This window comes from Colletes gigas, unplaced genomic scaffold (assembly GCF_013123115.1).
Source record: "Colletes gigas isolate AHSC1104 unplaced genomic scaffold, ASM1312311v1 Colletes_gigas_Sc00097, whole genome shotgun sequence".
Classification (NCBI taxonomy): domain Eukaryota; kingdom Metazoa; phylum Arthropoda; class Insecta; order Hymenoptera; family Colletidae; genus Colletes; species Colletes gigas.
Genome location: NW_025106724.1, coordinates 1 through 50,815, shown reverse-complemented (window position 1 = coordinate 50,815; position 50,815 = coordinate 1). Strand labels below are relative to the sequence as shown.

Sequence of the window (50,815 nt, the reverse complement as noted above, 5' to 3'; positions counted from 1 at the left end):
ATTAGCCAATTTTAATGGAAGCCCCGATGGAGAGTTTTAATACAAATTGAAACAATCCTAAACGCAGTACATGGTAAATTCATGCTAGAAGTTACATTTAAAAAGAAATATATAAAATATACAAAAAATGATACAACAGTCATATTACACATTTTCGAGCAATATTTCGTTTTTGTAAAAATAATTAAAAAGTTTATTTTGCCACTTGAAATAAAATAATTACTCTTCTCATAACTTGCCTTATACTGCGTTTTGTTTGTATTACACTAAAAAAAAACTTATTTTTGTGTAATCATTCGTAGATTAATCAAGATTGTAAATAGGGTAAGGTTTCCGTACTTGTAATAAAATAAAACAAAAAACTCGAATTATTTTTCGTTCATGGTGCATTAATTCAAATTATTTACATTTTATTTACAAAGTACATATTTAATTATAAAATTATCTATGTTTTTTATAGTTTTAATTCAAATATCAATATTTCTACAATATCTAGCCCAAATGGGTTCCTTGTTTTATATTAGCTTTTTCTTAAAAAATGTTCTGCCCATTGTAAAAACGTTTTCGTTTTATGTTTTTTACTTAAAAAGTAGTCATCATTAAGCGCGGATTTTATGCATTTATGGTGTATATGAATATGAAAAATAAATGCACCAATATAAATTTAAATACTATTGTTTTATAAAACATATTCTGCATATGTTTTCCATATTGGCATACCGCATTAATGCATAAAATTTCCAATCTAGTTGTTATTTTACACGTTCCTTTTATGCTATGGTTTACTTTATCTTTTTACTTTTTGCACTTCATCGGTTCTCATGTCGATTTCGTTCAGCAAAGATTTTGCAAAATTGTTAGCACTAGCTTCCTTGTCCAAAAAATCAGATACTAACTTGGACGATGGCTTGCCACCTCCATGTGATAAACATTCTTTTCGATATCGATCCCCGGCGGTTCGATTGAAAGGATCTGCTTGGAAATAAGTCTGCCATATCCAAGAAGCAATTGCTCGAGAAATTAAATAAGAGTAATATTTTGCACCATATCCAACTAAGTGAGAAAATCTTAAATGCCATGCCTGCAAACAACATTTATAGATTCATAATCATTTCTTATTAAACATTTCCTAATAAAAAATCAATTTTTAATTGTTTCCTTACGTTAGTAATTATTTCATTTATAAGTTGTGAATATGCGCAAAACAAGTATTTTTATTATTGAGATAATAAAAAAAAAACATACTGTATTTTCAACGTAAGGTAGTCCATAGTATTTTCCTTGTATCTCTTTCAAAACATCAGTTGATGATTTCTCCAACTTTCCACTGTGATAAACTTGATCTAACATGCTATAACATACTTGATTTTGTAACTCGGAAGCACAGAATATGTTTTTGGAGGCATGTAATTTTTCTAATAGAACCGTTGGTATTTGCTCCAATGTTTGGAAGTGTTTCGCGAACGTGGACACAACCTGATATATAGTACATATTGAATCATTAAAAGATTGTGTAATTTATAATTTAATTATTAATACTATAATTACAGTCATAACTCACTCTTGGATCAGTTGCAAAATATTCCATTAATACACTCGGTACCTCTGCAAAATCTGTACTGCATCTGGTACCAGTTACGTGTTGATATTTTGTTCTGCCTAACATAGAATGTAACGCATGACCCATTTCATGGAACAAGTTCTCTACAGAAGCAGGACTTAACAAACACGGGTTGGACCATCTTGGCGGTGGCAAAGATAACATTAATACTGCTATTGGATTCTACGTATTTATAAAAAGATTAAATTTCCATTACGTTAATGTTCTATGTATTACAAGTATTTTATACTTGATAAGATCCGTCAGACAATTGTCTTCCACCTCTAATAGTAAAATGACAGTCTTGATTAGGTTTGCCTTTTCTCTCAAAGAAATCACAGTATATATGTCCCAAAACTACTTCGTTTTCATCTATAACAGCAATTTTATGTATATTATTTGCCCAAACTTCGCCTGATATAACTGGCATAGACTCTAGTCGAATGCCATATAGAGCTTGCGTTAAAATATTTATTCCGTCCATACAGGCACCGAGCGAAAAATATGGAGTAAATTCGGTGCTAGATATATTCAACCAGGTTCTTTTTGCTTTTCCCATAAAATACGCGGTATCCCATGGCATTAGGTTCTACGCAAAGAGAAAGTAAGTTTACAAAAGGAGCTCTAGAAATTTTACAATAAGTAAAAGTTCGATAAGTTTGATAACAACCTGTTCTGTAATCGATTCTGCATCTTTCATTTTTTGCATCTCTTTGAAATCCTGCGCTGCTTTGAGCTTCAAATTATCATTTAAAATATTAAGAAAATCATATATCACTTCCGGCGTTTCTACCGTACTTCCTCTCACGGCTCTAAAACATGTATTTTCTTTGTACACAAGGATACGGATAATATTTATTCTTAGTTTATAGTCAATTAACAATTAAAATTTACCGATGAGCATACGATGGAAATCCACACAATTTGGCCAAGTAGTGTCTCGAGTTTAAAAGTTCGTGCAAGAGATACTCTTGATTGTTGTCTGGATATAAAAATATACGATAAGCCGCTTCTCGAACTAGATTATTAGAAGAATCTACGTAAAGTCCTTGCACTATTATCTGATTATCCTTCATTGTGAAACTGTGAAACGTATTTAACAAAGTTCAATGAGCTACATTATATAAATCAGTGTCTTTCAACGATTGCTCAACCGCAATACTTACTGTTCCTTTACACCCGGTGGAAGAATGTTAGCGTCCACTGTTCGCGCATTACCCGCACCCGCCATGAACTTCTGACCTATCTGTGTTACAAAAATGTTGTATATTTAAATACGATCGAGCTTATACAGGATGTCCATACATAAATGAGACATTTATGAGATATTTGCTTGTATATTTATGGATAAACATCTTGTATACGTATACACGTGTAAAAAAAACTACATACTTGTAATATGTAATCATTTAACTGTACGACATTCTCCCGTTTAGATTCCGGTAAATGTATACCGCACTGTTCAAAATCAAACAAGAACAATTTCGCAACATGGTCATCCACGACAGACGTTTCTTGGATATCTCCATTATTTACTGCGTACCGTAGCGCATTATACAGTTCACAATGAGTATTTAATCTGAAGAGATTTACAAACGATTTTTTCTACTTTTCAAATCGATAAAGGAACAGAATTTAATACATCTAATAACGACAAATTATAAATGGATATGACCATTGTGATTTTTTACTCACACTGTAAGGAAAAATATTTACTTTTCTACTATACCACTGATGAATATACAAGCATTTTCTGCAGCTTTAATAAACTGTTTATCTGGATGCGCGATTCTAATAAATTCTGCCAAGTCTGCAACTTTGCATAGAGCATCGGACAAATCATCAAAAATTTCTACAATCTTGCGTTTTCTATTTTTACTAGTGGCCTCTGCTATGAGTACATCCGTTTGGATCATTGCTTGATCCTTCAAAATGCTGAATCCCTCTGGAGTTCTTAACTCTGGTATACCAAATAATCCCTGTAGAATATTTAAAAACTTAAAAATGCAAACCATCGAGTAATTCGAATAATCAAATTGACTTACAGTTTTATTTTTCGACAGGTTGAATTCATGCTTTTCCGTGGTAATGGAATTGAACGCTGTTGCGAGCGGCGACCATGTATTAACGCTCCTATGATTTTTAAAGTGCTTCAACGTCTGTTTCTTTAATATTTGCATCATTTTTCACGTAACATTAAATTGATCTTTTTAATAGAAACAATATCATTCATTCAATAGTTTGAAAAAAATCTAGATTATTCGAAGAAACTTTACATAGCCTGTACTCCAATGTTGTAACAACGAATCATGTTTCGTTAAATATCTTCAGATTAAAAAACAGACCCAACGTTATAATATTTATATTTCATTTCTTGAATATTCAACTAAAACAATTTTATGTTCACTTTGATGATATATAAAATAACGTTTAAAATATTTCTAATTGAAACAGTGCCTTGGTGCATCATGTGTTTCATACATGTAAAGCGGTACGGCTATTTTTACAACGATACGAATGAAATATTATTTTCGAAATTCGACACAGACAATATTCTATTGTAATTATAATGAATTAAACTTGGAAGCAATATAAATTATATACTATTTAAAAGGCATATTTTACACACAGCTCGGTGTATATTGTGTACGAAAGGTTATACATAAGAAATACCGGATCAGTGTCTCGTTCGGAATTATTCGGAACTCGGAACGATACTCTGTTCTCTGTTGAACTTTGCAGTCTCGGGCCTCGGGAAATCGGGATCGGGAATCGGGAATAGTGATTCTATTTTTGACTTCTGCAGTTACATGTTAGATTACGGACACTGTCAGCTCTTCGTTGAAATGGAGCGAGAACAAAATTGAAACCGCAAAATGACCCAGACCGCTATGATAGCTGCGTTTTTCTAGCGACAGAATTTTCATGCACAACAGTTGTCTTATTCGGCCGACAAAGTTCAGTCTCCCAAAGGATCATGATACGTTTGTAAAAGTCATATTGCGGGGTTTGGTGAAATCGCAAATTTCAAGGTTATTCGTTAAACGCAAATGGTAAGAATGATGTTTATTAATCACTCGCGTTCATATCGTCTCTCAGTGTTCGAATATGACGATTTCTATACACGACAATACATTTTTAAGTGGAAGGGGTACTGATATCTATACAAGGATATGTCTCGTCTCGTACTATATCTACATATTACTTGTCAACAGTTCATTTTTTTCCCAATAAGTTTCGCTGTTTAACAGAAAAGTAAGAAAACTTCTCTAATTATATTATAGTTTCTTTGTATTTAGAAGTAGTTGTCTAATTAATTTTATCGGAGATACTAATTCTATTTGGAGAAACAACAGTTTCAAATAAAACAATTTGAAAACATGATCAGGATTCTTATCTATAAAATTAATTTTGTTTTTTTTGCCTTGTAGTCTGATTCTGTGATAAGTGGAAATCTGTTCGCTGCTGCTAAACAATTAGCAGATAGCGAAGTCCAGCTCATAAAAGCTATAGAAAATTCAAAAGGAAAAGACAACAACAGTATTATTGGAAACATGTCTATGTCGGTGAAAAAAAGTGCCAAAAAATCTGCGAAAAATTCTAGCGTAAGTATACATTTAAAAAAAAAATCGTTATTAATTTTAATAATTAGTTTGGCTAAGAAATTTATGTGGGTTTTGGTAATAATAATATATTTGCAACATAATGAATTTATTCGTCGTTCTTTTAATCAGATTCGGCCATCCGCTGCTTTAATAGCTGCTAAACGAGAGGCAACGCAACAACATATATCGCAAAGGATAAAGTGTAGCTCTATCTTTGTACATGATATATATCAAAAAGCCATAGATGCCAACAATTTAAAGAGGAAGAAAACTGGTCTTGTATACGATCTGTCCATGTCGGAACACGAATGTCTTTGGGATCCAAATTATCCAGAATGTCCTGCCAGATTGACGAATGTTCTACGAAGATGCGAAGAATTAGGTTTAATAAGTAGGTGCAAATTCATTGCACCTAGGCATGCTACGGAGAATGAAATACTCACGATGCACAGCCAAAAACAAATCGATATTTTAAAGGCCACAGATGGCTGTACAGATGCAGATAAATTACGGTCTCTCTCGTCTAAATACGATGCAATTTATGTACACCCTGTATGTAAATATTTATAAAATGCAAAGTAAATTTTAAAATAATATAAGAATTTTAATACTAAATTATTAAACATTTCTTTAGTCTACCTACAAATTGTCCCTGTTAGCCGTGGGCTCGACGATCAACTTGGTGAAAAGTATTTGTAAAGGTGAGGTACAAAACGGAATGGCTATTATAAGGTATAATAATTTTATAATTTATCTATAGATAGTATAACAGTTACTATGTTGTAAACATTGAGCAGTAATACGTTTTATTTTTATTCTATTTTAGACCACCTGGACATCACGCAATGAAAGTAGAATATTGTGGATATTGTTTTTTCAATAATGTTGCGATCGCTGCTGAAAATGTTTTGAGTAATAATTTGGCTAATAAAATTTTGATCGTCGACTGGGATGTACATCACGGACAAGCAACCCAACAAATGTTTTATAATGATCCACGGTACATCGTTGTTTTCGTAATTTTCTCGTAATATTTCTCGTAACGAATGTTCCTTTTATATAAACATTTTCCGTAGGGTAATCTACTTTTCTATTCATCGTTACGAGAATGGTGAATTTTGGCCAAATCTTCGAGAATCTAATTTTCATTTTGTCGGAGATGATTTAGGACAAGGATATAACTTCAATGTGCCTCTTAACAAAATTGGTATGACAAATGCTGATTATTTAGCCATATTTCAGCAAGTTTTATTACCAATGGCTTACGAGGTAAGTATAGCGTATTGCAATAATTCAATTTATAAGTTAAATATAAAATAGAAAAATTTTAATTATTACAGTTTCAACCAGATCTGGTAATAGTGTCAGCTGGTTATGATGCAGCCTTGGGCTGTCCAGAGGTAAAATGATAAATATATTATTATTTATATATTATTTTTAGACTATATACATCTAATTAAATTTTAATTGTTCATGATATTAAGGGCGAGATGTTGGTGAGCCCTGCATGTTATGCTCATCTATTATCATCTTTACTGAGTTTGGCATCTGGAAAAGTTGCTGTTGTACTAGAGGTATGACAAATATCTTAACACGTCAATGTGTTAAACATGACGGATTTATAATTCTTTAAATATTTTATTTTCAATGTATCTTTACTTATAGGGTGGCTATTGTTTGAAATCATTAGCTGAAGGTGCAGCATTGACGCTACGCACATTGTTAGGCGATCCGTGTCCCATGTTACAAAATCTTGAATTACCTTCGTTAAGGTACCATCGAGAATCTAATATAAGGAATTTAATACAAGGAATAATATTAATTGATATACAATTATTACCATTTCAGTATACGCGACTCAATTTTAAATACGATTTACAGTCATAAATTATATTGGAAATGTTACCAATATCAGGATACGTACAGTATTAATACTACCACGCATAATAAGGAGCAAAGTATTAATGAACATTTACCTACAGTTGTATTTAAGTAAGAAATCAAATGATTCCTAGTGAAAATTTAGTTACTAATTTTAATTACGTAAACGTATAACTGTTTTATTGTAGAGGAAACGATATTAGGCCAGAAGTGTACGAAACTGGTAATTGCTATCCAGTTCAAAGTAAAGAAGTTATCGAGTTGATAGAAAAGCAGTTAAATATGTTAATCCAATGTAAGTTGCTATTTAAATATGATTCATCGTATGAAATAAACGGCTACATACATAACAATTATTATTTTGTTTTAGTTACCAATTTGTCCATGTCATCGAACAAAGTGTGCGTAGTTTATGATGATAGAATGTTAAGTCATTGTGATTTAGTTGACGATAGTCATCCGGAGAAACCAAATCGTATTAGTGGTATTTACAAAAAGTACGAAGAATATAATTTACTTGATCGATGTTGTGTACAACAGGTATTCTAATATGCTATAAAAAATGTTAACTTTTACACCTTTGTCTGAAATATAATCATTCTTTTTTTCTTTTTTTTTTATAAAGGGACGAAGTGCAACGATGGAAGAATTATTACTGGCTCATTCGAAAGATTACATAGATAAGATAAAGACCACCGATGGTTTAAAATACAAGGAGTTGCAGAAGCTGGCCACAACTTTTAACTCTGTTTATTTACATCCTGAAACTTGGACAAGTGCCTGTGTATCTACCGGATCTTTATTACAAATAGTCGATAGCGTATTAAATGGAGAAAGCCAATCTGGTGTAGCTATTGTCAGACCTCCAGGGCATCATGCAGAAGAAGATGCACCGTGCGGTTTCTGTATTTTTAATAATATTGCTGTAGCAGCTAGATATGCCATAGAATTTCATCAGTTGAAAAGGTAATTATGGTTTCATCGATCTGTTGTTAATTATGCGCGCTTGCATAAAGATAATATGTTGTATATGTTCAGGGTTTTAATAGTGGACTGGGACGTGCACCACGGCAATGGAACGCAATCGATCTTCGAAGAAGATCAAAAAATTCTATATATGTCTGTTCATCGTTTTGATAATGGGAATTTCTTCCCAAATTCTAAACGTGCTAATTATACCTTTGTCGGTTCCGGCCCGGGAGAAGGTTTTAATGTCAATATACCATGGAACAAAGTCAGTCTTTGTAAATACGATATGGAAAGAGCTAATGCGAATAAAATGTAATTATTAATATATTTTACTTCTATGTGCGGCACGTAGAAAGGAATGGGCGACGCAGAGTACATAGCAGCATTTCAACAAGCAATAATGCCAATTGCATATATGTTTAATCCAGAACTAATTTTAGTCTCGGCGGGTTTCGACGCATGCATTGGCGATCCACTTGGTGGTGTGTGAATCGATTTTATAAATATTCTTTCTAAAAGATTTGCTCGAATATTTAATTTTTAATTATTTAGGTTGCCGCGTAACACCAGAGATGTATGGACATTTAACACACTGGTTATCTTCTTTGGCTAATGGTCGTATTATCCTCAGTCTCGAAGGGGGTTACAATATTAATTCGATTTCACATGCAATGACCATTTGTACAAAAACGTTACTTGGTGATCCTTTGCCGATGTTGGAAAGCAATCAGACTCCGTGCGCGAGCGCCGTTAACTCTATAAACAATGTTTTAAAAACGCAGAAGCAATATTGGCCGAATTTAACATTTAATGTGTCTCTGCCGAAAGAGAATGTACTCCCCAAGGCTAAAGTGTTACACGTAAAAACAAATGAAGAAACGAGAAACGTTGAAGAACATTCCAAGCAGTCCGAGTCTAAGATAGCGTTGGAAGAAATTGAAAGTGAGAAGTTGGAGTTGAAAATTTCGATTAATAAAACATGTCTAAATTCTGTGACGGACGAAGAAATTTCAAAGTTACAAAACGAGGTGGAGAATATAAAAATAAAGAACTCATCGTACGACGACACTTCAAAGGCGATCGAAGAAGCTCGTAATAAATTATTAAACATGCAAGGTATGATATATCTAGGAAATGTATGTATGTATCGGACATGTAAATGATTTATTGGTACATTTTTCAGTTTCCGAATATGGAAAGAAAAACGTAAATCAGCCGGGAAAGGAAGCGTCTTCTGAGAAAAATGTTAATAACTCAAACCCTGGTGGCAGCAGTGGTCGGAATGAAAGATCGGCTGCTGAAGGAAGTGTTGCTACAAACTTGTACGATTACCTGTCTCAAAATTTGCAGGTAATCAATGCCTGAACTCTTGTTAGGGGTGACCAACCAAGGTGGCTTGCAAGGGGTTAATTAGACAATCAAACTAGACATTTAATATTACTGTTATAGGCGTTGGTAGTTGGAGAAATGTTTGCAATAGTACCTTTACGAGAATGTCCACACCTGGATAGTGTCAGCGATGTACCGGGATCGGGAATCAATGTACATTTGCCATGTCTGGAATGCGAAAGCAATGTTGAAAATTGGATCTGTTTACAATGTTACACTGTACACTGTGCGCGCAGCATTAATCAACACGGCGTGTTGCACGTAGAAAGAACGGAACATCCTTTGGCTCTGAGTTTTACCGATTTATCGGTTTGGTGCTACAGTTGTGAGGCGTACATAGATAATCCGGTGAGTTATAGTTGTAATACCTATAAATAATTATAGATTGGAATATTCAGCGTGTTCTGGTAAATATATCCGTTTTGACATAAGTCCACACGAATTATTTTTGGAATACTGAACCGGAATTTAATAAAATTTTAGCGACTATACGCTGCTCGTAATGCCGCACATCAAAGTAAATTTAACGAAGAATTACCATGGACATATAACGAGAATTGAAGTGCAAATATTTAATAATACATTTGTTATTAATACCATATGTATTTCCGAATATTTATAAATGACTTATATAATAGAAATATGATCAGTTTTAATATTTGTTATTTACTTATTTTACATTTAGTTAAATTTCAGACTTGTCGATTTTTACATTTTATATCATTTCATTTATTCAGAATTTACGAGATGAACAAGATCGATTATACGAAAATGTTTTTACTTTCACGAGTAAATAACAAATAATAAATATATATACATATATATTTGTTTTAATCAATTTCAAATAATCAAACTACTTGTAAATTAATTTTGAATGTATACAATATTTACATTTACAAAGATAGTGACTTTAAATAACTTCACATTCTATTTTTCTATGTAGGATAATGGTTATTAGGTCAATATTAAGTTACAAATAGAACTAAACAAATTATGTTAGAAATGAAAGCTTAGATTAAAGTACAGTGCCCATAAGTAAATTTAATTTTTTATAGTCGCTTTAATGCAAATATCAATAATTTTAAACAAATGTTTGTACATATACATATGTGTAGAGGGTGTTCGGCCACCTCTGGGAAAAAATCGGAGATTCTAGAGGCCGAAAAAGAGAAATTTTCTTTTAAAAATGCGTATACATACATACATTTATGAGCATTAATTTGATCTCAAGTTTTATATTTACATAAGGATAATACGGTTGCATTATTAACGGTCATAAATATTAACGCATTTTATTTAAGACGGTATCTTACTTTGAATTTAATTCATTAATAAATGTAATAATTATAGCAAGAAATTAATAATAATTACGTATAAATGAATTTTATTCTATACAAATAAATAATCAAATAAATTTATATATGTATCTTTCACGATGTATGCGTACCTTCCCATTTATTCTGTATCAAATATTCTATTCGTATCAACAACAACTCAAATTGCTGAAAAGCGTCGAATACATCGTTTATAACTTCTAGAAATGTTTGCACCGACAAATTATTCATACTTGTCAGACGTAGGGCACTAATCATTTTCGTGAACGGTAATTTCTCGATAGTAACGTGCGGATAAAATCTATTTACAGTATGATAATTAAATAAATTTGTATTATTTTGAATGGACATAAACTCTTTCACGTCTGTGGCGGGAAAAGCATAATATAATCTGTATGGTACCTTTCTGGTAACATATTTTTGTTCGCATTCTCCAAGTTTTAAGGCAATGATGTTATATACATCTTTCATAGGTTTTGAACCTTGTTCGTAGAGATGGAAATCTTTAACTAACTTATATTTGTAATTTCCGCTACTTACGTATGTTCGTTTAGTGTTTCTTAAATGTAAAAGTGCTGTTGGTATAGAATAAGTATGCGATGTAAATAAATGTACATGTGTAAGGTCTGGTTTTGCTTTTAGTTCGGTTGCTACATGAGATGTTAAAGGTAAAATACCACCTTGATGAGCAAATCCATAAAAAAATACTAACGCAGCATTACACACGAACCAAAAAACTTGCTGTTTACTGAATTTGGTCTTTGTTGTGAAAGATTTCGGATACGCGTTATTTTCGGCAATACGTGAAACGGTATCGACTCCCGATATTTGATTCATGTTCGGTGCATACAAGAAGACTAGAGGTAGCAACGTCGGGATTATAAATCGAGGTTCTTGATGAGGAAAAATTGATAGCAGTGTGATAGGTACGATAAAAGATGTCGTCATTAGACCGACAACGCTTTGTATACGGGGCAAATCCAACCACCGAGCTTTCAAACCGCTGCAAATAATAACTTTCCATTAACAATTTTATATTCTTAACTTATTAAAATAGTAGAATATTAATAAATTAATCACCTGTGTAACATTTTTCCAAATGTTAAGAGGCCGATAACTCCGAGAACGTTATACAATAGAGGTACATTTACTATGAAATGTACATAATGGGGATGTAAACCATGATTCTGTAGGTTTTTAGTGTTCGTATTGTATTTGAAAAAATTTAGCGGCGTTACGACGAAGTTGTTCATGGTGATGTCAAGGTTACCTATCTCTGCCATTGTTAAATAACCAAAATAAAAGCTGTCGACCAAAATAAAAACTATAGCCGTAGGTATTCCGCATACAATGAAAGTAAATATTCGAACGTGAAAATCACTAAAACCTATGCTCTTTGAACCTAAACCTCTTTGCAACCAAAAGAAGATAGGTGAAAGGGCAAATGCAATGAATGTCGGTCTGTTAAATACACCAATCACAGTAATGGTTGCAATTTTAACACAATGATTTAAAGAATGCGGGGGCAGCGAAGCTTTAAGCTTGTAATATTTTACTCTTTCCACGCCACTTTTTGCTTTATTATATTTATCCGAAAGATAGTCACTTTGGACAACTACCTGAAACAATAAATATATTTTGCATTATTTAATAATCTGATAAATATTTACAGAGGGACGTTCATACCTTTTCTGAATATGCCATACAATGTGATGTGTAGTACAATAGCAGGGCCATTAGTATCAACTCGATAGCATTAGATAACGTACGAGTTGCATAAACAAGCATTACATAGGAACTGGCATAAGTGATCAGTCTTATTTTATAATTTTGACCGTACATGTAACATATTTTGTACAGGCAATAATCCGATACAAAGGATAAGCCGCATACAAGTAGACGTGGAAACATCACCAGAAAGTATGGAGATTTTAATGATATACCAAAGTAAAAACGTGTATACTGTGAAAGTCTTGTTAAGATCGAATATGGTAGACCGACAATAATCTGTGGTATTAGAGCAGTTCTTACAGGAAACGTAGAATTGAATTCCCATGGTTTGTTAATGTCAATATCAAAGTAATCCCCTGTGAAATTAAAAATGTTTGTAACATACGGTTTCTTTTGTGTAACGATAAGCCTCGACTTACCAGATATTACTTCGATCGACTGGAAATATTCGTCAGGATGAATATATCCAGTTTGTGGAAGTAATGTTAAAATAATTCTCAAACTAGCCAGGAACCAATAAAGGCCTATTTTTCTTCTTATTGGTATAGCAGGTCTGTATTCGTCGATCGACCTTCTATATTCATTTTTGGAGTGCATTCTAACATGCGAGTAGAGCGATTAAACAGGGCCGGTGACTTATCAGATCAGTTTAGTAAGGTTAAGACAACGAATAGAAGAATTTTTTTCTATCAAATTGATCATATTTCCGAATTCTTGTAAGACGATGCGACATTAGTTTTAACCACACAATATAATTCACCATATTCTAGCTACCTAATCATAATATTCAATTCCAAATAGAATATAATACAGACAAAAATTAAAACATTCGCATCTCGTTGGACGCGATAGTTCCTGATTCTGGTTACCAGTAACCGTCATAGATAAATAATAAAGCCAACAAAATATACCTTCTCGTTCTCGAATCATAATGAAAAAAACATTATGAAAAATTTTCTTTATGGAAATACACGTTTTAAGTAACACCACCTGATCATTAACTTGACTGTTGAGAAAAAAGAAATTTTTTTATTATTTCTATGTACGAACGCACATATGATGTATACACCTTACATTCATTTTACAATTACCGTAAAAACATATTACTTGTCTGTTTAATTTATTTATAAAACGTGCTATTAAAATTTCGAGGCATACTTTTATTTAATAGAGTTTGAAATGTGCAAAACATTTCTTACGTTTATATGCATTAATAAAAAATCAAAGAAATGTTTTCGTATTTCTTTTCATTGGTACTTTAGTCCTTGTATAAACATTTAACATTTTACCGACCGGTAACCTATTAATCGACTCTTTACCGACCGGTAGTTTATTAATCGGTTGTCATGAAAATAAAAAATATCACTAGATTTAATTACTCTATAATAACAGAAAGAGAACAATATAGTAACCACTGTCGCAAAGTTTCATTTAACATTCCTATAAGTACAAGAAAAAGTAGATATATAATCTAGGGTAAATCGGTACCGGTCGGTAAAGTGTTAAGATGAAGTAATAACTCTATCTAGGGATATTTCTGGTATCTGAAATTAGTTGACTTGTCGCCGCTAGCCGCCATTTCGATCAGTTTCGACGTTCTTGTGCCAATTTTCGTTAGTAATCGTTTAAGAAAGCGTGATTCTCGGGAACTCAACGTGAACAGTTTCGCTGCTTTCTGGATATCCAGTCGTGAGTACTATTTTTCAATTTCATGTATTTATAATTATATCTTTTCCTTGTACAGTTTTGTAAGAATTCGATAGATCATGAATGAGTTATTCGCGGTAACGCGGCTCATTATATACATATTTGAACAATATAAATGTGTTTATATCGATATAAGAAACTGATGAAGGGTTTATTGCGTTTATTATATTATTGCTAACCCAGAATTCAAAGTTATATATTTACATTGAATTGAATTTTATTTCTCGCTAAGAATCATGGCGATTGCGTAGATTGCTTGTCACAGCATATTCTTGAAATTCCATCGATGAATTTACATATTCAATCAACGAGCATATTTCATGGTTCTTTTCTCTTGATTGTTTCACTTTTTAGTATTTTATATTGAATAATTCAATGCACTTTACACAACCCAATTTGGCTCTTGATGCATTGAACATTCATTTTAAATAAATGACAAATATATGCTTAATAGCACAACAGTTTTCTGCATCGTTTCTACATTACAATGGGATAAAGAAAATATGAAAGGTGTATTACAAACTTTCTTTGTTTATGTAATTTGAATCATAATAGGAAGTAGTTTACGTTCATTGCGATAGTATCAGTTTTGATCCATACATTAAAAAGTATATCTGATTTTAACAAGATGTGTTTTATTCTAATTGCGCAGCAAATAACATTCTCTTAATGTTTTGAAAAGTATGAAGAGAATCGTTGTATGTTGTTAAGGCGCTGCAACTTGTTACATATGTATCTGTCTATAAAGTAATTAAACTATGTCACAACCTTTCATAAATATGTTGCATAGTTATACGTGTTTTACATTTTTCTATCGATATATATTTTAATAATTATAAGCATACATTAATTATACATATTGGGATGTATTTTATATACTTTGTAATAAGTAGTTATTAAAGTTGGTTTTGTTTTAATGTTATTCTATACATCTTTGTACAGACCTTCGACAATTACACATATTATATTTTTCCAGAGGAACTATTTGGTTCTCAAATAAATTTATTTAGCAGCTAAATCTGTTAAAAGAACATTATTATACTATAGATTCATTGAATCTAATGTAGAATTAACTAAATAAATTTATTTGATAATAAGATAATTATTTGCAATTTAATTATCCGCAATAACTATTAAAGTTTAACTTTATTCTAATTTCTAGAAATCTTTATTTATTTTTAACTAAGAAGTAAATACATTATAATTCGTTGAATGCAAAGATTTTACGATTTTGAAAAGAAGATTTATTTACATTTATCTTTGGTGTAAATTTAAATCTTTTGATCGATATATATTGACAATCAATATTGATTTTCTTCCCTTTGCGTGGAAGTAAACGAAACGCAATTGCATAAATTGCTTCTTTTTAATTAAATTTACTACAAGTATATTACGGCAAAATATTCTGTGTTGTGCAGATTACCTGATCATACATTTTCTGGGGTATCCTACTAGGAATAGGCGATATTAATATTTTTGTTATTTTAAATAAGAAGAAGACAGTGTTACGTGCAAAAATTGTATGGCTTCAATGGGGAAATAATATACTGACAATAGCTTTTTTTGTGGGTGGAAGCATAAAGACGATTTGAACATCAACTTTGCATTCTTAAATCAAAAGTCCAATTTTTTATGGAAGAATCTAATAGAGCAATGAATTTTAAGTATAAAGATATTTAGACATAAATATCTATCTTAAAAGTGTAGTTTTTGAGATATTCAGCTACTAAAGTATTGAAATTGTAATTTTTTTATTGTTATGTTGCATGCGTGTTTCATCTCCTTAGATGTAAACAGTGCTTTAATGCTGCTTCAGAAGCCGAATATCCTAGAACCTATTAGTTTTAGAGTAGATATTCCTTAATAAATTTATTTTTAAAATCCATTTCCCTGTAGAAGATTCGATTTGAAAAGACAAAATTGACCTTCAAATCACCTCTTCCACTCGTGCAGAAACTATTGATACATGTAGGTATGTCGTTCTTGAAATCATATTATATAAATGATATTGTTCCTCGCATTATAACATATTTTTCCAACTTTTGTACGTAATGCTTCTTTTTATTATTTTTAATAGCAAAAATATTAAGGTGCTTGTTTCTGGCAAGACACTCTGCATATACGTATATTACTTATAAACCAAGATCTATTATACGAAGAATTATTTTTCAACATATACCGCATACGTGTACATTAAAATACTTGTACTATTTGTCTGTATTGTCTGCAAATATATTTATAATATTTAGTTCTTTTGTAAGATACAAGAGAAAAATATTTATGCGAACAAATACACATATTTTTGTTGATTTTTTAACACATGTATCGTTATCTATCAAACAAAATGTAACGTGTGTGTAAACATACCTTACAAATTAATACAACAAACTGATTTGTAAAACTTATATTTTTATATTTTACAATTTGAAAGCTTTCAATGCTATGTTCAACATGGCGATGATACATTTGTCTATGGAAGCTTTATAATATAAATGGTTTATAGAATAGAATACTTTTAATCAATTGTTGGTTCACTGTGGTGAATTATAGAATCCAAAGGATTTCTTGATAAAAAACTTGATCGAACATGTTTTGTATGTGTACTAATGTTAACAACTGGACATTTATTTATTGCATCAAATATATTCTGCACTGTTTAATTTAATTATGAGTTGCTTAATAATAATGTATTTCATTTTGCGATGATTTTACAAAAAATTTTATTCCTCGTGTTATGTATCCTAGCTATTATATGTATAATAAGAAACTGTTTATACATTATATATGTATATTCTACTAGTTTAGTAAATTATCACCTACGCAATTTAATATGATCTTCGCATTATAATATATTTTTATCAACAATATAAAATATTCCAGGTATATCATTTTAACGTATCTATTTTAAAATGGTCTCGGTATTTATGATACTAGCACATATTTGTATATAAATGCATATAATTTTGACAAATGCATTTGATTAATTGTTTTTAGAGTTTATTAAAATGTATGTATGATTGGTGGCCATGCTACGAAAGTAAAATAAATAAACAAATAGGGATATTTACTATAAATTATAAACATGTGTGGCAGTAACTCTATAACAATTTTCTTTGAATACAAAATAGCGTCCGAACGGACTGCGGCCCTTAAAACAGTTTGGAATGCGCTAGCAAACCATTTGCTAGAGAGAGGGTTTAAAAATGCAAAATTGGAACCAATGGCAATTGTCAGCTGGTGCTGTTGCCACTCCAATGCCGCAACCACCAGTTGGTTATGCTGCACCTGGAGCAGATCCTATGGCTACGATGCAAGCATATATGCAGTATTACAGTCAACCAGTAAGTATTACATTAAAAATCAATTCTTATACCGTATTGCTTTACCGTCTTGAGCAATCAAGCATCTAATTGAAATTATCGAATGTTAATATCGATTAAAATGTACAAGACATTGTTTCTGTAAAATTATTATGAGGTTTATAGCAGAGAGCTATTTGTTAATATGATCTTAATTACTGATACAACAGTGAATGTGTTAATTTATTTAATGTTGAAAGGAGAGTAATTATGCCGTACTATATATAATAATATATATATAATAAAACTATCGTTACTTTTTATTAGGCACCTAGCGGATATACTGCGGAACAATGGGCTACAGCCCAACAACAGAATTGGGCTCAGTGGCAGCAATGGCAACAACAGTATCAGCAGTGGCAAGCTCAATACGGAGAGAAGGTATATAGAAGATTACTGTGTCGTTAAATGGCTTCGATCAAAGCATGTTAATATATTATTATTGCAAGAAATGTGTCTTGGACGATTAGGATTCTAATATATTTCTGGTAAAAGTTCAAAGTATGATCTATTTTTGAATTAAAAATTAATAAAACGCGTCAAGTAAATTCATTTTTCGATCATAATATTAGATTCTATTGATTCGTGTTATCTCATTCATTTGTTCATCGATTTAATTTTGTTTCAGTATCAGGAAACGATGAAGCATATGTCGGCGCAGAATATGAACATAACTAATCAGGTGTCACAGTTACCAATTGTACAACCCCCACCGCCTCTTCCAAAGGAAGATACAAAACCACCATTACCTCCAAACACATATCAATTTACAAGCATGCCACCACCGCATCAGAACAATCTTCCATTATTTCCAGCCAAACAAAGTGCGAATACCACGGTGCAAACTAGTGCACAAAACTGTCCCCAAAATCCCCCTTTACCTCCAAATCAGCCGCCATTACCTCCTGAAAGCAGTAATTGTAGTAAAGAAAATACTTTGACCGGTAAACGCGGTAGTAGTAACATTAGTGAATCTAATAGTGCTAAAAAGTTAAAAGTTGAAGATGAAGAGTTAACAGAGGCTGAAAAAACATTTGATGCCCAGTTTAAACAATGGGAGGAACAATTTAATAAGTGGAAAGAGCAAAATGCTAACCACCCAGACAAGGTAAGTAATATTATGATTATTATGTGCGAATAAAAGAAAAGAGATTAACATATTAATTAAAATGTTATACGCGAAGTAGTCTCAGTCGAAATTTTGTTAAAAAATATATATATTATTTTATTGTAGACCCAATACAAACAGTACGAAGCAAAATGGACATCTTGGCGAGAGAAACTTATCGAGCGACGGGAACAGATGCGTAGGAAACGCGAACAGCAAAAACAAGCTGCTACCAAGACAGAAGTTGATAAAAATAAACACTTACCCGGTGATGATAAAATAATGAATATTCTGTCAAGCACGGAAAACCAAGGATTGATCAACAATTTGTTAGGCATTGGAAAAACTCTTGGTTTAACTGGGAAACAAAACACTAATGTACCTCCACCGCCACCGCCACCGCCACCACCAGCTACAGAAACTACAGCATCCAATGTTCAAACGACAACTATGGCATCCTCCTCTCCGGTAATATCACAATCAACAACATCTCAGTTACCTGTTACGAACATGATATCTTCCAATATAATGTCTTCATCTCCTTGGAATTCTCAACAGTGGACGTCCCAGTCCCATTACAACGCAGGAGCAAATCTATCGAATTTTCCAAACTTTCAGTCTATGACTGGTGTGCCTCCACCACCTTTTGGCGCGCCATCAACGCAAATGCCTCCACCAAATTTTACACAACCACCACCAAATTTTCCAAATGTACCAAATTTCTCACAGCCACCGCCAGGTTTTGCTAATAACGATACACGGCAAAGCAATAATTTGCGGTCGCAGGTTTCATTAAATGTTCGAGGAAGATCTCCGTTTGGTTCAAATAATGGAGCCGGTCCCGATGGAAATCTTGCGCACAGTGATCGTTTAAGTCAAGCTGGTCCAATGGGTCATCCAAATAATCTTACCATTAATGAATCTAATCGACAAAAAGATAGTGTACCATTGGATCAATTTCGATCCAATGATTTATTTGGTCAACGAAATGATAATTATAAATTAAACGATGACCGAGCATCAGAAAATGACCAGTTTATAAGAGAAGATAGAAATTATCCAGAACAAGGAAATAATCAGTTTAGTCAACAGAAGATGAACTTTAATAACGATAGATTTGCTCTTGGAGGTGATCGTTTTGGACAAGGGAACAATCGATTTGGTTCGGTGAATGATAGATTTGGACCTGGAAACGATCGATTCGGTTTAGGAAACGATCGATCTGAACTTGGTAATGATCGATTCGGATCCGGAGACAATAGATTTGGAAATGATCGATTTGGACCAGGTGTGGATAGAATTGGATCAGGAACTGAGTCTGTCACTGATCGCTTTGGACCAAATGATAGATTTAGCACAAATATCGAGCAGTTTGGCCTGGGAGGCGATAGATTCAATAGGAATAATCTAGATCGTTTCGATCAAAAAGATGTGGGAGATAATAGACGCGATGGGTTTCCAAATATTACTCGAAGTTTCGGTAGAAGCAATCAGTTTGAACCACCGGATAAACTTGCGCCAGAATTGAAGAAGCTTATGGAAAAACGAAGAGCTGCGTTGGATGTCTTTAAACCAAGTTTTCTTGATTCTGATAAAAGTATTGGCGTTGGTTCGTTGAGTGAAAGCTTTAAAAAAATTACCGGTGATTCGCCATTTATGAAAAGTTCCATTGGTAATAATAATTTTGGGCCGCGCGTATCTTCTAACTTCGGACCAGGTGGTCTTGGTAATTTTAGAATGGCTGGAGACTTTAAACCTCCAGGAAATTCGGAATTTGGATCGCGCTGTTCCGCAGGAATTGGACGTAATAATTTATTTGATTCCCGAGATGGGGGAACAGTTTCGTTTAGAGGAGCCGCTTCTAGCCCGCAGCAACAAGTACAGGATTCTGTGAACACTGATCCAAGATCAGAGATGATGATAAATCTTCGTACCGATACAGATACACATATTGAGAATAAAGGTGAATCTGTTATTGTGCCAGAACAAGCAGAAGTAACGAATTTAAATTCAAACGAACAAAATATTGACAGTACGCTGAAAGATTGTCCTGAAAATTATCCAGTACAAAATGAGATACCATTATTGGAAACATCAACTTGGATGGAAGCTCAATTTCCCGAAGACAATTCGATGCGAAAGGATACTAACGATACTAAAGAGAATGAAAATCCGTCTGGAAATTGTAACACTCTGTTGGAACAGGGCACTCGCAGTGTGATCGGTGAAGCAACAGAACGAAAATCAGATCCATCTAATAGTTATACCGATATTAACAAGAAAACTGACGTGCTACCTTTCATGGGAGAAAATGATCCAAAACCTGAAGATTTAAATATGGAGCCACCACCAGAATTTCCAAATTTGGGTCTTGTTCCCACAAACGCTAACGAGCCTATTATTGATCCTTTGCGAAGAACAGGTGATTCATATGATGCAAAAGAGCCATCCGCGAAACCTTTTCCCAACAATCCAGAGTGCTCTGACCCTAGAGAAAATTTTGATAGTTCATTTAATTCAAGAGGAATGCAATGTAGACCAAATGCACCGTTTTCTGGTCCCAGAGGTGCTAATGATGGCAGGTTTCCCGTGTTTGAACCTAGAGATTTCATTTCATTTAATTCCTCCGATCCAAATTCGTACCTGTTAGGACCTCCTTGCACTCTTACCGATGGACAATTTGGGTCAAGGGGACCTAATGATGGACAATTTCGTTTGAGAGGACCTAACGATGGACAATTCGGTCCAAGACGTGTCAATGATTCTCAGTTTGGTTCGAGAGGAATCAACGATGGACAGTTTTGTCTGAGAAGTGCCAATGACGGATCGTTTGGCCCAAGAGGTCCTGTCGATAGTCAGTTTGGAATAAAAGGCCCTAATAGCGGGCAGTTTGGCCCCAGAGGTTCCAACGTTGGTCAGTTTGGTCCCAGATACGATGGACAGTTTGCGCTAAGAAGACTGAACGACGGACAATTTGGATCTCAAGGACCTAACAATAGACAATTTGGTCCTGGTAGGCCACCCGATGTACCTTTCGATAATCGAGGTTCTGGTGAGATGCAATTTACTCCTAGAGGGCTTAACGAAGGGCAACTGAAATTTTCAGGACCTAATGATAGATTCTCCGGTTTACGACGCAATGAGGTTTCTTATCAGCGTAATTCAATTGGTTTGAAAGGAACAAACGATGGACAGTTCACCGGTAGATTCAACGAGAAACAATGTGGTATTACCGTTGAAGGAAGATTTGGGTCTCAAGGTTCAAGCGACATGAGCTTTGGATCACGAGGTCCAATAAGCGGTGGTCCAAACGATGCTTCGTTTGGATCTCGAGGTCCTACCGACAGACAATTTGATGTTAGAGGAATTGGGGAGTATCGACCAAGGGGACAAATTGATAATAGTTTGTGCCCCAAGGCCAGAGAGGCTTCAGGAATCGGTGATCCTGAGGTCCATGGCGATGGAGGAGCATTCGAAGCTAATGATCAAAACCAGTTAGAACAGAATGCGCAGCAAGGACAGTTTAATTCCAGTGAAAATTCAGGGTGGAAGCAACCATATTCTAAAAATAGTTTTGGCGATATTGATCAAAGATCTGGACAAGATTTCTGTTATGGCGAGAATCCGTTGCCCCCACAAAATGAAATATTGAGTCAAGGTGTGGCGAGTAATATAGAACGACGGTCTCCTATAAATACAAATAAATCTAACGTACCTGATAAAAGATCAGAAAAAGGTATAACTGATTTAACACCTGGAGATTGTAAAATTGGATATGGAGAATCGTCGTCGGGGTGCGATTATGGAAAGTTTGCTAGCCCTAATATGCACAAAAAACGATCATTGGATAATCGACAGCCTCAAATTATGTGTCCAGTTGTTAAAGAATTTTGCATAGAAAAACAATTTAATTATAATCATGGCGGGGCTACCGCTGACAAGAAATTCGTTGAACATATACCTGCCAAAGTAATCGACTATGCCCATACTTCTCGTACATCGATTCAAGATCACTTAACTCCTGTGCAGTGCTTTGATTATGGGCATGGTAATTTAAAGCCATTGGTACCGGATCATGTGGTCTATCCAAAGAAAGATTTCAGAAATTGGGAGGAGAATGAACTAAATTTGAAAGACTATACAGAGAAAATGAGGAGATACGAACATTATTCAAGAAAAACAGATTCTACGCGATCCAGAGATTATAGCCAAAGAAGGGACAGCGAGGAATTGATTAATAATAAAAAGTCTGAACGGGAACGCAGAGAGAGAGAAGACTATAAAGGTAAAGAACGTGAAGGTAGAATATTTGGTCTTTGATTATGATAAAGCGACTATATTACACAGCATCGAAATTGGGACAGTTGAAGACGGGGACCGGGTCGAAAAACTGAGGGTGTGTGTGTGTACTAAATGATTAGAAAATTCAAGATTTTTCCCCTTGTCTTCCATTAAATTTTTTCCCAGGGATGGTCAAACATCCTGTATATGTATAACGGGGATTTTTTTCCCCTTTCCTTTTTTTCTTTTAAAAAAAATTGAAAATGCGTTACTGACAAAATCTCAATCTTAATTAAATATAATACAATTTTCTAATTTCAATGTTATAGTCCATTTATTATAAATAAAAATTGATCGAATACAATAAGGACACGTGTGAAACTATATTTAGGAATCTGTACACATAGTCCAATTATGTACTTATTTTATTATTAAATTTTACGACTGGTTTCACGTTTGTTAACGTCTTTTAAAAAATGTAGAACGAACGCGAGAAAGGTGTGAAACTTCGCAAAAGGAAACGATCGAAGAGAATGACAAAAATGAGGAGAGGTACAGTAATATCGAATAATTAATTTATAAATTTATATATGTACATTTGTAAATGAACTATATTGATATTTATACCAAACACGTTTGAAAATATATCTTTCTTTAGATCGAAAGGAAATATAAAGTGGCAGGAGAACTCAAACAAGAACGTCGTAGAGACGAAGCCGTCAGATATCAGGTATGTTGTTATATTAATTATTAAATGCGTCTTAGATGTTTAGTGTTCGAAGAACTGTAAAATAAACGCATTTACAACTTTTGTGTTCTTAAACAGACTCACATTATGCTATGTCATACCAGTGGGTATCTATTTATAGATTATTTGAAATGGATATATTGCATTTTGCATAAGGTACGAAGACTTGTTTATGGAAACTTATGCTATGTCTTGAACCGTTAAAATGTACAAATATATTGTGCGAATCTTGTTGGCGCGTACAAAATATTTTTGAAAACCATTGGTTTTCTCTAGTTGCACTATCGAATTTACACACGTACGTAGAGGATGGTCTATTTTAATCTATCCGCGCTGTCATCTTTGAATCTAGTAGTTTTTTTCTTTCAGATATATCAAATGAGACTCCGTTTCTGTCGAAGGCAACATGTTTTGGTCATAGAAGAAGTCGTTTTCAAGATTTGAAGGGGACCTTTACTTTTTTCAATGGAACGATACATTTCTCGTTATCTAGATTTTTAGCTTTTGAACAAATATATCAAGACAATGAAAAATGCATTATTTTATTCAAAAAAATAAAGATCACTTTCATAGCTTGAAAATGACTCTGCCTGGAACGATGTTACGTTGACCAAAACGTGACTCTCTCAAAATAAACTATGTTTGATATGGTATATTTGAAAAGAAAACATGAGAAATACTAAACTCGAAAATAACAGCGTGGAAAGAATTGAATAAGACCCTTTGTACATGTGTTAGCATTATTAATGTCACTGTATTGACTCTAGTATATGCACATATATTATATAATATGCCACGTATGTACGAATAGTACAACTTGCGATTGTTTTTAGAAATTGACGACTTTTTGAGCATCTCTAGATGATCTGGATGTTGATACTTAATAAACAGAACTTAATATATGTTTTTTCTCACGCTAAATATATTAACAGTGATCGGGAATTAACTTAAACCAAGTTAAACGAATGAAATGTACAGCGGCATAATGCAAACATATTTTATTTTTATATGTTTGTATTACGTACGAACGTGTTTTCTACAATTTAATTTTTTTCACCTTTGTACAGGTGATAGGAGAATGTACACCATACTTACAGGTTTTTATACTGCCGTTGCTATCTTTTACAATTACCGAAAAAATCATTTCTATTTATTTTCATACTGTATACGATACACTTTAAAATTGTTGACAAATAGTTTATATTATATATCTGAATATTTCGTGAAAAAACTCTGCTTATGACCCAACCGACAGTGATATTTTAAATACCCCAAAACATGTTCAAAGATATATCAATCGTTATGTATTTGTGATCATTTATGTTTCATCGTTAATTTTCTTAATTTTATGTTGTAAAAAACAAATTGCTTCATTTCGACGATTAACGTATTTAAAACTTCTAAATGGATTATAAAGATCTCATAGTAAGTAAAAATGATATGTTACAGTGTTACAGATACACAGCATAATGTGGTGGGACCAGCACCAAAAACTTTGGAACTGCCAAAAACACCAAACTGTACAATGGTGGATGATTTATTGTGTCCTCCGGGTCGTCAGAACAGACCACCAAAAATAGCCATCATTTTGAGAGGTCCACCAGGCAGTGGAAAATCATTTGTCGCTAAACTAATTAAAGTAAATTTATATGTTCTTTGAAGTTTCTTCGGTGAAATGTATTTTTCTTTAATATAATTCTATACGTATATTATATTATAGGATAAAGAAATTGAACAAGGAGGTTCGGCGCCAAGAATATTAAGTCTCGATGATTATTTTTTGATCGAAAAGGAAATGGAGTCCACGGATGATAATGGAAAAAAGGTTACAGTCAAGGTATAGTGGTAACTATTAGTTTTCAATAAATCTAAGGTCATCGACTCTTCACTTTGTTTCTATTTTGACACAATTTATTTTACTTTGACGAATGTTGTAGGAAATGATCTATGAATACGAAGAAGCAATGGAACAGAGTTATGTAACATCGCTCGTGAAAGCCTTTAAAAAAAATATCACTGATGGTTTCTTTAACTTTATAATACTCGATTGCATTAATGAAAAAATATCTGATTATGAAGAAATGTGGAGTTTTGCTAAAACCAAAGGTTTTAAAGTAAGTTTTATTAGAATGAAAACTGTTAAATCGTTCTTTTATATAATTATTCGTTCATAGGTATACGTATGCGAAATGGAAATGGATTTACAAATCTGTTTAAAAAGAAATATCCATAATCGTACGGAAGATGAAATAAACAGAATTATAGATTATTTTGAACCTACCCCAAGTTATCACCAAAAATTGGACGTTAATTCAATGTTGCAAGATCAGGCGATCGAGGAGGTACGTTTTTCCCCCATATATCATTATTTACAATTCAGATTACAGCTAAATTCGCTTTCGTGCAATACTGTAACGTAGCATAGTACGCGTGTAATGCCCTTAATTTCAGTATTTTATAATAGGTTCATATGGAAGATAGCGAGGAAACGCTAGAGAAGTCCTCCCAACAAAATGAAGACAGCCTAGACAGTCAGGAGGATGTCCAAGATAGTGTTGTAAGTTTAAATTTTCAATCATGTATCGTCATTATTATCATCATTATTATTATTACTACTATTACTACTGTTTTTCTTCCCCCATTTTTTCTTTTAGGGAGTAAGCAAGTGGGAACGCATGGAAGCAGAAGATAAATTAGGTTAGCTATCATGTACTGTATAAAATATCGTCGACATTTCTTTCTGGTTATGCCTTTTTCTTAAGTATTTGCTTATTTTATATAAATATGTAATATAGACCGTTTGGATGGGCTTGCAAAGAAGAAGAGCGAAGGAAAAGTACAAACTATGAAAGATTTTCTTCAAGTTCCAGACTACTATAATATGGAAGATACTTCCGGTAAAAAACGTGTAAGTACACTTTTAACTTGCCAATGATAATGAGATAATGTAATTTGAGATTATTAATGGAATGCTCATGAAATTTTCTATAAATCTCTATGTTATCGTATCTGAATTTATACAGGTACGATGGGCAGATTTAGAAGAACGTAAGGAACAAGAAAAAATGCGTGCTGTAGGTTTTGTGGTTGGTCACACCAATTGGGATCGTATGATGGATCCGACAAAAGGAGGAAGCGCCTTAACACGCACAAAGTATATATGACTTGACTCTACTTCTGGAATATCTAGGAAAAATTATAAGTAAAATTAATATTGTTTGCCCTGTAAATTCTAGTCGAAAAATTTATATAATCAGTTGAAGAGTAAATCTAACGATATTATTACTGGTCCTGCAAACAGGAAATGTAATGATACGTTAATTTTTCTTGTTTTGTATTTTTTCAAAGAAAAGACTAACTTTTGTATTATGAAATGTAATGTTTGTACAACGTATGTAAAAATAACGTTATCACGTTTATGCAAGTAAAACATGATACCAGATGTAAGAATCTGGTGAATGATAGTAAGAAAAGTATTCTTATAGTATTATCTGTAACGCGCAAAGACTGTCCTTTTGGTATAACGGTTACAGTTTTATCAAATTTCCTAAGAATATATTAACATCGGAATATTTTAGCGAGGAAGATGTTGTTATTTTAAAACAAGAGGGAGAATATAATACGAAGCGTTACGTTTCTCTTATTATCGTATACATATATTTGTCTGTGGACTATTCTTTAAAAAGACACATTTAAGCTAGAATTCAAGTGGAAACGGTTAAGGCGTAGTGTGAATGTTATATTAAATTTTCCATAAATTGTAACCTGCATTTTTATGATTTATATATGTGCATTTTTATTTTTATCCTTATTTAATTCGATAATGTCGCTTTTTATTTTTTCAAATACGTTTTGTGAAATTCAAGTATTAAATTGTTATTGTATTATAAATATCTTTACATGTAGTTTAATTAGCGAATTCCGGTGTCTTATACGATCATTGTTATTGCAGGTTTTTCTCGCTATCATAATGACAATTCTGTTTTCATTCGGCTACGATCGAACAAAGAAGCGATAAAGCAAGGTACCTACAACCTTCAGATTCTTCGAATGGCGATTCTAATACAGTCTTATAGGAAAGATTATTATTTAGTAGAATCGGCATAAAGTCCTTTTAGCTTATGTAAATTATTGCACGCTGTAATTACTGTATATAAATAACATACCTTTAATGAAAATGTTTTCATTATACATTTTTATATATAATTCCTGTATTATGTATAATAAGGTAGATCTATAGTTTAAATGTACACAATAGTCCTACGCTGCCTATTGACCATTCTATTATCGAGAAACTAAACGATATGTGTTAAAAAATTTGAAGAAATTACCATTGTATGGATGAACTAAAAAATAAAGTTGAAAAAATTTTACGATATTTCATACCAATGACCATTAATTACTTGCAGTAGATTCGTGTCTTAGAATTCTTACGATGTATAAATTGCTTATGGCGTTCTACATTTAGTAGATCAAAAACGTTGTCAATTAGAATTTTAATGACCGAGAATAAATCTATTCTTGGACTATACATTAATTTATTGCTGCTAAAACATCATTACCAAAGTAAGTATTCTTATTTGCATCGTAATAATAATTTATTTAAGAAATGTGTTGGGGGATTATTCATGAATATTATTATCCGAAACTAATTACTATATAATTAAATTTTTAAATCATTTCGCTATACATATTTCCATATAATTAATTAGTTATAAACGATTCTTATTTAAATAATGCGCAAAAAAGTGCCTAAAACAGTGTCGCCATCTAATATCAGTGTTTCGAAGTCAAAAAATCGTCCCAGGATCACAGAATGTGTGTGGAGGTATCCGGAGTACAGCTTCCCCCACTCCTCCTACTCATGATACCACACTACCATTGATTATTCATTAATAACTCCTTTCCTGGGCTTAAACTATCAACTTTTAGTATCGAAGAATATAGTATAGACCCTTGGCTACAATCAAGGATACTTTTTAGAACCATTCCGCCCGTAATTAAGGCGTTATTAACGAATATCGGAAGTCGGCACATTGTACGACTGTACCATCGTCCGCTTTAATCGATGAATTATCAATTTTTCGCCAATAACACGCATATTTCCGCTATTGTAAACCCAAGTAGACATCCCTGGCAACATGTAAGGACCGATTTTACAACGCTCCAAGCTCTAATTAATTAATTATTAGCGATTGTTCCCGAAGGTGACCCGCAAAACAGTGACCCGACTTCCGATATTCGTTAATAACTTGTTAATGAGGGGCGGAATGGTGTTAAAAAGTACCCTGAAATCTAGCCAAGGGTCTATACTATTATCTTCGATCCCACAAGTTGATAGTTTGTACCCAGGAAAGACGTAATTAGTAAATTAACGAGCAATAGGTCCAATAGTTCATCGAAACATTGATTTCTACAGTGGCGCCACTAGTGGCGACAATAGCGTACTATGAGTTGCTCGGCTTTTAATCAACTATTGCTCGTTAATTTACTAATTACGTCTTTTCTGGGTACAAACTATCAACTTATAGAATCGAAGATAATAGTATAGACCCTTGGCTTGGTTTTCATTGTACTTTTTATAACCATTCCGCCCCTCGTTAACAAGTTATTAACGAATATCGGAAGTCGGGTCACTGTTTTGCGGGTCACCTTCGGGAACAATCGCTAATAATTAATTAATTAGAGCTTGGAGCGTTGTAAAATCGGTCCTTACATGTTGCCAGGGTTGTCTACTTGGGTTTACAATAGCGGAAATATGCGTGTTATTGGCGAAAAATTGATAATTCATCGATTAAAGCGGACGATGGTACAGTCGTACAATGTGCCGACTTCCGATATTCGTTAATAACGCCTTAATTACGGGCGGAATGGTTCTAAAAAGTATCCTTGATTGTAGCCAAGGGTCTATACTATATTCTTCGATACTAAAAGTTGATAGTTTAAGCCCAGGAAAGGAGTTATTAATGAATAATCAATGGTAGTGTGGTATCATGAGTAGGAGGAGTGGGGGAAGCTGTACTCCGGATACCTCCACACACATTCTGTGATCCTGGGACGATTTTTTGACTTCGAAACACTGATATTAGATGGCGACACTGTTTTAGGCACTTTTTTGCGCATTATTTAAATAAGAATCGTTTATAACTAATTAATTATATGGAAATATTAGATAGCAATTTGAATCGAATAATATTTGGTGCAGTTGTAATCGTTTATAACTAATTAATTATATGAAAAAATTTAAGGAAAGGTACGAGATAATGTATTAATAGAAACCATGGAAAGTATGTATTGAAATTTTTACTTTTTATTAATATAAACATACAGAATATTTTACACTTTACTAATTCTATTATAGAAAAACATACCTTAGAATCTTGAAAGCACGTTTTATAAATAAATTAAATTGTTGATTTCTACCTGATAGTAAACAATTGGCTAGACACGTGGAAGCAAAACGACACAAGTCTTTGCATAGACTTTATGAAGGGGTGGAAAATCGTTTGCGTGATTACAGGAATGTTCAAAGACAAATGTATCGGTTGATCGACACTTAATGACTCCCCCCCCCTTATGTACATCTTACTGCAATACGCTAAAGAAATTCCTCACAAAGAAGGCGGTGGTGGAACCAGTACAGTAGTTGGCAGGGATTGGAAAAAGGTGATACCGTTAGAGTTGAAACCGGAACCAAGTAATTCGATCAACCATTGGCCCCTATATCCATAACGTTTTTGATAGGCGTAAGAGGCGCGCGGTCCATCCTCGGGTCTAAATTCAAAGGCCATCTTCTTTCTTGTATCTGGGGAAGTTAACAATTTCAACAGACCCAGGACGCTGTTTCGTGGCCATTCCCAAAACCGCTCTCCCGACCAAACAGTCCGAAACATGCCGGACCACCTTGACGGAGATAAATCGAACGGAATCGATCTCGACGTTCGCATCAACGCTGCACCACTGGATTCAGCAATTATGCACATCTGTACACGACAATAAAATAAACGTTTTAAAGGCATACCACTTTTGTATCGGTGAAAGAAGTTAGGCAAGTACCTATTTCATTTTTGTTTTATCAGAAAGGGGATACACATTGTAAATTAGGCTACTTAAACTTATCTGCTATACGTACATATGTACCTGCAAGAAATATATGTATATCTCTACAACTCGGCCACGAAAAAACGATTGTTTTTGAACCTCGGAAGTATACATACATATGTATCCCCTTAGTTCTATAAAAATGACCACCACTTACCACCACCGAATATATAAACGGTTTTACAAGCCGCATCTTTTCTTTTTCGTTCCAGCATTTGAACCTTCGGGTAGAAACAGACACAAAGAACTGACCCATAGTTCATCGTGTCGATTCACTTTTATGCCTTCTTTTTGAGCGAAGGTGTCGTGTGCATAGAATACATCGGCCGTCGATCGATTCCGGGACGGCCGATGAATTGTCATTCAACGAGCGAAACATAGACATAGTTTATCAAACTGCCTGCGCATCGTTCCTCGAGACCGTCCGTTTTTACTTTCACTGGCAACGTTACGCCAGACTGGACTGCTTGGCTGATTTCTTATATAGCATACATGGTCTTTGGAACCGTGGCGGGACGAGTTAGTTGATATTCCAGACTCGTTAAAATATTGTCACTGAACGGCAGACAGTGTGCTTCTACGTGATCGCTTCGCAAAGGAACAACATGAATTTCTTTCGTGTCTCGGTAGTTACGATTTCGCTTCTGGCTGTTAGTTAGTTATCACGCTTTCCTGCGACCCATTTAACAAAATTCATTTTAATATCTTGCAACATTTAAGTATTGCGTATATTAGATTTGGAACAAAAATCAACTGGCTGCTCGAAATAATTAAAAAGCTATCTGATCGCTACAGAGTAAACGTTGACATGGAAATATGGTAGTAAGGAGATCGATTAAAGATCAGGGAAATGGACTCGAATAGCCAATTTGTTTCATTCCAACTCTACATATATGTAGTTGAGAATTCTTCTTGTAATTTTAGTTATTACATCATTTACTTATTACATCATTGATTTTAGGTGTTGCTAACTTTTATCGTGATGGTATTTCACGCCGACAGACACATATCAGCCGCTAGCCCTGTTGGTGCTTTTTCGTTTATTCACGATCTAGTTCAGTCTAACATAGCAGGAGTGCCGCTCATCCACGAGGCAAGTAGTACCTATAATTGAATTTGTCAAACAGAAAGATAATATTAACGAAAATCAATAAGAAGAAAAAAAGTGTAAATAAGTTGTACATATTAACTTCCCTTTATAATTGTTCTGCAGCAAACGCAATGGGATTTCGATCCAGAAATCGGTAAACGGAGAAAAATCAGATACGAAGAAGAAAATGGTCGTCATGGCGAACTCGCAATAGCGAAGATTGGCATGGGTATCGGATACGGAGGACTTTGGGGAACGTCTGCGTAAAGACAAATCCTATTAATCGATCGACAATTAATAATCTGTAAAAAGATACATTAAATATCATTCGTTTCGAAAACTGTACATATTATTATAATTATTAAGGTACCTGTTACACTCTAATAAAATCATGACCAGGCAAAATTTACTTTTCCTATTGTGAATCACGATTCTCTCTCCATTTCAACAACGTATAACGATTACTATGTGCTACTGTTTGCTCCTGTTGGTCTCTACATCCCTCTACATCCCTCTGCTGGACTTTGTCGGCCCCTGCTGACCGCTGTTGACCACTCCTCCTGATACTCCCGACAACGTATAACGATTACTATGTGCTACTGCTTGCTCCTGCTGGTCTCTACATGCCTCTACTGAATTTACATTTTCAATCTCAACGTATGTTTTGACCAAATCGACTAACCCAATTGAGTTGTGAAATAAAATTTTAGAAAAAAAACAGCGCGAAATGACGTTTACTCTTTCTTCGACCTTGACCAATTTCGACGTTAGTTCTATTCCAATTGACTTTTAACGAACGTAACGAAAGACAGAATAGTGCGTCCATAGGTTTCTCTCTTCGAAGTGACCGAGTGCCTATACGTAGCAACGTAAGTAAGCAAGTACCTACAAAGTACAACTAGTAGAACGTGCTCTGTTCGACTTTCACTCGATGGTGTGGAATAAAGAAGAAAGTGGGGATGCACGTAGAGAAGAACGGTAAGAGATTCCGAGCGAAGGTAGAGAAAAGGTGGGGGGCTCGGAGAAATCAAAACTAACCGACCGTATGGATGTTAGTAATGCTATTCGTCTCTACGCGTGATCAAACAGTTTCAACTTTACCAAAGTGAAACAACGCTCGCGTGTTACGCAGAAACAAACTTTAGAAACTTTCATTTGGCAAACGTCTTAACGCGCCGCTGGCCATCATCGTCATGACAAGACACGCTTCTGTAAGTAAATTAATACTCATGAATAAACAGGTTGCAAAAACAAGTCATATTTTACGAATCGAGTAATTTAAAAATGAAATTTAATGATCATGCAAGCGACAATTTACACGAAAACGTTCAAAACCACTGCTTGATGACCCACTTATAACGGTACGCATGTTACAACATGTGTCTGTCACAAGTATTTCTCGTATTTTTTTTATATGTATACTATAGTATACTTACATGGAGCGTATTAAAATCTGTCACGGCGTAGTAGTAGTCTTTCGATCGGTGGAATGGCATTATCACTTCCAATAGCTAGAACCTGGCGTTTTAATTGTCATTTTACCAATCGCGACAGATTCACCGCCACTCAATCTATATTAGTAGAAAACATTAATACGATAAATGCAATTGAACGCAAGTTCAAAACATTTCAACATCGATTGACCTACTTTTAGTGGACGGTCGTGATCTTCGTGACACTAATCATCGCCTTTTTCCTCGGGTTAATTACTGAAAGTGCAGCAACGATAGCACAACCAAAGGCACCTAATTTTCAATACTTCGAGAGGTAAGAAACTAAAAAGCACTAACGAATCGAGTCAACTTTGAATTTATAATACATAAACAAAACGTGAACAATTATCAAAATAACTACGCAATGTTCTTATGCCGATTGACATTATGTATTAGATTAGAATGATCGTTTTGTCATTGAAAAGTTTCAGCCCTTCGCAGTAAATTTCGAATTTAAAAGCCGAACAGTCGTTTCTCTAATCTGAAAATTACAAGTACATAGATTCTTATTTAACAAATTTCCAAGTTGAAGATCGTCTTGGGAAAAATTTGAAAAAATAGCTCCGAATACTCGAGGCTTTTTCTATAAAATATCTATAAATCTAATTAAAAAATTATACCACTGACCTTTACTGTAAATATATTTATAGGCCCAAATACCGTTATCCATACTATGATGAAAACGGCAGAGGAAAATTACTCTATGGCTATGGAGGACCAGATCTTTACCAGTATAAAACTTATAGTGCCCTTGAAGGAATCCATTAGTATTGGAAACAACTAATTATGTTACAAACTAAATTACTCGACGATCATTTTAGTGAATTGTAACTCATTATGTAGAATGAGTGTAAAATAATATAGTACATACACGATTTTGCTTCCGATTACAAGAAATTGTATATCACTCGCGCGTGAAATACTTGTATCGTCCACTATACATATGTATAGTCACATATTGTACAGCTCTGTTCTTATTATAGTATTATTCCTTGTTATCGAAAACACGTCGGGTATTGTCGTAAAAATAAGGAACATTACAAGATCGTTTATTCTCTCAACTATAATTAATGGTACTTTTAAATGCAATTGGTTTTTTATACTTGTTTCTGTTATAAACACATGTATCTTCGTCTTAAATTTTGTTTTTATTACTTGAGAATACGATAACATTGTGACTCGCAAGGATATATCGAGAGTAAACGAGCAGATCTGTCTTAAGAGATAAATTGCTTCTTTGATCGATGAAGTTTAAGAATGTGTTGGAACGAGAGCATCTTTTTCACGTTTGATTCCTACAAATAAAAAATGGGCAAAATTCTTATTCGGATGAGATTTACAGCTATTTGCCTGTTATTCGTTGAATAAACATTTAAATTATAGAATTAAACATTTCGCATAGTACAGATAAAAAGTTTAACCGTTCGATCGAATATTACGAATAAATTACTATGCGATGCCCTTATTAATTTTTTATTATTCAAATAAAATTTTGCCCATCTCCGCTACATATAGAAATTACAAACAGTTATCGTTATAAAATTCACTTTCTATGTAAAGTGTATGGAATGTGCATTAGCGCCCCTAAAGTCTATGGCGTGTCCAATAATCATCGTGTCGAGTAGAAGTGAAAACGACTACTAATCCTAAAATCCGACCATCATACGTCAGAGTCAGAAAATTTGTAAATGTTAAAAAAACGCAGTCGTTTGTAAATAGTTTACGCGCCGACAACGCGTGACGATGTTCGTTTCGTGGCAGGTGCACATACAAGTTACGAATGTGCAAGCATAATCCAGTGTATATAACGAGATAATGCTGATAAACGAACGAATTACTACTACCCGTAGAATGTTTTGGATGTTTATTCCAAATGATCCTTGTCCGCCTTGTCTTCGGCAGACTGTAACTGTCATACAAAATCCATTTCGGAGAAGTTGTAATATTCTGTATCTACTTGTCGTTTGTAAAGCTGTCTCTCTATAAATTTTTTTATCTCGCTGACCGCGAAAACGCTCGAAGTTAACGCAACCAAGAATAAAATATCTGCGAAAGAATAAAAAGTAATTTATTCGATGGAAGTTGATCACCAAACAACAGATTATTAATTCTATTATACGATCTCGATCGAATATGTACCCTTTGCCGTGAGAGCTTCAGTTTGGAAAACTCGTTGCAATGGTGGGAAGTAGATCACTAACATTTGTCCTATTACCGATAATGTAACAGCTACCAGGAACATCTTGTTACTCCATAAACCAATAGTGAATATCGACTTTGTCTGAATCGAATGTGTATTATATTAAATGTAACAAAAATAGAATTTAATACTCGGAAATAATCTCGTTGTTTCTTACCTGTGATCTACAACTTAGAGCGTTAAACATATCGAAGAAAACGAAACACGTAAATGTCATGGTTGTATCCCTTGCAGTAGTACCATTCGTCATCTAATTTAAAAAGAAATTAAGACGATCGTGTACAAATAGATATTTTGTTTTTAGTAAAATATCTTGGTACCTCTTTGTTATAAACCCATAAAGTACCAACAATGATAATAATGGCAGATAATAATACATTGACAATAAGATGTCGCGTAATCATTAATTCTTTCGTGTTACGTGGTTTCTGTTTCAAGACATCCTTATCAACTGGTTCGACACCAAGGCTATAATAAATGATTAGATATAATCATGTGACATTTTAATTCCATTAGTTTTATTTTCAGTTACCTTTGAGCGGGTGGACCATCCATAATAATATTAATCCAAAGGATTTGCATGGCATTTAAAGGATTTGGTATACCCATCAGAGTAGCGAGAGCAATCAAAGAAAGAGCAGCTATACTAGTACTTAATTGAAATCTTACAAAATTTCGTATATTATGAAATATTCCTTTCCCCTCTTCGATTGCATCGCTAAAAAAGAAAAGAAAGAGATGTAGTTAAAATGAAGAAACATTATTAATGAAATCCATAGTACTATGAGTATGTACATAATAGTTCCAAAATCGTCATCCAGCAGAATCATGTCTGCAGCTTCTTTGCAAACATCGGTACCATTTTTACCCATAGCGATACCTATATCCGCTTTTTTCAAAGCAACTCCATCGTTTACACCATCACCTGTCATGCCCACTATATTTCCTTCCCTTTGCAAAGCTTTAACGATGCATAATTTGTGCTTGGGTGTAACACGATAGAACACACTAACATTATTGATACACTGTTCTAATTGATGTTCGGACATCGAGTCAATTTCATCTCCAGACATTAGACGCGAGTGAAGTATATCCAGTCCGATCATACTTGCTAAAATAAACAATTAGATGCAATTCACTGGTATGATAATACCATTGAAAGACATAGAAGAAAGATCACGTATGCCACAAGGTACCTATTGCTGCTGCAGTTTCTTTGGCATCACCTGTAACCATCTTGACTTTAACGCCGCTGTTAACGAGAGTTGCTATAGATTCGCGAACATGTGGTCGAGGAGGATCGCATATACCCACGAGACCAACATACACAAGATCTTGTAATGATGTACCACGTGCTAATCCAATTACTGTAATCATTTACTCAAGTATGTGGGTTAGGTCTGGGTTAGGATAGAAACCAGTGAAATTAACGTGTTGTAAACGACATTAAAAAGCATTTACCTCTTAATCCTTGTTGTCCAATATCGTAAGCTTCCGTTAGAAATTCTTCATCCTTCTTTTGATTAAGAGAATATACTTGACCATTAGCAGAGTACTTGGTACACTGAGGTAAGATTTTTTCCAGAGCACCTTTTACAAAATATATTTCTTGCCTATTCTGTAACATATCAAATATACTGGATAATAACATAAAAAAACTTATTAAAAAGTTCAAGTTGCGTGCATTAAAATGTTATTCTACCTCCCCATATTTTGGTGCACATTTCACAGCCATCATTTTTTGTTCCGAGGAGAATGGATATTCTTGTAGCCGTAAATATTTATCAGCGACTCCATACATTCCGTATTTTACGGCTAATGCTATCAGTGCACCTTCCGTTGGTTGACCAAGCAGAGTATCATTCTGTATTATAGCATTATTGCAGACACATCCTACTTCCAGCATGTTGCTGATAGCAGTGCGTGCAAGGTCATAATTGTCGCACTTTCGGATTCGTACTTCTCCCTTATCGTTATAACCAGTGCCGGTAATGTCAGCTATATATCCTTCGGAAGTTATCAGTATCGTAGCAGTCATCTCGTTCTTCGTAATAGTTCCAGTTTTATCAGAGCATATCACGTTCACGCAACCTACACATCGATAATATAATATTTATATGGCTGTGTCTAAATAATAAAAATTTAATGTAAATATAATGGTCATATACGTACCAAGTGTTTCAACCGTTGGTAATTTTTTGACAATGGCTTTTCTTTTAGCCATCCTCATAACGCCTAATGCCAAAGTTACGGTTACAACAATGGGTAAACCTTCTGGTATAGCTGCCACTGCCAAACTTACACTGATTGTAAACATTTCAAGTATAGCTTTGCCCTGGATCCAGCCAAGAAGCATAATAATACCAATGATACAAAATGAGTAAAAGGACAATTGAGTGCCCAAAATATCCATACTTTTTTGAAGCGGTGTCTTCGGAGCTTCTTCGGCTTGCATCATTGAAAAAACTTGTCCGAATTCGCTTTTTTTCCCTGTGTTGACTACTATCCCCTATAAAGTATTTTTTAAATATTCGTAAATTACCGATACATAACATATTTACGAACATATAATTGCCATGGTACAACTTACTTTTCCATTTCCACAGCGCACCAACGTACCCATAAACACTATATTTTTCTTTGTTGTCAACCCGTTAGCTTTAAGTAACGGAGCTGTTGATTTTTGTGCTGGTTCGGTTTCTCCAGTAAAACTGCTTTCGTCGATTGTTAAATCTATTGCTTCGAATATCCTGATATCCGCAGGTACTCTATCTCCGATATTTAAATAAACTATATCACCGGGAACTAAGTTGCGAGCAAGAAATGTTTCCAAACGACCTTCTCGTAAACTGAAAAAAAAAGGTAATAAAATATTCGTTATATTACAGCTATTATTATCAGAATACTGTCACGTGTTTTAGGGTGAAACGGATCAGTTCGTTTATAAAATACCTAATTAATAAAAAGTATATGTATCTATTTACCAGTGACAAGTCGGTGGCACCAGTTTATTTAATTCTTCTAAGGATTTTTCAGAGCGGTATTCTTGTACAAATGCAACTGTTACTACTATTATGATAGCCTAGAGGAAAATATTTTTCATAACTTAAATATTTATAAAGATGCGATTACTAAGCAATTATAAGATTTATGATACAGTTTCTATAAATATAATACTCACTACTGTAATACTGACGGCATCGTCAAATTGTTTCATACATACACTAACGAAAGCAGAACCAAGTAATAATAGAATCAAAGGATTTTTAAACTGGAAAAAAAGATTCTGTTACTATTACCGTTCTTACATGATAAATTTTTATTTTTATATCTATTTTATACCTGTTCAACATATTTCTTCCATGTTGGTTCTTCTTCTTTAACGCTAAATTCATTGTATCCAACCATCTGACTCCGGAGATCAGCCTCTTGCCACCATAGTCCTCTTCTTATATCGACATGCAATCTAGCTGCTACTTCTTCCGCACCAAGACTGGCTGCCTCATTAGTCGTTAACCACATTTCTGGGTTTTGATCTTTAGCAACCTTAAATGATAAAAATTTATTTATTTTCCTCTTAATATTCTACAATTAACTCGTTAACATTTTTTGTCCCGTCTATAGAAAAGGTTCTCTACCTTTATTACAGCTTTCCATCGTTATAAAACAACACCTGGCAAATTTGCAATGTTTAATAGATTATTTTCTACAAAAAAAAATTGAAAAATTCTAATTTTTTAAATTATCAATACATTTTGAGCAATCGATACTAGGAAACCTGTGATAACAACATTGCTAATGTCGCACTGTAAAGTATCATGCTCGCATTCCGCTTAAGCAATGTATGTATGCACAGTCTGAAGAAAATTTCTTTTATGTCATATTGTAATATGAAACATCATAAATTCTAACCTTTAAGATTTCATGGAAACACAAACGAATCGAGATACGTACACAATTCCCTAAATCAATGAGATACTTAATTTTTAAACATAAATTATAAATACATGTTGATATAAATTAGACGGAAAGAAAGAGTGGATAACCCTAAGTATTTAGAAATTCGCCGCTTCGAACTAACGAGTGTTTATACATGTCAGTCATATGTACATACATACATATATGCATTGCTTTTATTCAAGGTTTATCCAACGCATACACGTATATGGATATATATAAACATATGTGCTTGACAATACTTCCGAGTGAAAAGTTGTAACTATTGAGTTTTATTCGTAAATCTGAAAAGAAGAAATTACACGTTTCGCAAACTAAACACTTGTACAAAAAAAAAGCTTGATACCTCTACAAATAGTCATAATGCCTGGAATTCGCTGGAGAGTTTTGCTTTCAAAAATTCAGAATTTTTACATACAGACATACGTTTTTTGACGTTACAACAGTTAGAAACGACGAAACAAGTTTCAGCCCGAAGGCTATTCCGTGTATCCGTACGAGTACAAGAAAACCGTTAACTCTAAAGAAGAAAATTCTTGAATGAATCTCGGGCAAAAGGCAAACGATAAATAAATAAAAAATTATCCCATTTTTATGTGTATGTAATGTTACCAAAGCGAATTATGTTATTTGTAATAACATAAGGTATTTATACATGTAATATCAAACGAATAAAATGTATAAGTAAATTGTTACTTTATACAAGATTTCAAATATTTTGTATATTGCAATTATTCACAAGAATATATTGTTATAGTTGTTACTTTATGTAAACTTATTCGTAAGGTTTACAGCTGGTTACTGTCTGAAAAGGTATCGCATGTCACGTGTTTCATCGTTAGAAAACTATCACCTATCGGACACTAATAACACGTATGCGAAACTCGCGATTGACGATAGAAATGTTGATAGGTGTACCTAGTTAGGAAGATAAGCGTGTGTGATCGATACCGCAACATTTCAAAACACTACAGTTACACAAAATTTAGAAATTGTTTATTTTGCAAGAATGAAATTATTTACGATTTACGCTATTTATATATTTATAGAATGTTTGCGTTGTCAGTATCGAATATTTTTCTTGTAATCAACCGGTGTAATATAATTCTGATTATAATTATTTGTATCACGGTAGCCAGTGTCTACGAAACGTTGTTAACGCTCAATACGTTGTTTGTTACCTTTAATATCATTAGACTTAAATAATATTAATCTAAAATTGTTCTTACTTCCTTCAATACTGCATTCTCGTCGTCATGTTCCTTGTCCGCAGCAACGTCGAGTTCATTGTCGTCTAAAAGCTGTTCATATTTCTTACTCGTTGTATCTTTCATTTCTACCAACGTGTTCTCTCTTCTCTCCTTTCCCTTTATAAATTATCCCTGTTAACCGACAATTATTTAATTCTACAATAGAGATTTATTTGTCCGGTTTACTTAAAGTAAAATTCGTACTCTAGCAGATTTTCTGTGTTGTCTGTTTTAAATAGACACACGGACTATTGTCCCTCGATCCAGTTTAATAATTTCAAAAAATGGAAACACATAGTCATGGTCCGAATGAGTACCTGTCGAAACACGCAAGTGATTAAATGCACATGGTTCTGTGTATATGTATGTACAGTAGAATTCCGATTATCCGGGACACACAGGGACTGGTGCAATGCCGGATAATTGGACTATATGTATCTATACCTACACTACGAAGTGATCAAAACGAGGAATAGAATTTAAAACACAACCATGGGTAATATAGTAATGCCATTTATTAATAACAAAAAAAAATATATAAAATTCCTTCGCTTTATTCGTGAACAGTTCAGTATCGACGTCACTGCTGGGGATGCATGCTGCTATGACTTGTTTCTTTCCGTGAAATAGTACGATCCGTAACACGTTTACGGAATAATAGTCGAGGTAAATATGCCGGTTATTCGGAAATTCCAGATAACCGGTTAATAGCCGGATAATCGGAACTCTACTGTTGTACCGTCTTCCGGCGATTTCCAAGTCACGCCAAGGTCAAACGAAGGAACGAGTGCCTAATGTTCTCTCAGAATCGAATATTTTCCAATATACTACAAAGGAAATAAATAATATTCCCGATAAAACTCTTCATAATAACGCACGCATTTACCATTAACCTACTTTCGAGTTAAACAAAAGATGGTTTTATCGATTTTCCAAAGAAACGAGGTTGACAGTACCCATGCATCTATCTTAATGCTCATCCTATATGTAATTTACTAACGCAATGTGAATTGCAAATGTATAAACATTGATCAGTCCACTGAAGAACCGTGTATCTATTTGGAAATAAACTTAACGAAAATTAATCATACAAAAATCCACCTATCGTAATGCAATCAAAAAGGTTCACAGGTAAGTACGCGTTCTCGTTAGTTTGAATCAAAAAATGTTTCTTCGGTAATTAAATACAAGTGCACATAGATCTTTATATTTTCTATAATACGGATAAACGTCTAAATAAATGGAGAATTTTCGAGAAGAATATCCTACCCTTAAAAATGGTGTAACCTTACTAATATCCGAGGCACGTAAAGAGACCGAGCCCTGACATGCTGCCACATGAAATGCGCACGACAAACTGTTCGCGAGTCGTGTATTTTCTGCGATTATAGTCGTCTCGAAAGTACGTTTCGGAACAATTAAGTAGCTTAGTGTTTGTCGAGGATTACGTATCCACTCGTATAAAAAAAACAAACAAAAAAATAAGACTACAAACGCGATGGTCGCTGGAGTTGTAACTCTATCGAGTGACAAGAAACGACAGTGTAGCAAGCAGCGCTGTTCGTACCGTACTAGTAGCTATGTAGGTACATACATATGTAAGTACTTGCTAGTACTGATCTGGGAAAGCAACTATGGAGTGTACTGCTTTCGTGACACGCTTGTGTATATATGCGTATGCACATATACCACGTTATTCTTCGACTGTGCATTACAAGTGGAGCAGCTGTGTCCGTCCATCCAGCGTACGACGACCTTAAGCTGCTACACTTGCAAATTCACACATCGTAACGTGTCGAGATTCGAAAAAAATTGATTCAATAATACGTTGATTCATAGAAAAATTAAAATATTTATGATCTAACATAATCCGTGAACAAATTGAAAAATCGATATGTCTACATGCACACTGAACAAAGTCGATCTGTAGCAAGAACATCGAACAAAAGTGTTTTTAGCATATATTTTTTAAATTAACAAACAAAGATGCATGCAAGCGAGAAAATAGAATCATCACCAATTATTCAATTTTTCGATTCGACAAACATACTGATGATGCAGCCCTGTTCAATTGAACGACATTTACAGTTCATTGACATTACTTTATTCTATAGTTTTGTGAAACAAAGAGGCAACAATGCACAAATTAAATTTACTTTATTATACAGGGTGTTCGGCCACCCATGGAAAAAATTTTAATGGAAGATCCTAGAGGCCAAAATAAAACGAAAATCTAAATCTAGATCTAAATTACCGAGTACTCTATTGTTGCATTAAACTTGTCTAGAAACATTGTCCCATTCCTGCCAGAATACACCGCCATCATCCCCTCTTGACACTGCAACACATATTCCTAGTTTCTACATTTCTTTGAGCAAATACATGGCTTCACATCACGTAAAACGTAATACACATTAACTGGAGACTGTATGTACGTCAGTCTAATTAATAAACAGTGTCTAAAGCTTATTATTATTATTATTATAACAACTACGTAGTTCACTGGATATCTATATACATATGTAAAGACGACATCTACCACAACACGCCCAAGTTTGTCGAGAAATAATTCACCCCTTTGCCCACCAGACGGCGTCCCAATTATTTACGATCGAAAACTAATTTTCATTTATTTATTCATGAAACAATAGAGTGCTCTGTAATTTAGATCACATATAAATGCTTCACAATTAACGCCAAAGGCCCAAACTTGTCTAGAAACAGTCCTATTCCTGTCAAAACATACCGCCATCATCCCCTCTTGCAATGATGCCAGAAAAGCACCGTCGGGTGCACACTCCCGCATGCCAGATACGCGTACGTGAGCTCGTGGAGTTTCGGAAAGACGACAAAGGCAAACAGACGCATGCCCACTTTCTCGATTCTCCGAAGCTGCCCGAAGTAGTTTCGGACCGCTTCGTGGAAGTCGAGAGAGAAAGGCTCACATTTGCCTTCTCGCTCCCACACAACTGAAATCCGATCTCCCGTCAACGGCATACGATATGGATTCTCGACTGCCCAGGCATTTTTACTTTCCGACCTATGTAGGCGCACATAAGCAAAGTACCCATAATGAAAAAAAAATTTTGTAAAATTTATTTTACGGAAATATACGTTTTAAGACCTCCTGATCATATTTTAATTATTGAAAAAAAAGAAATTTTTTTTTATTCCCATGTATGAGCACACGTATGTATATTATTAATACGATTTTTGAAAATAAATAAAGTAAAACTTATCTCATTGAAATTTTTCTCTAGAAGTTGAGCTGATGAATACCTAGAAAAAAGTATTAGACAACATTTAATTTTGATTTAGATTAAAAATCAAATTTATATTGTTTTAAATTCGCAGCCATTAGCTCGGTGTTACCCATAATGAAGAAGTTGTTCTTCAAAGGTAACACCGATTACCAGGTCTCACCACGAGGAGGTTGCTGCGAGTGGAGACCCAAAGTGAGACCGATGGAACAAAATTCGATCAATCTTCCTTTTTACAGACTTAGAAACTAGATTACGCAAAAAAAAAGATGCCAAGTAATTACTGTTCTAAAACAAAGGAGGAAGGTAAATTGTGGGAGACGCGACACGACGAAACGCGACACAATACTGCACAGTGCAGTAGGAACATGAGGTGCGACACGTACCGAATAGCGGGTCAAAAGGGGCAGCTCGTTACCTCTTAGCAAGTCCAATTGAAGGGGAGGAGAATCGACGCACCAGACACGGGTTCCCCATTTCTCCAACGCGTCCTGCTGGGAGCCCGTAGGACCCAACCCGGGACGTCTGACAAAGGAGAGAGATCCTGAATCGGGGCTACCGCAGACAGGAACAGGTCCCCTCTACGGCCGATGACTCTTTCCCTAGAATTGTCTCACCAGAGGACGGCAACCGACCCTTCGAACCATCTAAACGGCCGATCACTTGCTTTCTACATTAAAGCAGCGGTGACCGGAGAAACGAGACTGGAAAAGAAGCTATTAATTCATTCATTACTTGGCAATCTACGCATTAAATAAAATAATATACAATGTAAACTGAAAATTAACGTCGTAGGTGGAATTGAGAATTAATGTGAATTAATGAAACATAGGAAATCTGGGAAAAAGAAACAAGGAAAAAGAAAAATTCGACGTTAATTTTTACATTCGCGCCGCGCCTTAAAATTAATCGCTTACGTTTAACGATGAATCCGACGTCATCTGTTGGCGACCTAGAAATTGACCTGCATAAAAACTAACGTAAAAATTAATAGTTACATATTAATAATACATGTAAAAAAATATAACCTAAATAAGAAATGAAAATCAAAACCAAAACCTAATTGATTGAAGGAATGAATTGACCAACCCAACGCAGTAAGATAAACAAACGAATTAATAGGAAAAAAACAAACCAACGATGTGCAATAATAGATTAATTTGGAAAGGAACAACCCAACGAAGCGCAAGACGAATAACAAAATAATTGGAAAAATATCAAACCAACGATGTATAGATAAAACCTGAAAGGAAAATAATTGAATAAATTAGTGGAACGAACAACCCAAATATTACATCACCTATATATATATAAATGAAAAAGACAATATTGGGATTAGTTATATTAATATTGGTTATGCGTATACCAAACGGTGATCCTTCCTGGTCAGCATCGCAGAATCAGAGAATCTGAAACAGAAAGAAAAACGCGTGACAGTACCCCCGGCGGTTCCAGGAGTACTGAAAAGAGTTGCCCAGCTGTGTCCACTTTTATGCAGTCAAGCCAAAGAATCAACGAGCCAATCAGCAGCCAGTCAGCAGCCTTCCGGCTTCAAGAAATTCTATAAAAACCGTGCCCCCTGGCGCACCCGCGGCAGATATCCCTCAACCACCAAGCAAGACGGACCGTATCGAGATGAAGAATTTAATTGAAGATTTCCATTCAATCAAAATCGAAGATGGCGGCCAAGGGACAAACCGGTCTTTTTAAAGACCAAGAAAACCTCATATTTGGGAACAACACCAAAACTGAACACCAAAACTGAACAAGTTTTATATTTAACAACTCAGAGACACTTTACATCTCTGTTTTGTAACAAGTTTTATATTTAACAATTCAGAGACACTTTACATCACTGTTTTGTAACAACTTTTATATTTAACAACTCAGAGACACTTTACATCTCTGTTTTGTAACCACTTTTATATTTAACAATTCACAGACACTTTACATCTCTGTTTTGTAACAACTTTTATATTTAACAACTCAGAGACACTTTACATCTCTGTTATGGAACAAGTTATGCAATAAACCTGAACATGGTATATTTGCCTATACGTATAGGAAGGAAATTCGTCGTTAGTATTGTCGCCCGTCAATGCACTTAATTATGCAAGATCAGTATACTATCTAATTTTATTTTTTATTATACCGGTTTGTAATATCGTAAAGATCAATGCAAAAACATTATGCACAGCTCTTGTATTTCTTTGATTTATCCAAGTAGTCAAAGTATAATATTTAACAAACTTTTGATTCAAATAAAATAACGAATAACACACAATTTGACTACCTGTTACATGCAACCTATGTATAAATGCATAATAACTAATATTGATATACGCATAACGAACTTAGTTTGTGATATGAAACATTAAGAAAAGTGTAAATTAATAAATAGGTTTCAAAATGGGTATTCCAGGTTTAACAACTTTCATAAACAATCGTTCAGATCGTTATTTGGAATATTTCGAGCTACGTGATATGTATTTAGTTATTTAGCTGTCAAATATATAATTCGTACAAGTGCAATTGTGTTTTTGGCGGTGATTACGATAAATACGCTCAACGAGTATCGGATTTTTTTGACGATTTGTTAAAGTTATTCGAAGCTGATAATGCTATAGCTACTGTAGCAAGGATATTGAATTGTCCTCTATGGAGTTATGATTCAGACTTTTATGTGTTTGGGGCATTGCACATATCATTTGATACATTGGACAATTACACGGTGAAAAGTTCAACTGGAAATGGTTACACGAAACGTTGTAAAATTTATAAAGTTGAACACTTATTAAATTCTTATAGAGGTTTAAGTCAATCTACACTGCCATTAGCTGCAATATTACTAGGCAATGATTATGTAAAACGTGGTACATTTAGAAACCTCTTTCGTTATTTAAAGATACGACGAATAACAAGAAAAAGGTATAGTAATCGTCAGTATTGTATAGAAGCAACTTTACAATGGTTGAGCGGATTCTACACCTTGGACAAAGCACTCATTGGAATACTATGTAGATCACCTAAAACCGTAAGACAAAAAATGGCTAAACAAATGCATCTACAGAAATACTTGCTTACTTCCATTGGGGTTTTCACAGGAATATGCAGCTCGTGCCACAACACATTCTAATGTACATAGAAGAAACTGATAAAAATGGAGACTTTGAATCAGCAGAAGAAGAAGAAGAAGAGGAAGAGAACGAAGTTGAAATGTTAGACATGCTTAAAGGGGTCAGAATCTGCTACCACTAATGCACTAGCTAATGTACCTAATTTGTTTGTAGATGAATTTCTTACGGGCAATTATCCTGCATATTTTATGGACTTGTTGGTTCGACGTTTATATATTTGTCCTGTACAAATAGAGGATTATTCCTATCCATTGAGCAATGTAATAAGTTTAAAAATTATTAGAGTTATATATGCATTTCTGCAATCAGGAATTAATAGAAGGAGAGGTTTCATGAAATACATGATGAGAGACTGTAATAAAAAGCTTAAATGTTACGAACAAGAAGGCACTGACACTAAATTTTCTTCCCCATTACTGTCCCTATCTAATCTTAGAGAAGTACCATTAACGAGTCCAGGATTAAAAAATAATGTACAAACATGCGTCATTGATTTTTCATTACCATTTGAATTTAAATTCAAGTTATATAGACACAAATATATAAGCAAAGCCCATATTGAATGAAAAATTGACACGTAAATACACGTTTCAAGACCCCCTGATCATGTTTGACATAAAACAATACTTTGGAAATAAATCGTTTGAATATAGTTTATCAAGTAAGACTTTCGAAATTATTTTCAAACGATTTATTTTCTAATTGTTCTACTATTTCAAATAATAATTTTTTGATCTTATAGCAAAGAACGTTTACTTAATATCAATTCAATAAATTCAATTTGTATTTGTATATTTTTCGCCTCTATAGGCAAAAATATACCATGTTCAATTTTATTACATAAGTTGTTCCAAAACAGAGATGTAAAAAGTCTCCGAGTTGTTAAATATAAAAGTTGTTCCAAAACAGAGATGTAAAGTCTCTGAGTTGTTAAATAGAAAACTTGTTCCAAAACAGAGATGTAAAAAGTCTCTGAGTTGTTAAATATAAAAGTTGTTCAGTTTAGTGGTTCCCACAAATGAGATTTTCTTGGTCTTTAAAAAGACCGGTTTTGTCCTTTGGCCGCTGCTCGTGAACCATCATCTTTGGCCATCTTCGATTTTGATTGAATGGAAATCTTCAATTAAATTCTTCATCTCGATACGGTCCGTCTTGCTTGGTGGTTGGGAGATAACTCGCCGATGAACGCCTCAGGGGGCTCTTATATACTAGGAGCCCGGACGCTCACGAGAGACCGAGCGACATCTGTGCAATTTTGATACACGAATTATTCACGAATTGTCCCCATACAAAAAGTTAAAGAATCATTATTTAAATAATGGAATACTTATACGTATATATAAAGCATTTCTACATATTCTCCATCGAAATACGCGTTGTTTGCAACTTGAAACATTAAGATCCTTCAATCCGTTCAAAAGTTCTAAATTTTTAAACATACGCATGAAATTTCAAACGAATATTTCTGCATCTTTAAAATATTATAACTTCTGAACGGATTGAAGGATCTTAATGTTTCAAGTTGCAAACAACGCGTATTTTGATGGAGAATATGTAGAAATTGAATATTGAACATCTCTGTTATGGAACAACTTTTATATTTAACAATTCACAGACACTTTACATCTCTGTTTTGTAACCACTTTTATATTTAACAACTCAGAGACACTTTACATCTCTGTTTTGTAACCACTTTTATATTTAACAATTCACAGACACTTTACATCTCGGTTATGGCACAAGTTATGCAGTAAAACTGAACGTGGTATACATATTTGCCTATATGTATAGGAAGGAAATTCGTCGTTAGTATTGTCGCCCGTCACTGCTCTTAATTATGCAAGATCAGTATATTATCTAATTTTATTTTTTATTATACCGGTTTGCAATATCGTAAAGATCAATGCAAAAACATTATGCACGGCACTTGTATTTCTTTGATTTATCCAAGTAGTCAAAGTATAATATTTAACAAACTTTTGATTCAAATAAAACAACGAAAGACACAAAATTTGTGTAAGTACCTGTTACATGCTACCTATGTATAAATGCATAATAACTAATATTGATATGCGCATAACGAATTTAGTTTGTGATATGAAACATTAAGAAAAGTGTAAATTAATAAATAGGTTTCAAAATGGGTATTCCAGGTTTAACAACTTTCATAAACAATCGTTCAGATCGTTATTTGGAATATTTCGAGCTACGTGATACGTATTTAGTTATTTAGCTGTCAAATATATATTTCGTACAAGTGCAATTGTGTTTTTGGCGGTGATTACGATAAATATGCTCAACGAGTATCGGATTTTTTTGACGATTCGATAAAGTGCAATGTAGTACCATTAGTTTTGATTAAATAAAATTAGATAGTATACTGATCTTGCATAATTAAGTGCATTGTCGGGCGACAATACTAACGACGAATTTCCTTCCTATACATATAGGCAAATATGTATACCATGTTCAGTTTTATTGCATAACTTGTGCCATAACAGAGATGTAAAGTGTCTGTGAATTGTTAAATATAAAAGTGGTTACAAAACAGAGATGTAAAGTGTCTGTGAATTGTTAAATATAAAAGTGGTTACAAAACAGAGATGTAAAGTGTCTGTGAATTGTTAAATATAAAAGTTGTTCCATAACAGAGATGTTCAATATTCAATTTCTACATATTCTCCATCAAAATACGCGTTGTTTGCAACTTGAAACATTAAGATCCTTCAATCCGTTCAGAAGTTATAATATTTTAAAGATGCAGAAATATTCGTTTGAAATTTCATGCGTATGTTTAAAAATTTAGAACTTTTGAACGGATTGAAGGATCTTAATGTTTCAAGTTGCAAACAACGCGTATTTCGATGGAGAATATGTAGAAATGCTTTATATATACGTATAAGTATTCCATTATTTAAATAATGATTCTTTAACTTTTTGTATGGGGACAATTCGTGAATAATTCGTGTATCAAAATTGCACAGATGTCGCTCGGTCTCTCGTGAGCGTCCGGGCTCCTAGTATATAAGAGCCCCCTGAGGCGTTCATCGGCGAGTTATCTCCCAACCACCAAGCAAGACGGACCGTATCGAGATGAAGAATTTAATTGAAGATTTCCATTCAATCAAAATCGAAGATGGCCAAAGATGATGGTTCACGAGCAGCGGCCAAAGGACAAAACCGGTCTTTTTAAAGACCAAGAAAATCTCATTTGTGGGAACCACTAAACTGAACAACTTTTATATTTAACAACTCAGAGACTTTTTACATCTCTGTTTTGGAACAACTTTTCTATTTAACAACTCGGAGACTTTTTACATCTCTCTTTTGGAACAACTTATGTAATAAAACTGAACATGGTATATTTTTGCCTATATAGGCGAAACATATACAAATACAAATTGAATTTATTGAATTGATATTAAGTAAACGTTCTTTGCTATAAGATCAAAAAATTATTATTTGAAATAGTAGAACAATTAGAAAATAAATTGTTTGAAAATAATTTCGAAAGTCTTACTTGATAAACTATATTCAAACGATTTATTTCCAAAGTATTGTTTTATGTCAAACATGATCAGGGGGTCTTGAAACGTGTATTTACGTGTCAATTTT

The 50,815-nt window shown here is 33.9% G+C and overlaps 8 protein-coding genes and 1 long non-coding RNA gene across 20 annotated transcripts; 5 read left to right on the top strand and 4 right to left on the bottom strand.

The window, feature by feature from the left end:
• Nucleotides 1-514: 514 nt before the first annotated feature.
• Nucleotides 515-9,652, bottom strand: LOC122404035 (mitochondrial intermediate peptidase). Of its 3 annotated transcripts, none has more exons than XM_043407891.1 (11): nt 9,539-9,652; nt 3,646-3,733; nt 3,317-3,579; nt 2,993-3,179; nt 2,767-2,846; nt 2,495-2,683; nt 2,271-2,412; nt 1,851-2,189; nt 1,562-1,783; nt 1,246-1,476; nt 515-1,081 (listed from the first exon to the last, which is right to left on the bottom strand). In XM_043407891.1, the coding sequence occupies exons 3-11, from the start codon at nt 3,514-3,516 to the stop codon at nt 788-790; spliced, it is 1,884 nt and encodes a 627-aa protein (XP_043263826.1). In that variant the 5' UTR covers nt 3,517-3,579; nt 3,646-3,733; nt 9,539-9,652; the 3' UTR covers nt 515-787. The 3 variants fall into 3 exon arrangements, with proteins under 3 accessions (XP_043263826.1, XP_043263825.1, XP_043263823.1); XM_043407890.1 differs by lacking the exon at nt 9,539-9,652 and adding an exon at nt 4,274-4,410 and having other exon boundaries at nt 2,268-2,412; nt 3,646-3,806; XM_043407888.1 differs by lacking the exon at nt 9,539-9,652 and adding an exon at nt 4,274-4,410 and having other exon boundaries at nt 3,646-3,806.
• On the top strand, nt 4,363-11,508 carry LOC122404033 (histone deacetylase 6). 4 transcript variants are annotated; one of them, XM_043407887.1, is made up of 20 exons: nt 4,363-4,653; nt 4,816-4,855; nt 5,032-5,205; nt 5,335-5,757; nt 5,840-5,937; nt 6,032-6,205; nt 6,282-6,474; nt 6,546-6,605; nt 6,690-6,779; nt 6,871-6,977; nt 7,054-7,197; nt 7,275-7,381; nt 7,457-7,626; nt 7,712-8,052; nt 8,125-8,320; nt 8,408-8,537; nt 8,608-9,171; nt 9,239-9,405; nt 9,505-9,792; nt 9,928-10,030. In XM_043407887.1, exons 3-20 carry the CDS (start codon nt 5,155-5,157, stop codon nt 10,003-10,005), a joined length of 3,381 nt encoding a protein of 1,126 aa, XP_043263822.1. In that variant the 5' UTR covers nt 4,363-4,653; nt 4,816-4,855; nt 5,032-5,154; the 3' UTR covers nt 10,006-10,030. The 4 variants fall into 4 exon arrangements, with proteins under 4 accessions (XP_043263822.1, XP_043263820.1, XP_043263819.1 ...); XM_043407886.1 differs by having other exon boundaries at nt 4,584-4,653; nt 4,744-4,855; XM_043407885.1 differs by lacking the exons at nt 4,816-4,855; nt 9,928-10,030 and adding an exon at nt 11,421-11,508 and having other exon boundaries at nt 4,553-4,653.
• Nucleotides 10,233-13,733, bottom strand: LOC122404036 (GPI mannosyltransferase 4). 3 transcript variants are annotated; one of them, XM_043407894.1, is made up of 6 exons: nt 13,601-13,733; nt 13,421-13,515; nt 12,929-13,107; nt 12,465-12,865; nt 11,859-12,397; nt 10,233-11,781 (listed from the first exon to the last, which is right to left on the bottom strand). In XM_043407894.1, the coding sequence occupies exons 3-6, from the start codon at nt 13,104-13,106 to the stop codon at nt 10,875-10,877; spliced, it is 2,025 nt and encodes a 674-aa protein (XP_043263829.1). In that variant the 5' UTR covers nt 13,107; nt 13,421-13,515; nt 13,601-13,733; the 3' UTR covers nt 10,233-10,874. The 3 variants fall into 3 exon arrangements, with proteins under 3 accessions (XP_043263829.1, XP_043263828.1, XP_043263827.1); XM_043407893.1 differs by having other exon boundaries at nt 12,929-13,515; XM_043407892.1 differs by having other exon boundaries at nt 12,929-13,664.
• Nucleotides 13,734-14,092: 359 nt separating this feature from the next.
• On the top strand, nt 14,093-27,972 carry LOC122404043. Of its 3 annotated transcripts, none has more exons than XM_043407905.1 (17): nt 14,093-14,198; nt 17,345-17,557; nt 17,843-17,956; nt 18,204-18,683; nt 18,810-19,151; nt 19,242-22,968; nt 23,447-23,516; nt 23,623-23,694; nt 25,162-25,351; nt 25,433-25,549; nt 25,650-25,826; nt 25,887-26,054; nt 26,177-26,269; nt 26,367-26,409; nt 26,508-26,620; nt 26,736-26,866; nt 27,665-27,972. In XM_043407905.1, the coding sequence occupies exons 2-17, from the start codon at nt 17,420-17,422 to the stop codon at nt 27,681-27,683; spliced, it is 5,994 nt and encodes a 1,997-aa protein (XP_043263840.1). In that variant the 5' UTR covers nt 14,093-14,198; nt 17,345-17,419; the 3' UTR covers nt 27,684-27,972. The 3 variants fall into 3 exon arrangements, with proteins under 3 accessions (XP_043263840.1, XP_043263841.1, XP_043263839.1); XM_043407906.1 differs by having other exon boundaries at nt 18,810-21,696; nt 21,790-22,968; XM_043407904.1 differs by having other exon boundaries at nt 18,810-22,968.
• Nucleotides 27,973-30,206: 2,234 nt separating this feature from the next.
• LOC122404038 lies at nt 30,207-31,109 on the bottom strand. Its single transcript, XM_043407898.1, has 2 exons — nt 30,971-31,109; nt 30,207-30,695 (listed from the first exon to the last, which is right to left on the bottom strand). The coding sequence occupies exons 1-2, from the start codon at nt 31,067-31,069 to the stop codon at nt 30,324-30,326; spliced, it is 471 nt and encodes a 156-aa protein (XP_043263833.1). The 5' UTR covers nt 31,070-31,109; the 3' UTR covers nt 30,207-30,323.
• A 233-nt stretch (nt 31,110-31,342) lies between these two features.
• LOC122404040 lies at nt 31,343-32,255 on the top strand. Its single transcript, XM_043407899.1, has 3 exons — nt 31,343-31,439; nt 31,775-31,906; nt 32,027-32,255. Exons 1-3 carry the CDS (start codon nt 31,419-31,421, stop codon nt 32,168-32,170), a joined length of 297 nt encoding a protein of 98 aa, XP_043263834.1. The 5' UTR covers nt 31,343-31,418; the 3' UTR covers nt 32,171-32,255.
• Nucleotides 32,256-32,347: 92 nt separating this feature from the next.
• LOC122404041 lies at nt 32,348-34,172 on the top strand. The gene is made up of 3 exons (XM_043407900.1): nt 32,348-33,114; nt 33,558-33,670; nt 34,047-34,172. Exons 1-3 carry the CDS (start codon nt 33,097-33,099, stop codon nt 34,162-34,164), a joined length of 249 nt encoding a protein of 82 aa, XP_043263835.1. The 5' UTR covers nt 32,348-33,096; the 3' UTR covers nt 34,165-34,172.
• A 1,121-nt stretch (nt 34,173-35,293) lies between these two features.
• On the bottom strand, nt 35,294-43,237 carry LOC122404037 (calcium-transporting ATPase type 2C member 1). Of its 3 annotated transcripts, XM_043407895.1 has the most exons (17): nt 43,058-43,237; nt 41,008-41,120; nt 40,783-40,935; nt 38,939-39,142; nt 38,778-38,867; nt 38,581-38,678; nt 38,187-38,445; nt 37,769-38,105; nt 37,299-37,687; nt 37,058-37,214; nt 36,793-36,963; nt 36,392-36,707; nt 36,129-36,314; nt 35,917-36,064; nt 35,754-35,846; nt 35,536-35,677; nt 35,294-35,442 (listed from the first exon to the last, which is right to left on the bottom strand). In XM_043407895.1, the coding sequence occupies exons 3-17, from the start codon at nt 40,885-40,887 to the stop codon at nt 35,309-35,311; spliced, it is 2,829 nt and encodes a 942-aa protein (XP_043263830.1). In that variant the 5' UTR covers nt 40,888-40,935; nt 41,008-41,120; nt 43,058-43,237; the 3' UTR covers nt 35,294-35,308. The 3 variants fall into 3 exon arrangements, with proteins under 3 accessions (XP_043263830.1, XP_043263832.1, XP_043263831.1); XM_043407897.1 differs by lacking the exons at nt 40,783-40,935; nt 41,008-41,120; nt 43,058-43,237 and adding exons at nt 39,235-39,269; nt 39,509-39,578; XM_043407896.1 differs by lacking the exons at nt 40,783-40,935; nt 41,008-41,120; nt 43,058-43,237 and adding an exon at nt 39,235-39,404.
• A 3,294-nt stretch (nt 43,238-46,531) lies between these two features.
• On the top strand, nt 46,532-47,767 carry LOC122404044. Its single transcript, XR_006259677.1, has 3 exons — nt 46,532-47,097; nt 47,168-47,281; nt 47,354-47,767. It is a non-coding gene; the product is annotated as an uncharacterized LOC122404044 (long non-coding RNA).
• The last annotated feature ends 3,048 nt before the right edge of the window (nt 47,768-50,815 follow it).

Bases quoted from the DNA above. Each gene is read 5' to 3' on its own strand.
- LOC122404035 (XM_043407890.1), bottom strand. From the start codon at position 3,783: ATGATGCAAATATTAAAGAAACAGACGTTGAAGCACTTTAAAAATCAT. The intron at 2,847-2,992 runs GTATGTAGTTTT...TTTGTAACACAG, and splicing joins TAAATGATTACATATTACAA to ATAGGTCAGAAGTTCATGGC. The intron at 2,190-2,267 runs GTTATCAAACTT...CTCTTTGCGTAG, and splicing joins AATCGATTACAGAACAGGTT to AACCTAATGCCATGGGATAC.
- LOC122404033 (XM_043407884.1), top strand. The intron at 6,206-6,281 runs GTACATCGTTGT...CATTTTCCGTAG, and splicing joins ATGTTTTATAATGATCCACG to GGTAATCTACTTTTCTATTC. The intron at 6,475-6,545 runs GTAAGTATAGCG...TAATTATTACAG, and splicing joins TATTACCAATGGCTTACGAG to TTTCAACCAGATCTGGTAAT.
- LOC122404036 (XM_043407893.1), bottom strand. From the start codon at position 13,106: ATGCACTCCAAAAATGAATATAGAAGGTCGATCGACGAATACAGACCT. The intron at 12,398-12,464 runs GTATGAACGTCC...TTATTGTTTCAG, and splicing joins GTATGGCATATTCAGAAAAG to GTAGTTGTCCAAAGTGACTA. The intron at 11,782-11,858 runs GTGATTAATTTA...TATTATTTGCAG, and splicing joins TTTGGAAAAATGTTACACAG to CGGTTTGAAAGCTCGGTGGT.
- LOC122404043 (XM_043407904.1), top strand. From the start codon at position 17,420: ATGCAAAATTGGAACCAATGGCAATTGTCAGCTGGTGCTGTTGCCACT. The intron at 18,684-18,809 runs GTAAGTAATATT...ATTTTATTGTAG, and splicing joins ATGCTAACCACCCAGACAAG to ACCCAATACAAACAGTACGA. The intron at 25,550-25,649 runs GTATAGTGGTAA...CGAATGTTGTAG, and splicing joins GAAAAAAGGTTACAGTCAAG to GAAATGATCTATGAATACGA.
- LOC122404038 (XM_043407898.1), bottom strand. From the start codon at position 31,069: ATGGGTCAGTTCTTTGTGTCTGTTTCTACCCGAAGGTTCAAATGCTGG. The intron at 30,696-30,970 runs GTAAGTGGTGGT...TGTCGTGTACAG, and splicing joins CGTTTATATATTCGGTGGTG to ATGTGCATAATTGCTGAATC.
- LOC122404040 (XM_043407899.1), top strand. From the start codon at position 31,419: ATGAATTTCTTTCGTGTCTCG. The intron at 31,440-31,774 runs GTAGTTACGATT...CATTGATTTTAG, and splicing joins TGAATTTCTTTCGTGTCTCG to GTGTTGCTAACTTTTATCGT. The intron at 31,907-32,026 runs GCAAGTAGTACC...ATTGTTCTGCAG, and splicing joins GAGTGCCGCTCATCCACGAG to CAAACGCAATGGGATTTCGA.
- LOC122404041 (XM_043407900.1), top strand. The intron at 33,671-34,046 runs GTAAGAAACTAA...ATATATTTATAG, and splicing joins AATTTTCAATACTTCGAGAG to GCCCAAATACCGTTATCCAT.
- LOC122404037 (XM_043407895.1), bottom strand. From the start codon at position 40,887: ATGAAAGATACAACGAGTAAGAAATATGAACAGCTTTTAGACGACAAT. The intron at 37,688-37,768 runs GTACGTATATGA...ATCGATGTGTAG, and splicing joins ACCAACGGTTGAAACACTTG to GTTGCGTGAACGTGATATGC. The intron at 36,708-36,792 runs GTACCTTGTGGC...TGTTTATTTTAG, and splicing joins AGAAACTGCAGCAGCAATAG to CAAGTATGATCGGACTGGAT.